Genomic DNA, 60,948 nt, shown 5'->3' on the forward strand with positions numbered 1-60,948 from the left:
AGCATCAGAGCCTTTTCCAGTGAGTCAGCTCTTCACATGAGGTGGCCAAAGTATTGGAGTTTCAGCTTCAGCATCAGTCCTTCCAATGAACACCCAGGACTGGTTTCCTTTAGAATGGACTGGTTGGATCTCCTTGCAGTCCAAGGGACTCTCCAACACCACAGTTCAAAAGCATCAATTCTTCGGCACTCAGCTTTCTTCATAGTCCAACTCTCACATCCATACATGACCACGGGAAAAACCAAAGCCTAGACTAGACAGACCTTGGTTGGCAAAGTAATGTCTCTGCTTTCCAATATGCTATCTAGGTTGGTCATAACTTTCCTTCCAAGGAGTAAGCGTCTTTTAATTTCCTGGCTGCAATCAGCATCCGCAGTGATTTTGGAGCCCCCAAAAATAAAGTCTGACACTGTTTCCACTGTTTCCCCATCTATTTCCCATGAAGTGATGGGACCAGATGCCATGAACTTTGTTTTCTGAATGTTGAGCTTCAAGCCAAACTTTTCACTCTCCTCTTTCACTTTCATCAAGAGGCTTTTGAGTTCCTCTTCACTTTCTGCCATAAGGGTGGTGTCCTCTGCATATATGAGGTTATTGATATTTCTCCCGGCAATCTTGATTCCAGCTTGTGCTTCTTCCAACCCAGCGTTCCTCATGATGTACTCTGCATGTAAGTTAAAAAAGCAGGGTGACAATATACAGCCTTGATGTACTCCTTTTCCTATTTGGAATCAGTCTGTTGTTCCATGTCCAGTTCTAACTGTTGCTTCCTGACCTGCATACAGGTTTCTCAAGAGGCAGGTCAGGTGGTCTGGTATTCCCATCTCTTTCAGACTGTTCCACAGTTTATTGTGATCCACACAGTCAAAGGCTTTGGCATAGTCAATGAAGCAGAAAGAGATGTTTTTCTGGAACTCTCTTGCTTTCTCCATGATCCAGCAGATGTTGGCTATTTGATCTCTGGTTCCTCTGCCTTTTCTAAAACCTGCTTGAACATCTGGAAGTTCACGGTTCACATATTGCTGAAGCCTAGCTTGGAGAATTTTGAGCATGACTTTACTAGAGTGTGAGTTGAGTGCAATTGTGTGGTAGTTTGAGCATTCTTTGGCATTGCCTTTCTTTGGGATTGGGATGAAGACTGACCTTTTCCAGTCCTGTGGCCACTGCTGAGTTTTCCAAATGTGCTGGCATATTGAGTGCAGCACTTTCACAGCATCATCTTTCAGGATTTGAAATAGCTCCACTGGAATTCTATCACCTCCACTAGCTTTGCTCGTAGTGATGCTTTCTAAGGCCCACTTGACTTCACATTCCAAGATGTCTGGCTCCAGGTGAGTGATCACACCATCGTGAAGATCTTTTTTGTACAATTCTTCTGTGTATTCTTGCCACCTCTTCTTAATATCTTCTGCTTCTGTTAGGTTCATACCATTTCTTTATCGAGCCCATCTTTGCATGAAATGTTCCCTTGGTATCTAATTTTCTTGAAGAGATCTCTTGTTTTTCCTATTCTGTTGTTTTCCTCTGTTTCTTTGCATTGATCGCTGAGGCAGGCTTTCTTATCTCTCCTTGCTATTCTTTGGAACTCTGCATTCAGATGCTTATATCTTTCCTTTTCTCCTTTGCTTTTTGTTTCTCTTCTTTTCACAGCTATTTGTAAGGCCTCCTCAGACAGCCATTTTGCTTTTTCTGCATTTCTTTTCCATGGGGATGGTCTTGATCCCTGTCTCCTGTACAAAGTCATGAACCTCTGTCCATAGTTTATCAGGCACTCTATCTATCAGACCTAGTCCCTTAAATCTATTTCTCACTTTCACTCTCCAACCCAGGGAAAGAACCCAGGTCTCCCTCATTGCAGGTGTGTTCTTTACCATCTAAGCTACCAGAGAAACCCATTATAATACTATGGATCCTGAAGCTTGTATAATTTGGTGGAATATGTTTAAGGAAAATAAAATACAAAATTAGCTACAAACTAAACATTTATTTCAGGATTTGAAATAGCTCAACTGGAATTCCATCACCTCCACTAGCTTTGTTCATAGTGATGCTTTCTAAGGCCCTTAGTGAACTCCAGGAGTTGGTGATGGACAGGGAGGCCTGGCGTGCTGTGATTCATGGGGTTGCAAAGAGTCGGACATGACTGAGCGACTGAACTGAACTGAACTGAAATGTTTATTTAGAGTGAGAAATAATTTATAGCAAATAACATTTTCAAAAAAGGTGTCAAATATCACAAATATAAAATCCAGAAAAACAACATATTATAAAAGAAGTAACTTTCTTTTTTAAAAATTTATTTTATTGAAGTATAGTTGATTTAAATGTTGTTTTAATTTCTGCTGTAGAGCAAAGCAATTCAGTTAAGTATATATATATATATATATGTATGTGTGCATGTATATATTTTTTCCTATTCTTTTCTATTATGGCTTATTACAGGATGTTAAATATAGTTCCCTGTGCTATACAGTAGGACCTTGTTCTTAGGCATTCTTTATATAATAGTTTGTATCTGCTAGTCTTAAACTTCTAATCCATGCCTTTCCCATGCTTTCCCCCTGCTCCTTGGTAACCACAAGTCTGTCCTCTGTATCTATGAGTCTATTTCTGTTTCATAGATAAGTTCATTTGTGTCATATTTTAGATTCCACATTAAGTGATATCATATGATATTTGTCTTTATCTTTTTGACTTACTTCACTTAATATGCTAATCTCTAGGTCCATCCATATTGTTGTAAATGGCATTATTTCATTCTTTTTTATGGCTTAGTAATATTGCATTGTGTATATATGTGTGTGTGTGTATACCACATCTTTATCCATTCATCTATCAGTGAACATATAGATTGTTTCCATGTCCTGGCTGCTGTAAATATGACTGCTATAAACATAGAGGTACATGTATCTTTTTGAATTGTAGTATTGTCTGGATATATGCCCAAGAATGGGATTGCTGGATCATATGGCGATGGGGTCATTGAGTCGGACATGACTGAGCGACTGAACTGAACTGATGGCAACTCTATTTTCAGTTTTTTGAGGAACATCCCTACTGTTTTCCATAGTGGCTGCACCAACTTGCATTCCCACCAACAGTGTAGGAGGGTTCCCTAAAAGAAGTAACTTTCTAACACATATCTGTAATACCCTTCTCTTACATTTTGGCTATTATTCTTGATTTGCCTCTCATTGGACTGCAAAGTTGTAACATCGTTTTCCATAGACAACAAAGAAAAATTCAATCTTTACATAATTTATCAAAATATTTTTCTCTATTGTTGATAGTTTAGAAAAGTTTCAGGTTTATGACTTGTAAGTAATATTGTCAGGTAACTGTGTTAGATTATTGTCAAATTTGGAAATTTTTTTCCTCAATTTTCTTGAGAAAACTAAGCTGTAAGTTTCAGGGCAATGCAAATGTTCTGTGAAGTGGCTAATGTTTAATGTTCCATGAACTTGTTGCACTTGATTGCTTTGGTAAGGCTTCTCTTGGGCTTATAAGGATCTGGTGCAAGTAAGCAACCCACTCCAATGTTCTTGCCTGGAGAATCCCGAGGACAGGGGAGCCTGGTGGGCTGCTGTCTATGGGGTCGCACTGAGTCAGACACGACTGAAGTGACTTAGCAGCAGCAAGCATCCCTGAAACTTAAGCATCCTTAGCTTCTTGGTAAATTCACCTCTATGCCAGGTCCCACAGGCACACTCTTTTCTCATTTTTCTAAGACCAGTGATGACCTGAAGAGACCTGGCTGTTTTCTTGAAGACTACCCTAAGCTTAACCATTTTCTCCCTGGCTGAATCTCTGGATATTGCTGACTCCTGAATCACTCATCACCATGCTTTGCTCAACTGTGACAATATAAAGAAAGCCTGGTGAACTGGATGTAGGTCACTATGGAGTCCAGCACTGTTGGTTTTGTTAATAATACTTTGTTCTGTTAATATTTTGGTTGTAGCCTCAGCATCTGCAGCAGGGCCTGTCCCCCCACCCCACAGCCCCAGGCTGTTTCAATTCCAGTGGCAGGTCTAGCTGCAGGCCCTCTGTTCTCACAGTGTGTCCATCCTGTTAAAGTTGGTTGGCCAGGCCCTGACCTGCCTGATCACTGGATATGACTGTGAGAAGGGGTGGGGGCCAGGGAGCTAGTGGATGGGTTACTTAGGATCAGGCTTAATTTAGCCAGAAAAGACCATTTGGATAGGAGGATTCCAAAAGTCTTTCTGAATGACAATAAAAAAATTGGAGAAATTGGGGCAAGGCTATTGTTTAAACCCATGAATGACTTGAGTAAAGCCTCATGAATTTAGGGTAAGGTGGAGAAAGTCACTGAGAGCAAATAAGAGAGTGAAAGAATGGAGAAATAGATGGGAAAGTAGAAATACTCAAAATAATTATAGATAAAGAAGGGGACAAGTGGAACAGAAAAATTTTAAGGAGAAGGGTAGAACAAGGTATGTTTATAGGGGCTTTGGGTAAGGAATAATAATTGAAGGCTGTAGTTGAGCTGAATGAGGGCCTATGGGGACTTAAAAGTCATACAACAGGACTTCCGTGCTGGTCCGGCGCAGGGCACACAGGTTTAATCCCTGGCCGGGAAGATTCCACATGTCTTGGGGCAGCTGGGCTTGTGCACCACAGCTACTAAAGCTCTAGAGCCTGTGATCTGCAACAAGAGAAGCCACCCCAATGAGAAGCCCACACACCTCTACTAGAGAGGGCCCCCACTTGCTGAAAATAAAGAAACTCTGCAAAGAGCAACAAAAACACAGTATAGCCACACACACACACAAATCATACTCATTAACAGCATCTAGTGGTGTGTCTCACTCACTATTTATTTTAAAACCAGATATATTCAAATTGTCCAAATAAGGCATATAATAATACAATCACCAACCACAAGAAAGTACTTTTTACGATTCTAAGAACTTCAAAACCTAATTAAAAATTCAAGGAGATAAATGAAAATATTATGATTCTATGAAACCAATAACAAGTATGTTTCTTTTTTCAAAATTAGCTTATGCACATATAACTACCATTATTTGCAAATAAAATATGTAGGAACAATTAGTAATTTGGTCATCCTTCTTTGCTCTTCTGACATTTTTAGAAGGTGTAAGTGCCATATTTCCTTATAGCTGATCTTCAATGAAAGAATTTAATTTCAAAGAACTAAATATTGTTTATTAGATACTATGAATGGATCTCTACTTCCTGCATCATTCAGCATTTATTAGTAAATACATATAGAATCACTACCTGCTTCAGGAAGTATTAATGTGAAGCTTTTGGCTATGTCACCCTTTGTTTCTGGGAGACTATTTTTACACCATCTTTTAAATGAAGAAAAAATATAGAAACAATCTTCAAAGCAATTCATAGAAACAAATTCTTAGGTAGGACACTTCCCATAATAATAGTGGTTTATAGTTTCTGGAGGAGGACGTGGCAAAACATTCCAGTATTCTTGCCTGGAGAATCTCCATTGACAGAATAGCCCAGCAGGGTACAGTCCATTGGGTAGCAAAGAGTTGGACGTGACTGAGCAACTAAGAACAGCACATACATCATAGTCTCTACTTGTTCAAATACAAGAATCTGTCCATGTGCAACTGTGACTCTATACATTTTCCTGGGAGAATTGGAGAGAGATTTTCAGTTCTCTGTTACCTAAAACATTTCTCAGGTGCTAATGAAAAAGAAAATGGTTTCTTAAATTTTGGCTCTCTTTACCCAGTTTGTGAAGTCTTCTGAGGAGTGAGAGGTTTTAGAATCTTCTGACATACTATTTTTCCATTTCTATGAACATTTTCCATGAATCTGTACACAGGCAACTCTGCTGGAAGGGCTGGAAGTTGAGGCTTGTGACAAAGCAAACTCGAATAACCAAGGAGAGGAAACAAGTAATAAGTTTTTGACAAAAATTATATATGGGCATTAGACCAGGTATTAAGCAAAGGAGAAAGGGTCCTTACTTGTCAACTACTAACACCCTAAACTTTGAGGTAAGGATGATGGATGCATGTGCTGATCCAAGTCAGAACATCTCACAGCAAAAGATAACCTTGTCATTTTCACCTGAATTGCGTTTTCTTGCAAACTTCGTTTATTCCGCAGAATTAGTGTCTTTGGTCCTCTGTAATTTCCAGTAGTTAATGCCTCCCATCCCTCATTCTTTTATGATGGGACCAGAGATTTACTAGGTTTTCCCCTGATCTGTGACCCCTTTAAGCAACTGCGTGGCATCCTGACTGCAGCTTGGAATTTTGGAGGACTTTTCACTTAGATGGTTCCCATCTGTACTTCATCCTGTTTCTACATGGTATTGCCTTTATTTGATGGCCTAAATGCAGATTAATCACCCATAGAGTGGTGCCAGGTGATCTCAGTGGAAGTTGAGTAGACTGTACTGGGTTAGCAAACTCCTCAAGCATTTGTGTTAATATAAGTTACTATTTATCGGGACATTGTTTCTGAAAGACAATGGGAGGGCTTTGTGCACTGGCTACAGGGACTGGGGACCAGGTCAGAGAGATGAGGATACAGAGGGTGGCATGGTGTCTGTCCACGGTGGTTAGAGCTGAAGTTGTTGAGTGACATGTGCTAAAATAAGGTATGGGTTGAATTTGGTAGAGTACAATGAGGAAAAGTCTCTCTTCTCCCATCTCAGTCTTTGTCCAACATGCTCTGTTCAGTTTCTCCTCCCCACCTTTGACAGGCATCTTGATCAGATCTGTGGATTTACCATCACTTTCATAAATCAGAAGGGTCTCAGTTTCAAGTGGAAAAAATATGATTCAATGTAAATGACCATTTTCATCATATCCTCATGTCAAAATGTCCACCCTTCTCTACTCAGGGCAGACCTGGGAGCCACCAGGGAAAGGTTTTGGCTTGTCCTTTCACTCTGTCTCCATCACATCCCTTTTTGCTCTGCATCCTCCCGTCTTTGTAGGTTGAGGGCTCCTGCTAGAGTCTCCTTAACCCTGCTCATATTTTGGGGGACTGTGCAAGGTGACTTGAGTCTAGCTACCTTCTGGGGTGTCCACTTGGCCCAGAGGGGGAAATCCTAACCTTTGCCCAACAAACAGTATGCATGTGGCTGCTCCATCTCCTCCTTCCCCTCGCTTGCTCTGTTATCATGGGCAGCTCCTCCAGCCTCCTGCCTACAGAATTCTCCAGGAAAGAGCAATCTCTAGTTTGTAAGTTTCCTCCCAAGAACTCATGGTGTCCCACTCTGGGCCCGTGGGAGCAGATCCCGATCCAGAATCTCAGTAACCATCTTGCTGGAGAGAAAGATGCTGTTCACCCTTAGTGCGAGCTCTAACCACTCTGTAGTTCTTGGGCAGTGCTCTCATTTGGCGTGACTGGGGAGCATCCTCACTGGATGGCTGGCAGCTCCGCATCTCAATGACTCTCATCCCTTAGACGTTTTAGTCTTCTCTCCTCTGGATGGATAATGGGAAATGGGGAAAGGCATGGCTCCGCTCTTTATGAGTAAGTCACCCATTTAACTTTCTGTCGCTGTTTTTCTAGGAGAGACCAATACTTGGAAGTAGGAACAGAATCATTTCAGTACTGAGCTCAAGTGGGGTACCCCACAGGGCCTCCCAGAAACCACTGATATGACCTGGGGAGTTGTATTTTTTTGCTAGGGTTACCATAAGAAAATACCAAGGATTGGGTGGCTTATACAACAGAAATTTATCTCCTCACAGTTTTGGAGGCTAGAAGTCAAAGATCAAGGTGTCAGCAGGGTGGTTTCTTCTGAGCCTCTCTCCTTGGCTTGCAGATGTCTGCCATCTTGCTGTGTCTTCACATCAGCTTTCACTGTGTACTCTGAGTATCTCCTCTTCTTCCTGTAAGGACACCAGTCATATGGGATTACGGTCCTACTCCAGCTACCTCATTTTAACTTAATCACCTCTTTAAAGATCTTATTTTCAAATACATTGCTAACTTGACTTACAATGGGGTTACGTTCTTAGAAGCCCATTGTAAGTTGAAAATATTAATTATAAGATACATTTAATTCACCTAACCTACGAAACATTATTACTTAGCTTTAACCTTAAAGATGCTCGGATCATTTATAAATACATTAGCCTGCAGTTGGGCAAAACCATCTAACGCAAAGTCTATTTTATAATGAAATGTTAAGTATCTCACGTAATTCGTTGAATATTGTACTGAAAGTAAAAAAACAGAATGGTCGTGGCTGTGTGGATCCAGAATGGTTACAAATGTATTGATTGTTCACCCTCATGATCACATGGCTGACTGGCAACTGCAGCCCACTGCCACTGGCCAGCTTCATGAGAGAGTGTCAGACCACATATCACTAGCTCAGGAAAAGATCAAAATTCAAAATCCGAACTATGGTTTTGACGGAATGTGTATTGCTTGAGTGCCATTTGTAAAGTACAAAGATGCTAAGTTGAACCATGGTAAGTTGGGGACAGTCTGTGCCAAAACATTCTGAGGTACTGGGGGTTGAGACTTCAACGTGAATCTTTCAACAATGTATTTATTCATTAATTTAGGCTGTGCAGAGTCTTGGTTGTGCATGCGGGTATCCTTGGCTCAGCTTGTGAACTCTCAGCTGTGGCCTAGGGGATCTAGTTCTCTCACTAGGGGTTGAACCTGGGGCCCCGTGCATTGGGAGTGTGGAGTCTTAGCCACAGGAACACCAGGGAAACTGCTTAATGTGAATTTAGGGGGAACACAGCTCATTCCATGACAGGAGGAGAAGGCTGAGGTTGGGGTTAGCTGGTCCCTCTGGGTAGACACAGCCCTGAGCGTGCCTGTCCTCTCCAACGCACTCACCCGTTCACTTTAGACAGTCACAGTGCCTGGAGTCTTGAGTTCCAGGGTGGGGATGGTGCCCAGTCTGGTGGGACTTGGAACCTTCAGGGTATATGCTCATTTAGTCTTCCAAAGGGCTAATCAGTCCTTCACAATAACAAAGCTACTCTCTCTCTCTCTACAATGTGGAATAAAAATAACCTTTCTTTCTTTAAAAAACAACACAGAATTCCCAAGATGCCAAATCTCAAGCATCTTATACCAGATTAGAAACAACTAGCTCACTTCTGTGTCTACTGTAGTTAAATCAACCAAAAGATTGTGCACTTATCTGTGTATTTACTTAAATTATGTAAACAATGATCTTAATAGACCACTTTACTTTGCTTTTGTAGAACCAAGCCGTATCTGACTTAGTGAAGTTGCTCAGTCGTGTCCAATTTTGCAACCCCATGGACTGTAGCCTACCAAGCCCCTCCGTCCATGGGATTTTCCAGGCAAGAGAACTGGAGTGGGTTGCCATTTTCTTCTCCAGGTTATCTTCCCAACCCAGGGATCGAACCCAGGTTTCCCTCATTGCAGGAAAATGCTTTACCGTCTGAGCCACCCCATTTGACTTAGGTAGTTTATTTATTAATATTTAGATCCATAACATTTTGATGAGACCATTTTGATGCCCCAGCATTTGTGAAGCTCCTTAGATGTCAAGACATTTTGACTACTTTTTAAAAAGAAAATAGAAAAGAAGAACCTTGTTAAACTTAAAAAAATTTAAAACGTTGTATGTAAACAGAACTCCCCACTCTTAGTCTAACCCCATCCTGATCCTATTCACAATGAAATTTCCCTTCTCTAAAGGTAGCAAAAGAAATGTCAGCATCTCTGGAAACAAAATTTTGGAGGGAAAAAATGAAAAACAAAAACAGAAAATAATAGTTCAAAGGAGAAGGACACTCCAGTTTTAATACTCATTCTTATAATACCCTCATTGGTCAACTTTTGGAGGACTCCTCCAGCTAATTTTGTGGAGTACTTTTGGGCTCTGTGGTTCCCCATCCTAATACTCTTGTGCTAAGACACTTAAGTCATGACTGACTCTTTGTGACCCATGGACGGTAGCCTGCCAGTCTCCTCTGTCCATGGGATTCTCCAGGCAAGAATACTGGAGTGGGTTGCCATACCCTCCTCTAGGGATTGAATGCATGTCTTTTATGTCTCCTGCATTGGCAGGTGGGTTCTTAATTTATATTAATAAGTATATCAGAAAATAGAACATAATGGATGCGATGAACATAAAGGACACGATGAACATAAAATGTGTGACCTGGGCCAGACAAAAAATATAATCATTTACAGAATCCTTTTATCTCATCTAAACATGATCCAAGTCTCTTGGTTTCTCTTTAGTTGCAAACTCCTCTGAATTGTCTGCGTCTATGATCAGTGGAGAAAAAACTCCAGAAAGAATGAAGGGATGGAGCCAAAGCGAAACAAATACCCAGTTTTGGATGTGACTGGTGATGGAAGCAAGGTCCAATGCTGTAAAGAGCAATATTGCATAGGAACCTGGAATGTTAGGTTCATGAATCAAGGCAAATTGGAAGTGGTCAAACAGGAGATGGCAAGAGTGAACGTCGACATTCTAGGAATCAGTGAACTAAAATGGACTGGAATGGGTGAATTTAATTCAGATGACCATTATATCTACTACTGTGGGCAGGAATCCCTTAGAAGAAATGGAGTAGAAATCCTGGTCAACAAAAGAGTCCGAAATGCAGTACTTGGATGCAATCCCAAAAATGACAGAATGATCTCTGTTCGTTTCCAAGGCCATTCAATATTACAGTAATCCAAGTCTATGCCCCAACCAGTAATGCTGAAGAAGTCGAAGTTGAACGGTTCTATGAAGACCTACAAGACCTTTTAGAACTAACACCCAAAACAGATGTCCTTTTCACTATAGGGGACTGGAATGTAAAAGTAGGAAGTCAAGAAACACCTGGAGTAACAGGCAAATCTGGCCTTGGAGCACGGAATGAAGCAGGGCAAAGGCTAATAGAGTTTTGCCACAAGAACGCACTGGTCATAGCAAACACCCTCTTTCAACAACACAAGAGAAGACTCTACACATGGACATCACCAGATGGTCAACACCGAAATCAGATTGATTATATTCTTTGCAGCCAAAGATGGAGAAGCTGTATACAGTTAGCAAAAACAAGACCAGGAGCTGACTGTGGCTCAGATCATGAACTCCTTATTGCCAAATTCAGACTTAAATTGAAGAAAGTAGGGAAAACCACTAGACCATTCAGATATGACCTCAATCAAATCCCTTATGATTATATAGTGGAAGTAAGAAATAGATTTAAGGGACTGGATCTGATCGATAGAGTGCCTGACAAACTCTGGACGGAGGTTTGTGACATTGTATAAGAGACAGGGACCAAGACCATCCCCATGGAAAAGAAATGCAGAAAAAGCAAAATGGCTGTCTGAGGAGGCCTTACAAATAGCTGTGAAAAGAAGAGAAGCGAAAAGCAAAGGAGAAAAAGAAAGATATAAGCATCTGAATGCAGAGTTCCAAAGAATAGCAAGGAGAGATAAGAAAGCCTTCCTCAGCAATCAATGCAAAGAAATAGAGGAAAACAACAGAACAGGAAAAACAAGAGATCTTTTCAAGATAATTAGAGATATCAAGGGAACATTTCATGAAAGATGAGCTCCATAAAGGACAGAAATGGTATGGACCTAACAGAAGCAGAAGATATTAAGAAGAGGTGGCAAGAATACACAGAAGAATTGTACAAAAAAGATCTTCACGATGGTGTGATCACTCACCTGGAGCCAGACATCTTGGAATGTGAAGTCAAGTGGGCCTTAGAAAGCATCACTACGAACAAAGCTAGTGGAGGTGATGGAATTCCAGTGGAGCTATTTCAAATCCTGAAAGATGATGCTGTGAAAGTGCTGCACTCAATATGCCAGCACATTTGGAAAACTCAGCAGTGGCCACAGGACTGGAAAAGGTCAGTCTTCATCCCAATCCCAAAGAAAGGCAATGCCAAAGAATGCTCAAACTACCGCACAATTGCACTCAACTCACACGCTAGTAAAGTCATGCTCAAAATTCTCCAAGCCAGGCTTCAGCAATATGTGAACCGTGAACTTCCAGATGTTCAAGCAGGTTTTAGAAAAGGCAGAGGAACCAGAGATCAAATAGCCAACATCCGCTGGATCATGGAGAAAGCAAGAGAGTTCCAGAAAAACATCTATTTCTGCTTCATTGACTATGCCAAAGCCTTTGACTGTGTGGATCACAATAAACTGTGGAACATTCTGAAAGAGATGGGAATACCAGACCACCTGACCTGCCTCTTGAGAAACCTGTATGCAGGTCAGGAAGCAACAGTTAGAACTGGACATAGAACAACAGACTGATTCCAAATAGGAAAAGGAGTACGTCAAGGCTGTATATTGTCACCCTGCTTTTTTAACTTATATGCAGAGTACATCATGAGGAACGCTGGGCTGGAAGAAGCACAAGCTGGAATCAAGATTGCTGGGAGAAATATCAATAACCTCAGATATGCAGAGGACACCACCCTTATGGCAGAAAGTGAAGAGGAACTCAAAAGCCTCTTGATGAAAGTGAAAGAGGAGAGTGAAAAGTTTGGCTTGAAGCTCAACATTCAGAAAACGAAGATCATGGCATCTGGTCCCATCACTTCATGGGAAATAGATGGGGAAACAGAGGAAACAGTGTCAGACTTTATTTTTGGTGGCTCCAAAATCACTGCGGATGCTGATTGCAGCCATGAAATTAAAAGACGCTTACTCCTTGGAAGGAAAGTTATGACCAACCTCGATAGCATATTAAAAAGCAGAGACATTACTTTGCCAACCAAGGTCCGTCTAGTCAAGGCTATGGTTTTTCCCGTGGTCATGTATGGATGTGAGAGTTGGACTGTGAAGAAAGCTGATCGCCGAAGAATTGATGCTTTTGAACTGTGGTGCTGGAGAAGACTCCTGAGAGTCCCTTGGACTGCAAGGAGATCCAACCAGTCTATTCTGGAGGAGATCAATCCTGGGTGTTCACTGGAAGGACTTATGCTAAAGCTGAAACTCCAATACTTTCGCCACCTCATGCGACAAGTTGACTCACTGGAAAAGACTCTGATGCTGGGAGCGATTGGGGGTAGGAGAAGATGGGGACAACAGAGAATGAGGTGGCTGGATGGCATCACCGACTCTGTGGACATGAGTTTGAGTGAACTCCGGGAGTTGGTGATGGACAGGGAGGCCTTTCGTGTTGTGGTTCATGGGGTCGCTAAGAGTCGGACACGACTGAGCGACTGAACTGAACTGAACTGATAGTTTCTTTCTTGTCTCATTGCGTTCCCCATTAAATAGCACAGTTTTCTCCTAGGCACACTTTTGGGAAGCACCTTTATGGAGTGTGTTGAGTGCCAAGAGATTACTATGTCAGTCAGTTCAGTCACTCAGTCGTATCCGCTCTTTGTGACCGCGTGGACTGCAGCACGCCAGGCTTCCCTGTCTATCACCAACTTCCAGAGCTTACTCAAACCCTTGTCCATTGCGTCAGTGATGCCATCCAACCATCTCAACCTCTGTTGTCCCCTTCTCCTCCTGCCTTCAATTTTTCCCAGCATCAGGGTCTTTTCTAGTGAGTCGTTTCTTCGAATAAGGTGGCCACAGTATTGGAGTTTCAGCTTCAGCATCAGTCCTTGCAATGAATATTCAGGACTGATTTCCTTCAGGATTGACTGGTTGGCTCTCCTTGCAGTCCAAGGGACTCTCAAGAGTCTTTTCCAACACCACAGTTCAAAATCATTAATTCTTCAGTGCTTGGCTTTCTTTATAGTCCAACTCTCACATCCATGCATGGCTACTGTGGACCTTTGCTGGTAAAGTAATGTCTCTGCTTTTTAATATGCTGTCTAGGTTGGTCATAGCTTTTCTTCCAAGGAGCAAGCATATTTTAATTTCATGGCTGCAGTCATCATCTGCAGTGATTTTGGAGCCCCAGAAAATAAAATCTGTCACTGTTTTCATTGTTTCCCCATCTATTTGCATGAAGTGATGGGACCGGATGCCAGGATCTTAGTTTTCTGAATGTTGAGTTTTTCACTCTCCTCTTTCACTTTCATCAAGAGGCTCTTTTTAGTTCTTTGCTTTCTGCCATAAAGGTGGTGTCATATGTGTATCTGAGGTTACTGATATTTCTCCTGGCAATCTTGATTCCAGCTTGTGTTTCATCCAGCCTGGCATTTTGCATGATGTACTCTGCACATAAGTTAAATAAACAGGGTGACAATATACTATAGATGTGTTAATATAAATTAATTAAGAAAAGTGATTCAAATCTTGTTTCTGCCATGGACAGAGGAGCCTGGAGTCGTGCATGCATGGGGTTGCAAAGAGTTGGACACAACTGAGCGACCGAGCACATTTAAAGAGTCTGGGGTGATACTAGGTAATTTGCATTTAATTAAAAGTAAAAAGCGTCATTTGTGGAAATTTTGACTAAAATTGAGACCATTAAAGCTAACCTAACAGCAGTGTATTTGCAAGCATATGAAAAATTTGTGTTACTTTTGGGTCCTAAGAGTAAGTAAATTTTATTTACACTAATACACGTATATAGGCCACACAGGCAAATGGAGATACAGGTCAAGAAGAAAAACTATTTTTTTGCCTTAGCTATGTAAATAATTAGGAGAGTTTGAGTCAATTCCATAGTTTCTCATAACTGAGTAGCCCAATACCTAGAGAGAGACCGATTTTTACATTTAGTGCATCACTTCTGAGTAGTATTCAGATAGATGAATGTCAGCTGAGCTAATGTTTTCTCATTATCCCCAAAGCTGTAAACTATTGAGTAATCAGTTCTAGCTCTGGCTATGTAGAGCTCAATATCTGCTCCCTTCACAGTTTCAAAGGAAATGGGAAGGTAGTGATATTGCCTTTATCAACAGTTCCTTAGGCTTGATTCATAAAAGTATCTTGTTAAATATGTGACAAATCATTGAAATATGAGACAAAATCCATTGGAAAGGTAAATAGGAAAATTTGATATTAACATGTATTCTTCAGGGTAGGTTTCCATGTTGTCAAGAGATGAACAGAGCATACCAGGAAAATCTTATTTTCTATTATTAACTTTGTATTTACTTTTCAGAATAGGAATTCATCTTTTATGATCCAATTATGTTCCTAAATGAAGTTATTTGATGTCTACAGTCCAAAGATAGCTTCTATCAACTCCTAGGTATTTATTATCTTTACATATTCATGCTCCCTTAGAATTATTCCTTTTCTCCTAAATTGTTTTGTGGTAAAATATACATAACAAGAAACTACCATCTTAACCATGTTAAGTATACAGTTCAGTGGTATTAAGCACGTTTATATTCTTGAGCAACCATCTCCAGTACTCTTCCTCTTGCAAAACAAACTCAATACACATTAAACAGTAACTCTTTACTCCTAGTTATATTTTTTGGTATGAATGCTCTCCACTTTTATCACTCTAGCTACACTGTAAACCCCTATAGGGAGCAGTTATATATTAGTTACATAACATACTCATTTGGTACTTACTGTCAGTCCCTGTTCCAAGTGCTTTGCAAATATTAACTTGCATAATTATTCATCTTTGTATGTTGCAGAGGGTCTAGCATGTGCTTTGCACGTGGGACACATAAAATATTTGTGGAATGAATTTTGGTACCATTTAAGCATTTCCAAGTGACTGTGGCTGTTCTTCTGGTTGGAAAGTTACCTTGGGGAAACTGATTTGGGGAATAACCCCACACTGCGTGCAAGTTTAAAGAAACTCTTTATTTTAGCCATACTTAGTCTAGAGGAATTGATACTTTTGAACTGTGGTGTTGGAGACTCTTGAGAGTCCCTTGGATTGCAAAGCGATCAAACCAGTCCATCCTAAAGGAAATCAGTCTTGAATATTCATTGGAAGGACTGATGCTGAAGCTGAAACTCCAGTACTTTGGCCACCTCATGTGAAGAACCGACTCATTGGAAAAGACCCTGATGCTGGGAAAGACTGAGGGTGGGAGGAGAAGGGGACGACAGAGGTTGAGATGGTTGGATGGCATCACCGACTGGATGGACATGAGTTTGAGCAAGTTCTGGGAGTTGGTGATGGACAGAGAAGCCTGGCATGCTGCAGTCCATGGAATTGCAAAGGTTATAAGAAGTGATTCAAAGCAGTTAAGGTTTTCCTTTCTGCCGGAACCCGCGCTCAACTCAGAAATCCAAGACTGGGAAAAAGGGAAGACTGAAAGCAACAGGCCAGGTGCCAGGGCCAAGAGCGGGCGGGGGCGGGGCCGGGCCCGACGGCGGGGCGGTGCTCCAGGGGCGGGGCGGGGGCGGGGCCTGGCCGGGGCGGTGCTCCGGGGGCGGAGCCGGGGGCGGAGCCGGGGGCGGGGCCCGACGGCGGGGCGGGTCGGGTCGGGACCGGGGCCGGACCGGGGCCGGGCCGGGGCGGGGCGCGCGACGGCACCGGGCGGCGATGGCGGCGGACGGGGACTGGCAGGATTTCTATGAGTTCCAGGAGCCGGCCCGGAGCCTCCAGGACCAAGAGAACTGTAACGCGAGCCCCGAGGCCGGAGCAGGGCCGGGTGGGGGTGGCGACGGCTTCCCAGCGCTGGCCTGCCACTTGGAGGAGAAGCTGAGCCTGTGTTTCCGCCCCTCGGGTCCGGGTGCCGAGTCCCCGAGGGCGGCTGTGCGGCCCATCACCGAGTGCAGCCTCCTGCAGGGGGACGAGTGAGTGCGGGCCCAGGCCGGGAGCGGGCGGGGGCCTCCCCTGCCCGTCGTCCAGCCCCTCTCTCCCTGCCCAGTGGCCCGGGGTCGGCAGCCTCGGCGGGACGCCGACCGCAGGCTCCTCCCCGCTCTCTCCTTCCGCCTCCAACTCTGGAGTCCCGCCCCTCCCTGTTCTCCCACCTCCTTCCTAGAGGCTTTCGGCCTCTGAGCGCCTGGGAATTTAAATCTCGTGTTCTCCTGCCCCTCTACGAGCCCTTAAGCCTCCTCCTGCTTCCTGGAAGCCAACCTCTGTTTGGTTTAGAGAGGAGTCTTCTTGTACTGAGCCTCATAGTTGCAGATAGTACTTCCTCGGGCACATGTGTAGTCATTCATTCGCTCAACTAGAATTTATTAAGCGCCTGCTACGTGCTGCTTCCCACTGGGAATACCAAGGTGACTGGACATTACCGCTGTCAAGCAGAGCGCAACCCAGGGTGGAAGCTAGATTTGTAAACAAACATTTTATGAATGTTACAAACGCTCTGATACATGTGCAAAATACAGGGGATTTTGTGTATGTGTGTGAAGAAAGACTTCATAGAGAAAACTGGATCCTGATGGATGAGTGGGAGTTTGCCTGGCAGGTGAAGAAAGGTTACTAGTATTCTAGCTCAGGGATACAGTGCATGCAAAGGGACTGACGTTGAAGCAGCCTTTATGCCACAGGAGATTATTGGCTTCATCTGAGAGCTCAGGTTGAGTGCGAAAAGGGAAAGATATGGTTATTAATAGGAAGGATCACCTAGTCTGGTAGGGAGATCGGTGCATTACAGGGCAATGGTCAAAAATGCACCGGGATTTATGAGAGCTAGGAGAATGGAGGGACAGAGGTTATTTAATCTCCCGGAACCCCAGTTATAATTTAGTTAAATGAGGGTTGTTATGCACCATAGTTTTCCTCCAAAAGATCCTGAAAGGAATGAGAGTGAGGGATTTGACAATATTGTAATGTAGGGGGAGAGGAGCTCTGGAGAGCCTGAGGGTAAAATTACAGAGTAAACACTGAGGTTGTGGGTAGGGATGGATTTTCAGAGCATTGATGGGATGGAGAGATTAGAGGTTAGGGAAGAATGATTCAACTGAAGCTCCAGTACTTTGGCCACCTGATGCGAAGAGCTGACTCACTGGAAAAGACCCTGATGCTGGAAAAGATTGAAAGCAGGAGGAAAAGGGATGAGATGGTTGGATGGCATCACGGATTCAATTGACATGAGTTTGAGGAAACTGGGATATGGTAAAGGACAGGGAAGCCTGGTGTGTTGCACACCATGGGGTCACAAAGAGCTGGACTGAGCGATTGAGCAACTGAAAAACAAAGAATGCTTGAGAGAAGGCTCCATGGGCAAAGGAAGGGGCTTGTCATTTGATGGTTTTCTTTCCTCTGTGAATCAGAATATTTATCAGGAAGAGGGAGTTGGGAATGGAGGCCAGTGGCTTAGCTAGCAGTGGTTCAGGGCTAGCTCTGTTTAGAGATTATGTCTTTTCATTGGTACCTCTGTACAGTGTTCTGCCCCAGCATAGAAGGAGGAGTTTTGATATGCAAGCTTCCCAGGTGCCTTACAGTGGTGAAGAATCCCCTGCCAGTGCAAGAGACACAGGTTTGATCCCTGTGTTGGAAAGATCCCCTGGAATAGGAAATGGCAACCCATTCCAGTATTCTTGCCTCAAGAATCCCATGGACAGAGGAGCCTGGTGGGCTACTGTCCATAGGGTCACAAAGAGTTGGACACGACTGAGCCTGCAGTCAGTGGCAAAAGACATTTTAAACAGTCTATTCCTGAAGAGAAGATTGTGTTATGCATAGATTTATATACTCAGAATCAGTAGACTCAGGACGTACTCTGGATTTTAAAATCATATTTATTATATATTTGGGTTTATCAAGAGTAACTTATCTAAATGAATTAGTGGCTGTACACAGATAAGATTCCCTATTTTTCATTTACCTGTACTGTCTGTAAAGGAGTGTATTTTAGCCTTTGCTTAAATCTTAGGTTGATACAAAACTTTTGTTACTCTTGATGATTTTCGTAGATATTACATTGGTGGTACTGCATATTGCTTGATTTGGGAATGCATAAGAAATCTTTTCTAAGCAGGAGTTGCCTACCACTCTCATGGTCCCTGTTCTGTTACATAAACATGCTCTCTATTGCTTGATAGAGTTCATTCCTGTTCCTTTCACTAGAGAGAGTTGAGAATTCTTTCACTCAAATAGGGCCCTTCCTTAGGGCACTTAATTTTTTTCTGAGTCCCAGTTTTAGTTTTGGTTACATACAGATTGTGCTTATTGGCTAAAGTTTTACTTTAGAAGGGTCTAGTGAGGGATTGAATGTTAGTGAGACTTTGACCTCTTTAGGAAAAGAGCTGCCCTGCTAGTTGTTTATGACTGGCTGTAATGCTTTATGATGAAGGCAGTTTGTCTTGATTGGAGTATTCTAGAAATCTTTCAGTTAATCCGGCCTTGTGTCCTTTCAACCACAAATGTTCTGGCCTTGGTAAAGATAGAGGACTGTGACTTGTCCTTCATTTTCTTGGGAGATCAAATTCACCCACAGTCAATTATTCTACGTGAACTCTTCCGCTCCACTTGTCCTTTTATTATGGCCTCAATTAAGAAGGAACAACAGCAGACAAAACAAACCTCAAAAACTCTGGACCGTCTTTACCTACTAGAATATCCTAGTGGTTCCTGACCGGGTTAGTCATTTAGTATGGTTGGTCATTTAGTATTTGAAAATCTACCCAGGACGAGGTGGGCCAGCAAGTTTAGCAACCCAGAGTGTTTCCAATTTGAGCATATTGGCATTAGAGGAAATGAGGATTCCAGCAGAGAGGAGGATAGGAATGAACCATGCATATGAGAGATTTGCTGGGTAAATGAGCCAGTTTTCTCGAGCTTTTTGTGTTCACATATTCATGGAGGCTAATATGCATTCAACAGCCAAATGTCATTTGGGGATTGTCTGTTTTTGGCAGTTGTGGTCCCATTGCTTCTCTTTAGCACCAAATTCCAGTTCATTAAATCAGTATGTTGTTTCACTGTTTTGAAGCTTGCATTCTTATTTTTATAATCCCAGTGGTCTTATTTTTGTATCCTAATATCTTACACACTTAGGAAAAAACCCACCCAATTTTTTAGTGGCTTATTCACAATTAGATACTTGTTAAAAATGTTAGCTTTGTTTTTTTAATGACTTGTATGTGTGTATCTCTGACCATTAAATAGCTTATTTGCATAATGTTTAACTTTACTTACACTAATTTAATTTCATTTATATTTCTGAACTCTTTTTTCATATAATGCCTTTTTAAAAAATGCTGGCTATTACTTTGGGACTGAAACTGAATTTTGGTCATGAATTTGGTTTGCAGTCCTTAGTTTGGTGTGGTTTGGAACTTTCATCAATATAACTAACTTGAATGAATGCTTTGAGTAATAGAGCTGGAAGAAATGTCAGCCATCCTTATCCAAGCTTCTTGTTTTAAAAAGAGCAGCTAATACCTGCAGAAGTTAAAGTACATGGTCAGAGACTGATCGAGGACGAATGGAGATAAGAGTTTGTTTTCTGAATTTAGTCAAGTGCTCTTTTCATTTTACCCTGTTGCCCGCCTCCCAAATTCTGTTTGTTAATACAGAAGAGTAATTGCATTGGGTATAATCTGTGTGTTTTATTGTGAACTCCCTTTTCATCTTATCTTAGTCTTACACTATAAATTAGATATTAAGCCCTAGTCTCATATTGAGGCTGAATTCCTTCTCCTGGAAATTCTTTCTCATTGGTTAAAGAGAGATTATTCACTCTGTGGGACAGTCTATATGTTTGGAAGTTACGAAAGAAAAATAATTATAAAGCACAGTGTGTTTACTACCTGTTTTGGCTTGGGAAACACGACTTAACTTTCCTGTGCTTTAGTTTCCTAATCTGTAAAATGGGGATAATAATGGTTCTTCATGGTACTCTTTTTTGAGGATTGAATGAGCTAATGTAAGTAAATTGCTTAGAATGTATGTAAATGGTTTAGGTAATACCTGGCACACAAGACAGTGGAAATGTTAGCTGTTGACTGTGAGTTTTCTGTTCCATGTCGTCTTCCCTCAGGACTTGTCAGCCCAATGGTTGGGTTTTCCTTTAGTCTTATTCAGGGCAGGAGGATCTGGTTTGTTGATGCTTTTCTGAGAAACAGTAGACCTCTTATTTTTTTTTTGCTGTGATATATTTTGTTCTCTCTTTCACTGTAGTACTAGATATCTGTTTAATAATGGTAGAATGTTAACTTTCATTGATTGTAGTTTTTTTTTTTTTTAAGGATTTGGAATGCCCTGACAGATAATTACGGAAATGTAATGCCTGTAGACTGGAAGTCATCTCATACTAGGACCTTGCATTTGCTTACTCTGAATCTCTCAGAAAAAGGGGTAAGTTAGGATTTGCACCAATAGTTTCTGAATAACTGATTCTGATACTGGAACTAAAAAGTAGCGTTTCTATCTAACCACAATTCATTGAGTTGCTTCTTATTTCCAAGCTTATGGCAAGTGAAGTGGTCTTCTTTTGCCATCTTGGTTTTTGGTACTGTCCACTTGCTAACGTTTCCCTCCAGTTCTTCCCTAGCACACACTCAGCTTTTTTATGTTTAGGTAAATTTTCATCACCTGTGTATGAATAGCAATTATCACTTTTTTTTTCTAGCTTACATAACATAACTTTGATATGTTGAGAATACTTGGTAAGAACCTTAGGCTTTGATTTAACATATGGAGGATTCCGGAGTGTCTACAGAGAGTTAACTTTCTGATGAATTTAATGCTGGATGTAACATGTTTGAATATTGGAGAACCTTTAAAAGACATTTCAAATCTTGGCTTTTTGATGTGTTCTTGGCTAACTGTTGGAGGCTGCTGTGTATGTCTTGAAATTGTAAAGTGAAGACACCTTGAGTAAGGAGTGTGAGTGCAGGTGGAAGGACAGCAAAGGGGATAGCAAAGGGAAGAGAATTGCTTTAAGTGGAAAATCACAGTGTGGTTTAACGCTGATGAGAAAGGAGGCCAAATGGAGGTTTCAGGGTTGGACTATTTAAATTCTTCATCAAATAGCAGTGTAGACTTATGCCAGGTCTTTTGGCATGCTCTATATTTCACTAAGTGTATTTGTGTAATTTCTGGGAGTATAATGCAGTAGGACTGTATTTTAAACAGTATTGTTAATGTTTTCTGAAATGATTTTCTTAAAAATGTGATTCAGAAAAGCTTGCTGCCTACTATTTCTAGTAAAATGTAGGATTCTGACTATATTTCTTTGTATTCTAGTACATACAGGATTTATTTGTTCCAGTTATTAATCTCCTTAAGCTGTTTTGCAGTCTGACCTGACATACATTTAGGGGCAGGAGTAAAGCAAAATATCTTATCCTCTGTCTTCTGTTTATTTGGATCTTAACTATCATTCTGGGCTTAGTTCAAGTTTCCCTTCCTCTCTGAAGCTCCCTATTACTGTTTCAGCCTTTGCTGATCTCATGGAATTATATAATTTTAGAGTTGGAAGGGACTTTAAAGGACACTTAATCCAACCTCTCACTTGGGGGGAATCCCCGTTTACAGCGTCTCTGACAGATGGTCATTCAGCCACAGACTAAATCCCAGCAAGGAAGGAAAATGCACTCCTCTCTGTGGGAATCGGTCACACTTGTCAGGGTGTGAAAATCGTAAAGGACTTACATGTCCCACAGAGTTTGACCCCCAAGTCTCCTGGGTGCTGCTCCTCACAGCACTTGATCTGTGTCTTAAATCATCATTGGTGTTTCTTAATTATGTTTGTGGATCTGTCGTTAGATTGTAACTTCCTGGTAGATATCTTTGTGTGTGTCTTCTCAGTAGCTATCACGGTGCCTGGCCCATAGTGAGAACTAAGACAAGTGTTTGTTGAGTGAACAGATAATCTCATCAGTAAGACTATAGGGTCAGAGACCATGGTGGAAAGTTTTTAAAACTGTTTTCTATGTTACTTAACATAGTGCTGAATCCACAATAGCCAGCCAATGAGTACTTTGTTTGACATAGTAAAAAATGGTAGAGGAGATCTTTTCATCATTTCAAAGAGAAGTACTTTAGCCACATGAACAGGACACTCTAATACAGTTTTACTGAATATTGATCTTTGGTTACCTCTTGGGATGTCACTCCCTTTATCTGCCTTTTGACTGTTTTCAATACCAGAGCAATGGCATAAGCAAAGATAGTGATTAGTAGTGAATTTAGTACTCATGCTCATTGTAAAAGCTCACCTGGAGAACTCAGCAGGTTAAAATGGACAAATGACCATCTCACATCTGAGTATCTTTTTTAAAAATTAATTTTATTTATTTTTGTCAGCACTGGGTCTTTGTTGCTGACAGTGGGCTTTCTCTAGTTGCAGCAAGTAGGGACTGTTCTCTAGTTGCAGCTCGAGGACTTCTCATTGCGGTGGCTTTTCTTGTTGTGGAACACAGGCCCTAGGGCACTCAGGCTTAGTTGCCCCATGGCATGTTGGATCTTCCCGGACCAAGGATTGAACCTGTGTCTTCAGCATTGGCAATTGGATTCTTAACCATTGGACCACCAGGAAGCCTTAACATCTGTCTATCTTCACATGATTACGCAGGTGATGAATACAACTAAGATGAGAAGTCTAGTTCTTGGGAATGAGTAGCACATATTAATTTCCTGAAGAACAAATGCACAGCAAGGAACTATGTAGGAAGCAACCATGTTATACTATTAGGTACCATATAATTAATTTTTTTAACCTGGGAATTTGCCAACTGTGTGCTCTGTTATTTCCATAACTGAGCTATGCAAAATTTATCTTTTGAAACCATTCTTTAGATTATTTCAACTGTAAAACAGGGTCTATATGAAATTTTTTTTGACAAAGGGGGAAGAGATTTCTTTTGCATTAGGATGAGACAAACTGGAAACTATAGCTCCCTAGATTTCAGTTTTTAATTTTTTTTTTAAAAATTGATGTTCAAGATGGGACACTTCTAAATGTGATAGGTCTTTTCTAGAGGAAGGCAACTGGTACGTTCCAAATTCTTACAGGGGCACATTTTTTCCATTTGAGGCAGCTTCTGTTTCGTACAGGGAAACAGAACCACGGCTCTGTATCTAAACCTGGCACAGAAAGGAGTGATGGGAATGCTTGGCAAAGAGAAGGTACATTGATGCCTAATGGGAGCGTGAAGAATGATACCCATGACAGCCAAGGTTAGTTTTCAAAGCCCGAAAGGGATTCCAGCCCTTAGCATATGCCATCTCTGTGGGGAATGGGCTTGGCTCCCTCTCTGGAAAGATGGTCTGGGATTATTATTTCTGTTGTCATGGAAATTTGTTCTAATGGCTTATTGGTATCACTCATGTGTTTTGGCAGTAGCTGCAAACCTGTTCTAAATCCAGTGCCATTCTTGATCATGCTTATGTGATAGAATGCTTCTAAATTGTTTGCCTTAGGAATATCTCCTGAGCCATATTCTTCCTCCTACCATGCGTGCTTCTTTAGAAACAGGGGCTTTGTTTAATGCATCTTTGTATATTCAAGAGTAGAAATAGAAGATAATAATGTGTTCCTTAGGAGTAATTTTAAAACTTTCACTTGTCTATTAAGGGGAAAAAATAAGACAGAGGTATGGTCCTCAAGTTACAGCACAAAACTGTGATTCGAAGGGAGGAGCGTGTTGAAATTTTAGGATCACTGGATGTAATTCTTAGGGTTACTCTACATCATCGTACATCCTTATGTGGCCCCTTTCATCTCTCCTTCTACAATCTAGAAATTAAACATCCTGTCTCATCAAGAGCCAGATCTCTTGACCTTTCTCCTTTCTTATTAACAGGATAACTTAGTTTAAAGAAAGTAAACTAAAGCTACAGAGCTTAACATGAAAAAGCAGTCTCCCCCCTACTTACCTTATCACCCTTGATTTCCACTTAGCGGTAGCAGCCACTTTCAGCTACTTCAACTGTTTCTTCTAGCAGATAACATTCTCCTGTCATTTTACTTAATTTTATTCTTCAACTTTAGACTTTATCCATTGACTTTCAACCCAGAGGATGAGCACTTAGCAGTCTCAGAGTCGTCCCTCCCTCCAACCATAACTCTCACAAAAACTTTGGTTTTCCCTCATCTTCCCAATATAATTATGTCAAAATATTTCGTTGCATCTTCATCATTTGTATTGACTATTTAAATGTTCACACTTAAGTACGTTTTATGATGGCGTTTCCTCTTGTAATTTTTTTCCTTCGGGTCATAATAATTGCCTTTTTGTGGTTAATTTAGGTTATCGTTAGCTCACTAATTCAACCTCAGTAGAGCCATAAAGCTCACTTTAGTACATGAGACACACCGGCTAACCTGTCAGTCTCTCTCTTCTTTCTCCGGTGTTTTTCTTGATTCCTTCTGCAGTAACAGTTCTAATCTGAACCGGTTACTGTCTAGTTTAGCTCTGTAGCCATCATTCTGGGATCTTTACTTCACTGTCATTACAAGAATCCCCTTCACCTCTTTCTTGGGTTAGATCCAGTGTCTGCTCCCTTTTTGGTTTTCCTCCTGGTTTTAATGGAGCACGTTCTGGAGTAGCTTTCTGAGAAAGGTTACATGAGAGGTAAATTCTTTGAGAACTTCCCAGCCTGATGATTCAGTGAGAAATCCAGCGAGGATGTCATCACTGCAGTGCAGCATGGCCTTGCCTTGTGTGGTGGTAGATAGAGCGGGAGGGCTGCTGTGGCTCCTCCCCCAGCCTAATGTCATGAGCTGCAGCTCACTGGTGTTTTTTCCCCTTGTATTTCTCACCTGCAGGTATTTTTTACTCTGTGGTGTGTGTTTACTGTTAAATGTGAGACCTGTGAGAAACTACCAAGGTAGTAGAGACCTACATCCATCCAATTGTGTCTTCAGTTTTATATGTATATAATATATATGCAATTATACATATATGCATATGTATAAACTTATGTGTTTATATAAAATAATTTTCCCAAGTAAAATACTATCTTTTTAAATTAAATACTATCTGTTAGAAATACATGATTGTGGACTTCTCTGGTGGTCCAGTGGTTAAGAATCTGCCTGCCAATGCAGTGGCCACAGGTATGATCTCTGGTCTGGGAAGATTCCACATGCTGTGGACCAGCTGAGCCCATTCTCCACAACTATGGGAGCTCTCTCTCTGGAGCTTGTGCTGTGTAACAAGAGAAGCCACTGCAATGAGAAGCCCACACACTGCAACTAGAGAGTAGTCCCTGCTCGCTTCAACTAGAGAAAGCCCATGTGCAGCCATGAAGACCCAGGGTAGCCAAGAGTAAATAATAAAATAAAAAATACACAGTTGCTTCTTACATAATTCCTTGCCCATCTGTTCTCTGAGAACCCAGTTTCTACTCCTTCTGACAAATAAGAGTTCTAATTTCAGTTTTATTCATCATCTGGAAGGTCATGTCATGATGGATAGATGATAGCTAGATGATCGCTTGTCCATTTTAAGCTGCTGGGTTTTCCACGTTAGGCCTTTACAGTTAGTAAACTCGAGGCCATTATTATAGGGACTGTTGATACTGGCGTAGGCAGGTTAGAGGACACCGTATGAGCTAGACATGGTGAGATACCCTGGGGATGCCAACAGCAAGCAGCCCTTTAGCATGAGCCTTAGGCATGAAGAGAGGTCAGGAGGGGAACAAGCTACCAGGACCTGTAGAGAGGAGCCAAGCAGGCAAGATCAGCTCGACAGGTGCTGGAGCCTTTGGAGTCTGGTGGGGACAGACAGCAGAATACATGCCCAGACTTCTCCCCCGACCCCCGTCCCACCTTCTAGCTCCTGCTAGTATGTGCTAGTGTGTTAGGCCACTAGGAAATCGAAAGTCAAGGGTATCCTTTGATGTAGTCCGTAAAGGTCAGTGTCCTGGGGCACAGAGTGGGGAGAAAAATGGTAGTGAGGCAAAGGGAAAATCTCCAGGATAGTTAGCTTTAAAGATATTTTTGGAAGCTGGAAACTTTTTTGGAAGAAGAGGGGGTTCTACTGGAAGGGCTAAGTATGACCCTTGTAGATAGTTCCCTTCTGCCAAGAATTTGATTGCTTATCTTTCACTGTATTAGAAATTAGTCTGCAAGTAACACACTTTGTTTTCTGTGGAATTTTGACATATACCGATCTTCCTATTAGATCATTAATTAAATAACATTTGCTGCTAACCCTGTCTGTCCCCCCACCCCCATTTGCTGTAATTCCCTACAAATTGCTGTAGAATACCATATATTTTCGTACTTCCTGGACCCTCTTCTCAAGGAAATAAACAGCGAAGTATATGTCCGTTTGGGCAAAAGGGAAAGTATGCAGCCCCCAGCAGTTTCGTGTTTATTCTGCTTTCCCCTCCTTTCTGTCCGAGGTGGCTGTGCGGTGTGCCTCCCATACTGCCTGATACCCAGTAACTGTAATGAGCTCTGCCTTTTGAGCCTCTCAGCGGCGGTTCCCTCAGCAGCCCTCTGGACCCAGACACTTTGACTTTGTTGTGATCAGAAGGCCCTGCTTTTAACAGTGGGTTGTTTTTGTCTTTAGATGAGTGACAGCTTGCTCTTTGATACCTCAGATGATGAGGAGCTGAGAGAACAGCTGGATATGCATTCAATCATCGTCTCCTGCGTCAACGACGAGCCCCTCTTCACTGCAGACCAGGTACAAAGGAGAGTCCCCTCCATCGAGGAAAGGGAACCTCGGCTGCAAAACCACTTCTTAGTATGGCCATTAAGTGATGGGTTGTTGAAGCTGACTTATTTTCCCTGTGTTTCCTGGTAATAGAGGCTTAACAGCTTCTGAGGAAAGAAGAAAGTATATGTAATCCGAAGTAGATGGATTATGTTAGTTGGGAACATCTTTCAATATATGCAGTTTTCCAAGATAAGCATTGCTAAAACAGTATTGCAGGTTACTTTAAAAGAAGGCTGTTACCTCCACTGGAATCAGAAAAAATACTATAATTTTTCCTTTTTCTTAAATTTGAGCAGACATGGGAAAACAGTATCTGTGCAGAAATTACCTAGTTTCTCTAAAACCTATGGAGAAGTCATTAGCACTTACTAGAAGTCCTTATTGTATACCCAGGAAAGAAGTGAGCATTATTCCTGTGGAATGCTCTAATAATGTCAACCCTGTATTCATTTAAAACCTGTTGAATCAGCTTTCTCATTTTCTGAATACTCTTCCCACTTCTGCTGTATTGTCAAACTGTGGTGCACGAACTTCCTTCTGAAATCATGTTCCACGGCTACTGAAACTGTAAGTTCTGTATTTTTAGGTTGGAAAGATGAGGTCAGTAAAGAGATGTGTGATGGCAAGATTGGGAGGGGTACGTTAAAAATGTGTCGTCTTGACGCTCCATCGTGTTTGTGGTTGGATCATCCTAGGCTTGAAGAGGGTGTGGTGCTTAAAAAGCAGGATGGTAAGTTAGATGATGGAGTGTGGGAGGACCGGGTACTTGGGAGAGGTGTGACCCTGAGAGTTCGTCGCCTCCTCGGTTCTGTGCCTGAAAACCAAGCTGCCCCTGCTTTTGACCGACAGAAACAGATTCTTTGCCTCTTTCAGTGTGTTTAAAAATGCCTGTTTTGGAAACTCTTCTTACTAAATTACTGTAATCCCCACTCCTTCAGGTTTGCTTCTATTTTTCCTTGTTGCTTAAAGGGTTAAACTTGCTGCATATTGTAGTCTTACCCTAATAAGTTTTTTTTTTTAAACTCTTCGGTCTGTTTTTTTAAAGTTATTTTTATTGAAGTCTAGTTGATTTACAATATTGTGCTAGTTTCAGATATACAGCAAAGTGATTTGTTTATACATAATGTATGTATATATCTTTATTGTTTAGATTTGTTATAACTTATTATAGTGTATATATATTATATAATAAATATATTGAATATAGTTCCCCGTGCTATACAGTGAATCTTTATCTTGTTTATATATATGATACTGTGCATCTGTTAATTCCATACTATTAATTTATCTTACCTCCCCTTCCCCTTGGTAACCGTAAGTGTTTTTTTTTTTTTAATGGCAAACTTTTGTTTTGGCCACATGGCATGCAGGATCTTAGCTCCTCCAGTTCAGTTCAGTCGCTCAGTTGTGTCCGACTCTTTGCGACCCCATGAATCACAGCACGCCAGGCCTCCCTGTCCATCACCAACTCCCGGAGTTCACGCAAACCCACCTCCATAGAGTTGGTGATGCTATCTAGCCATCTCATTCTCTGTCGTCCCCTTCTCCTCCTGCCCCCAATCCTTCCCAGCATCAGAGCCTTTTCCAGTGAGTCAGCTCTTTGCATGAGGTGGCCAAAGTATTGGAGTTTCAGCTTTAGCATCAGTCCTTCCAATGAACACCCAGGATTGATCTCCTTTAGAATGGACTGGTTGGATCTCCTTGCAGTCCAAGGGACTCTCAAGAGTCTTCTCCAGCACCACAGTTCAAAAGCATCGATTCTTCGGCCCTCAGCTTTCTTCACAGTCCAACTCTCACATCCATACATGACCACTGGAAAAACCGTAGCTCCTCCACCAGGGATCAAACCCTTGCCCCTTGCAGTGGAAGCATGGAGTCCTAACCACTAGACCATCATCCCTTTATCTTCCCTTGAATTAATATATGAAATTCTTTTTCTGTTGTTAAAGGAAAACTTTCCTGCCAAAGCAAGAATTTCTTGCTTTATGTGTAAAGGTTTTTACACTGTTGTATTTTATAAATTTTATCTCAGTTTTATTAAATAGCTTTAGATTGAGTACTTGGATGTGGCATATGGTAAATTCTCTGTCACTTGCTTTCTTTTAACTATAACTGTGATCCAGTTCTGGCATGTCTCAAGTAGATCATGTGTGTGTGTGTGTGTTTAATATTTATTTATTCATGGCTGCTCTGAGTCTTCACTGCTGTGTGCTGACCTTCTCTAGCTGTGGTGAGTGGGGTTACTTTGAAGTTGCGGCACCCGGGCTTCTTGTTGTGTTGACTTCTCTTGTTGTGGATCAGACTCTGGAGTTCAGGCTCAGCAGTGGTGGTGCATGGGCTTTGTTGCCCCTCATCTTGTGGGATCTTCCCAGACCAGCGATTGAACACGTGTCCCCTGCAGGTGGATTCTTAATCACAGAACCACCAGGGAAGTCCTATGCATGTATTTTTAGCAGCACTCCTCAGAGATTACAAGATCTGATAGGGCCAACTGATGTGTGATGAGTGTCTTAAATCATGGGCTGTTTACTTTTGTGTTTAGTATATTGTAATTTTTTTTTTTTTTGTGATAAACCTTGTGTACTCTTACAAACCTTTGATTATTCAGAACACTGACTCCTGCACACTGCTGGCTAATATAGAATTAGGGGACTTCTACTCTGGTTGCTGCAGATGAGCATTGTGTTACAGATGGACTGTTTTACCTATGTGTATTTGACTAACAGTGGTTTGTATATTTTGGAAGGTGATTGAAGAAATTGAAGAAATGATGCAGGAATCACCAGACCCAGAAGATGATGAAACGCCTACCCAGTCAGATCGGCTTTCAATGCTTTCCCAGGAAATTCAAACTCTTAAGAGGTCTAGCACAAGCAGTTATGAAGAGAGTAAGAAACTTTACTTAATTAGTGCTGTCTGTGCCTTGGCGCACCTCAGCCATACAGTGTGGCCAGCTGCAGGAGCCTCTGGTCCTCACAGGCTGGGGTGCATTCTCTTCCCCTCCTCACTCCCCCCGGTGGTACTCAGGGCATTTGTTTATCTTTGCTTAGGGACTGTGTCATATTTACCTTTGAATCCTGTATTTGTCCGCTTGGGCTGCTGTAGCAAAATACCACAGGCTGGGTGGCTGAAACCATAGAAGTTTGCTTCTTGCTAGTTCTGGAGGCTAGACGTCTGAGACTGAGGTGTTGCAGGTCTGACTTCTCTGAGGCCTCTCCCTCTGCCCTCACGTGGACTTTGCTGTGGTGTGTCTGTGTCATCTTCTCATTTTTAAGGGCATCAGTCACATTGGATTAGCGCCCACCCTGATGGCTTAATTTTAACTTCATTGTCGCTTTCAAGATGCAGTCTCCAAACACAGTCATATTCTGAGGTGTTGGTGGGTAGGGCTTCAACAATGTCCTATTTCTCTAGTATTTCCTGAGGATAAAGGGAAGTGCTGAGAAAAACCTGAACAGGGTCTTCAGGGAATCGTCTGCCCTTCATCTTCCCAATTCTCAGTAAAGTTCACACACTGGGGTATGTGTGTTTAAGTACGTATTTAGCTTAATTCTTTCAAATGGACTTTTCCTCTCTTCAGAAGTGCCCCAGAACCCTGCTCAATGGCCTGTGATTTCTTTTCAGTACGGTGATTTCCTGTACGCTATCTCTGATTTCGTGTTCTTTTCCTTGCACAAGCTTATTAAGTCTTGACTGAAGTACTGTTCATGGAACCATTGATTTTGGACAAGTAAAACATTTTGTTATACTTTTCTTCTCAGCCATTTGAGAAGTAACTTTCCCCACCTACCTCTACTCAGACCTGCCCACCAGGAGTCTGAGGGGTCTGAGACAATCACAGTTTAATTGCTCAGAATATGATGTTTTTGCTCTTTGGCGAGAAACACTTTGCTGTGCTGCCTTGAAACATTTTGGTCTTTGTGTCCACTCTGCTTTGTTTTTCGGTCAGGGGTGAAAAGGCTGTCGGTATCTGAATTAAATGAGCTGCTAGAGGAAATCGAGACGGCCATCAAGGAGTACTCCGAAGAGCTGGTGCAACAGCTGGCCCTGCGAGACGAACTGGAGTTTGAGAAAGAAGTGAAGAACAGCTTTATTTCTGTTCTCATCGAAGTGCAAAACAAACAGAAAGAGCACAAAGAAACAGCCAAAAAGAAAAAGAAACTCAAGAATGGCAGCTCTCAGAACGGGAAGAACGAGAGAAGCCACATGCCCGGCACGGTAAGTGGTGGTGTGTAGGTGATGTGAACGCACTGGAAGCGGCTTCTGTGAGGCCAGCAGAGGCGGGCAGGACCCACATGTGTAGGAGCAGGGCGCGTGCGGGGTCTTCACCAGAGAGCTGAAGGGTCGTGTTCAAGGGCAGTGTACTCTGAAAGGTGTTTTCTTGTGGTGAGGGTATGATGGTTATCTGGATAACTCAGTGCTGAAATGTTTAGGAGGGAGGTAAAGAGAAGGAAGAGAGGGAGAATAAAACAGAATGTTTGAAGGAAAAGCTTTAGCAGGTGCCCATTTCAATACCTCAAAATGTTAATAGATGTTATGTATATTTGGCTGGTGGGCAACTGAATGATACTGCTTTCTTGTTTTTGCTTAGCCCTTGTGAGTTATATGGGAAGAAATGGGGTGCTTTTAGAGGTAGTTGAACTATACGGAGCCTAAAAGCAGAGGTTGACATTTAAATTGTTTTCTTCTGATTTATGAGTGAAGTTGGAATGAGAGGATGTTACAGGCAGTTCCATGACATTACCCATTTGGCCTAGTATTTGGCAGACTAGACTGTTACTTACTGGTGAAAACAACTTGAGGATATTTGAATCTTTGACTTTTGGTACGAAGCTTTTTGTTTTCTGCTTTTCATTTTTCATAAGTGGTGCTGTTAATTTTACTTGATCAAACTTCATTGTAAACATTAACTATTAAGTATTTGAGATACATTTCCTATTGGTCTTATGGGCGTTTCATTTTTCTTTGGTAAGTTGAGACCTTGTATCTTGCCACCTTTATGTTTGTATGTGAAGAAGTGTTGGTTTTATTTTAAACTTGAATGGTTGGGCAAAGGGATTCATTTTCTAAATGGATTGTATCTTTTAAATTCACGATAGTGATAACATGATAATGCAAATTACATCAAACTGGCCGTTACGGCTTGCAGTTATAAAAATTCTGTCTTTGACTAAGTCTGATTTTTTCTTTCTAAAGAATGCTTATCAGAGAAATAGATCTCATTGATCAGACTCTGATAGAATCCAGGAAAGATCATGGCAGTTCTGGGATGTGGAACTACCAATGAGAGTTAATACAAACCGAAAAGAATCTTACTATTTAGTCCATTCATTATACGGTCTTTGGCCTATGAGTATATGTGCATTTTCTTAGTTTAATGTTATTTGTACACTGAAAAGACATAGTTTATAAACAGACTTTGCAAAAGTTGCCAGATATGTGGAACAAAATATTTTTTAGAAATGGTGGTATTGGTTAAAGTGTTTAGTGACTTCTAGCGACAACTCTGAAGAAAACAGCACCCACCAAACAAAAGATCCCCACCAAAAAATTCCGCAAACCAAAACATTTGTTTGAGTAAACAGCCCTGGATAAAGTTTGCTTTAATTAGGAACAATATTTTGCATCTCAAAAAAAATTGTACCCTTTAAATTATCCTTTTATGCAGGTGTGATTAAATAAAATGCTTAGTTAAAAAGTCATAGCGTGGTTGGTAATTTCTGCCTATCTGTTTTTAGGGATTACATGTAATTCCTCCATTTATTTGTGTTAACACTTCAGTTCAGTTCAGTCACTCAGTCGTGTCCGACTCTTTGCGACCCCATGAATCATAGCACGCCAGGCCTCCCTGTCCATCACCAACTCCCGGAGTTCACTCAAACTCATGTCCATCGAGTCGGTGATGCCATCCAGCCATCTCACTCTCTGTCGTCCCCTTCTCCTCCCGCCCCCAATCTTTCCCAGCCTCAGAGTCTTTTCCAGTGAGTCAACTCGTCACATGAGGTGGCCAAAGTATTGGAGTTTCAGCTTTAGCATCAGTCCTTCCAATGAACACCCAGGATTGATCTCCTTTAGAATGAACTGGTTGGATCTCCTTGCAGTCCAAGGGACTCTCAAGAGTCTTCTCCAGCACCACAGTTCAAAAGCATCAATTCTTCGGCGATCAGCTTTCTTCACAGGTCAACTCTCACATCCATACATGACCACTGAAAAACCATAGCCTTGACTAGATGGACCTTGGTTGGCAAAGTAATGTCTCTGCTTCTTAATACACTATCTAGGTTGGTCATAACTTAGGCGAGGAAAATAAATGTATCCCTAGAGTAGTTTAAATGCTTCTTTTTCGAACTCCCATTTTAAAAGGGTTTGAGTGGATTCATTGTGTGATTTTACATGGTATTTATGTTGAGAAATGGATTTGACGAGGCAACGTTTAGGTCTTCTTTGAACCTTTATTAGCCTTGAAATAGATTAGGGATAGTAAATTTTTTTTCCCCACAATATTTGGACATGTGAGGTTGCTTCTTGAGTCCTGATCTGCTATTTGTGTCAAAACCTTTAATTAGACTAATAATGGCATCACTAAGCTTGTGGCACTAGTTCCTGCCATCATTATGAAGTGTAAAAGAATGGCAAAAAGCCATTCCATTTGTGACACAAGGAGCCTGAAACCTATGAAGGTTTCTGAAAATAGTGATTGGTGGCTCAAAGGAACTTTAAAGTGAAATGGCCAGTGGTGAAACAGATTCCAAGATACTGCCTTTTCAGGCCTTTTATATAACATGCAGTTTTGGCAAGGCCTGATCTCTATGGATTGGCCATCACATTTGGTTTAGTTGCTCATTCGTGTCCAACTCTTTTGTGACCCCATGGACTGTAGCCCGCTAGGCTCTTCTGTCCATGGGATTTCCCTAGCAAGTATATTTCTGTAGAGTGGATTGTCATTTCCTTCTCTTGGGGATCTTCCTGATCCAGGGATCGAGCCTGTGTCTCTTGCATTGCAGGCAGTCTCCTGAAATGTAGATGGATTCTTTACCAACTGACTCACCAAGGATTGGTGACCCTTTTATAGATATCATGCAATACTTGTTTTCTAATAACGTTGGTCACTTTTTTCTTTTTACCTTAGATATGTTTTATATCTATCAAAGATTTGGACTTCTTCATTAAGTGTGGAGTAGTTTCCTGCCATTTTCCCTTAAGCACATTTCATTGAAACAGAGCATCAATTTCTAGTACTTTATCCATAATTGCCAACTTGTTCCTTTTGGTACAGAGAGACTGTAATAAAATATGAGTATGAATAGAGCAGAGTTTAGGTTTTCTTTTTGGACACATACTTTGTTTGAAACATTTGCTACAGTGAAAAAAAAATTAGTGGGCTTAGAGATGCTATTCATAAATATTGAATAAATTTCTGAGTATCTTCTGAAAGTGAAATGTTGATTTAGTTTTTAAAGTTAATCTGTTACATGTTGGATAAGATAAAACTATTCATTCAGTAACCATTTGCAGAGTATCTTGTGCCAGGCACTGTTGAAGATACAGTGGTGAATAAAACCGATAAGGCCTCTGGCCTCTTGGAGATTATATTCTAACAAGGGAGACAGTCACTGAACAAAGAAAAGGGTGACTAGACATTGTAACTTGAGGTAGTAACAAATTCCGTCAAGAAAGGGAAAAGCTTGGTTGAGGCAGTTGCTAGCAGTGCTGTGGGGAGCTGTTTCCAATGTGGTAGTCACCTTGTCACTTGCCCCTTCTGGTGGGCTGGCAGACTGTCCTGTCCCTCTTCAGTTCTCTGTTTGGAGGGGATGTTGGAAGAGTACATCTTCTCCTTGGCTAATGAGACTTAATAGAGTCAGTTCAGTTCAGTCGCTCAGTCGTGTCCAACTCTTTGCAACCCTATGGACTGCAACACATCAGCCTTCCCTGTCCATCACCAACTCCTGAAGCTTGCTCAAACTCATGTCCATCGAGTCGGTGATGCTGTCCAAGCATCTCATCTTCTGTTGTCCCCTTCTCCTCCTGCCTTCAATCTTTCCCAGCATCAGGGTCTTTTCCAGTGAGTCAGTTCTTTGCATCGGGTGGCCAGAGTATTGGAGCTTCAGCTTCAACATCAGTCCTTCCAATGAATATTCAGGGTTGATTTCCTTTAGGATGGACTGGTTGGATCTCCTTGCAGTCCAAGGGACTCTCAAGAGCCTACTCCAACACTACAGTTCAAAAGCATCAATTCTAGAGCATCAATTAATAGAGTCAGAGACTTTATTTCCTTTATCCTATTCAACATCTAGAAAAACAGGAGTGGGGAGTAGAGATTGGAATGGTTGAAGGGTACTGTTAATGGATTTGGTGGCCCACGTGCATTTCTTTGAACTATGTTGTGTTGGGCGGTGGCGTGACCATTTATGCCACTGTCTTTTTCTGGAGTAACCTTCCTTCCTTTCCTGCTTCCACTGTCCTCTTGGGAGATTTCTTTTCTTCTCTCTTTTTTTTTAACTTATTATTCAAAATCGTGGTCAGGCATTGTCTTCCTTTCTTGGACCTTTTCGTGATGACTGTTCCTCCAATGCAGAATTGACAGTCCTCTCCTTCTGGGGTTAGTATTATTCCTCTTAACTGTTGCTGTTAGTACTGTGATGCCATATTGTAATTTTTTGTTTTCATGTCTGTCTCTGTTATGGTTCCCTGTGGATAGAAAATGTAACTTCATCTAATATATTCCTAGGTCCCACATTAGGTCCTCAATAAATTTCTGATGAATAAATAGTAAAAAATAATAATAATTGATTTTTTTTTTTTTTGCAAATCCGTATTTCTGCCTTGGATCTTTCTGCCAGGTGCCAAACACATTGAGTCTGAATAGCATATTGATTAAGTACTTTGGTTTAAGAGCTCTGTTTGAATCCTGATCCTGCCCCGGGATACATACCCCTTTGAATTTTGGCAGGATTAAGTGAAATTATGATGTGTATAAGAGTAGCATATATCATGAGTAAATGCTAGTTCTGTGTCCAACTGTTTACTAGACATTTCTCCCTGAATATCTTGTGGACATCAGAAATTTATCTTATCAGACTGAACTCACCGTTTTTTCTAAAGGTGAATTTATTCCTTATATATTTCTTTTGACGAAACTATAGTCTCCCCATTCACCAAAAACAGTGGAATTTTTAGGTAAAAAATACACAGTTTTAAGCAACCATCTTTTCAAATTGTCCTACATAAGTGTTACCCAGTAACAGCATAAGTTGAGTGTCCATTTCCCAGAACCCCAACGTATGATGGTTATTATTATTCTTCTCATATATACTGATCCAGTAGGCAAATAATGGTTTGATTTATTGACTGTTTGTATTCTTTTGTGAGTTGTCTATTGTGTCACATTTGAGTTCTGCTGTCCTGGTACCATAGTCTGTGGTAATCAGTTGCTTAAGTCTTTCCTTAGGAAGGAGTGCAGTCTTTGCGAAGACTCACTCACATTGTTTCCCCAGCACTGCACCTAATTTGTCACTTAATACATGTTTGTTAAATTGAAACTTCACAATAAAGAGGATGGAATCTCAGACGATTTGGATTTGTGCTTTGAATTATTGTTCCAGTGTTCTTGCCTGGAGAATCCCAGGGATGGGGGAGGCTGGTGGGCTGCCATCTATGGGGTCGCACAGAGTCGTACACGACTGACGTGACTTAGCAGCAGCAGCAGCAGGGATTTTTTGGGGGCCAGTCTTCTGCTTATATCAAGTAGATTCACAGGTCGTTGAATTTCATTTGCTGTTTACAGGAGTATAAGAACAGGTTGAAGTACACCATCTGTCTTTACATTAGTAATTTAAGAGATTAAAGTAATTTAGTAATGGTGGTCATCTGGAGTTGTCTGAAGTTGTAAAGACATTAGTGTTTACCTGCCTAAAATGGATGTTCTTCCTCCTTCAGAATCCAGTGTTTGTCAACTGCAAGTCATGTGTAAGGTTTCTAATTCAAAGTCTAGTTCTGAGAAGATGGGAATGTATATAGTATCTTTTCTGTTGTCCATATTGCATTGAACTTTCGAGAGTTCTAGTGTGTTGCTCTCACCACCAGCAAAAATATATTGGGTTGTCCAAAGAGTTCATTCAGGGTTTTCTGTAAGACAAACTCTTTGATCAACCCAATATAATTGCTTCAGTCTATCCCAAAGAAGTTTATTCCGAAAGCTTCTGAGATATTAGTAATCAGTGACTCCATTGTAAAAAGAATCATATTACCCTAATTTATTGCTTTTGGTGTTGGAGAGATAACAGCTTAAGGATGAGGAGGAGCTAGGGCTTGGATGATAGATACTCTTTTTTGTTTATATTTTTCTTGCACAGATGCATTGCTCCATCTGTCTGTATGACTCACTTAGCTCGTATTATGACTAACAGTCAATCTATTCTAGTTCTCTTTTACATGCAAAAATGCCCCAGTATTAGTTTTTCATTTAATCTTGACCAAAACTGACTTTAAGAGAAATTTATTTTTATTTAGACAGCTACTATTATATTATTCTAAAGTTTTTCTAGTTTATACAGGCAATAAAGCCTAGAAGGAATTGTTCTGGCATAACTACTTGAATTTGGTGCTCTTTAAATAACAAGGACCTGTGTTTCTGTTGTTATTCCTTTTTAATTTGATATTTAAAAATTTTACATTTGCTGAGATAATTTAGCCCAGGGATTGGCAAAGCAAACTATTGGCTGAGGGCCAAATCAACCCTCTGCCGATTTTATAAATAAAGTTTTATTGGAACACATCTATGTTCTTTGATTTACACGTTGTCTATGACTTCTTTGGTGTTATAAGTAGAGAGTTGAATAGTTGTGACAGAGACTGTGTGGGCTGCAAATCCAAAATATCTACTATCTAGCCCTTTATGGAAGTTTGCCAACCCCTGATTTAGACTAAAATTTGATAAAAATTAGAAGAAAAAAAAGTAAGCTCCTTTTAAGTGAGTTTGTGTAGATAAAAGATCACTGTATTGTGACTAAAATTTACTGTAAAACATAGCCCTATTTTATTCTCAGAGTGTGTTGAGTTATTCCTTTTCTCAGGGCCCCTCCAGCAGCCCGAGTTAGGCCTACAGATGGTGAAACCATCTATCTCCAAGTCACTCACCAGGGGTCCCCGCCTGATAACAGGCCTTGTGCTGTGTGTGTCCGATTCCCAGTTGCTGTTCAGTTGCTCAGCTGTGTCCGACTCTGTGACCCCAGGGACTGCAGCATTCCAGGCTTCCCTGTCCTTCACCGTTTCTCAGAGTTTGTTCAAACTCATGTCTCTTGAGTCGCTGATGCCATCCAACGATCTCATCCTCTGTCGACAGTCCCCTTCTCCTCCTGCCCTCAATCTTTCCCAGCATCAGGGTCTTTTCCAGTGAGTTGACTTTTCACATCAGGTGGCCAAAATTTTGGAGCTTCAGTATCAGTCCTTCCAATGAATATTCAGGGTTGATTTTCCTTTAAGATTGACTGGGTTGATCTCAGTTTCCCATTAACTAAATGAAGAGAACCAGCAGGTAAACCAGTTGTCTCCAGACTGGGGGACAAATGAAAAAAAACAACAACAACGAACTACCAGTTCGTTGAGCACACTGTATTTATACACAGTGATAAAAGGTAGTTTAAAGAGAGTAGTAGAGAAGGTGGGAAAGGGCTGCTTCTTCTCCTTTTGTAAGTAGTGGTAGTTGAGAGGATAAAGTCAGCTCTGTACACATCAGTTCAGTTCAGTTCAGTCGCTCAGTTGTGTCCGACTCTTTGCAACCCCATGAAGCACAGCACGCCAGGCCTCCCTGTCCATCACCAACTCCCGGAGTTCACTCAAACTCATGTCCACAGAGTCGGTGATGCCATCCAGCCATCTCATTCTCTGTCGTCCCCTTTTCCTCCCGCCCCCAACCTTTCCCAGCATCAGCGTCTTTTCCAGTGAGTCAACTCGTCGCATGAGGTGGCCAAAGTATTGCAGTTTCAGCTTTAGCATCAGTCCTTCCAACTTGAATCTAAATATTAACACATTTTCAACAATAATTTGTTGGTGATATTTTATAGTACTTCTCTGCATTTATATAGTGCAAAGAATATTCCTAAAAATTAGCATTAGGCATAAAATGGAAAGTCATTATAGGGTGGAGAGAAACTTAGTCATGGATGTGTATTATTTTAATAATTCACACCTATGAATTAAAAATTACTTTAGATATGGAACAAATTTGTATTTTGGTGGTACCTGGTGTCTTAGCTGGTAAAGAATCCGCCTACAATGTGGGAGGCCTGGGTTCTAACCCTGGGTTGGGAAGATCCCCTGGAGAAGGGAACTGTTACCCATTCCAGTATTCTGGCCTGGAGAATTCCATAGACTGTATAGCCTAAGGGGGTCACAAAGAGTCGGACACAACTAAGCGACTTTCACTTTCACATTTATTGCCTAGAGAAATGTTATCTAGAGTTAGTTTTTGGTATCTTACTATTATGTACTGTTTGTTTTCTGCGGTGGTTTTTTGGTGTCTGACTGTCATAGTGAACTTTCATGATTTAGCAGTTACTGTAGTAAAAATCAGGAGTCTATTTGTTTTTATTTACTTTGAACTTTTTATTTTGTATTGGAGTATAGCTGATTAATAAACAATGTTGTGATAGTTTCAGGTGAACTGTGAAGGGATTCAGTCATACATATAGATGTTTCCATTCTCCCCCATATTCCCCTCTTATCCAGGCTGGCGTGTGAAATTGAGCAGAGTTCCTTGAGCTATACAATAGGTTTTTGTTGGTTATCCATTTTTAAAACATAGCAGTGTGTACATGTCCATCCCCGCATCCTTTGCCCTGGCAACCATAAACTTGTTCCATGAGTCTGATTTTTGTTTTGTAACAAGTTCATTTATATAAATGTGATCCAAAAGGATATATGCACCCCAATGCATGTGAATGAAGTCATTTCCAAATGTCAGTATCACACTCTTGGTCCATCCATGTTGCTGCGAATGACATTATTTCATTCTTTTTAATGGCTCAGTAATATTCCACTATACTACCTCTTCTTTGTCCATTCCTCTGTCGATGGACACTTACATTGCTTACGTGCCCTGGCTATTGTAAACAGTGCTGCAATGAACACTGAGGTGCATATATCCTTTTGGATCATGCTTTTCTCAGGATTCTGTTCTTGACCCCTTTATGTCTTGGAGAGGTTTATAATTGTTAACATAATTCAAGTTCGAGTAAAAGCCATAGTATGCCAGGATACTGTGAACTTACTATATATTTAGAATATCCAGAAGTATCAGAAAAGAGTTCATAAGTCTGCCAGGGTTAATTATTTCACTCTAGCTTTGTAGCTTTGAAAATGCTTGCCAGTATTTAATTACCATATTAAGATTAAATAAAAATTTTAAAAGATCTTCAAATACAACCAATTAAATTGACGCTAGTCCATTTACTCCTATTCATATCCCATCTTTCTGCTTTGAGAGTGAATTTATAAAATAGTAGTTCAATATTTAAGACATTTAAATATTTATCTGCTTTGGTGTAACTCATTTTCTAACTTGGATCTTTAAAAAATTAGTTTTGGGTAGAGTTTGCATTTACAAACTGATTTATAATCACATTAAAATTATTTGATTTAAGGAAGTATCAAAACAAGCAAGATCAATTTTTATAACTTAGGTAATAGTTTACTAATCATTTGAATATTTTTATTTTTTTTAACATTTAACTGTTGCTTTCAATTCTATGCTTTTCTCATGTTTTATATTTTGATTATTTTGAGAATTCAAACTAAAAAATTAACCACTGTTCTGTAAATTAATATTTGAAAATCATGTCACTTAAACTATTACAACTGATGTGATTTATAAAGAACAGTAATTATGTTTGAATTTCACTTCTGAACTTTGAGTATAAAGAATATTAATGGAGTTAGAGCATGGATTAGAATAAGAGTCAGAAATAGGTGAAAAGCATTTCCTAATGCTTCTCCCAAACTTTTTTCCTGTTATTGAGCTTTGGTATTTAGATTTTTAAGGCTTTCCTGATAGAGGTCTGTGCCACTGGGTACCAGGTGAGGTGTCAGCTTAAGAGAAAAGCTAAGAAAATTTGGTAGCAGGAATAGTCTGAATTTCCTGACCTCTGGGTTAGTTTGGTTTTTCTCTGTCTTGGATCCTGCTTTTTTGAAATGAGTTAAGCTGGTGATATACTGTGCAGAGAATGAGCTGGTTTAAGACTGGAAAAGAATTAACAGACCACAATGCTGTATCTGATTCCCTGTTGCTTTTCAGTTTATGTGGTGTTGTCTAGCTGTTTTTATTGTTCAGAAAGACCTTGAGTTACCTAAAAGTGTTACTTGTTTTCTGTTCAAGTTTTCTGGCTGATTCAGTCTCAGACAGTAGTATCTTTTCTTTGTGTTATCTTCAGTCCTTTTTAAGCTGGAGACTATAATCAGGGTGGTTATTTCTGTTGCCATTTTATTTATATGAGGAGAACTTGAAATACTCTTGTTTACTGTTTGGAAGCAAAGTAGAAAGAAAGTAGAAATGTATGGTTATTTCTCTTTGGGAGTTATTTCCCATATGTTGTTCTAGCCTTTTTTTTTTTTTTTCTAAATTGTTCTAGCCTTTAAAGGGGAATACAGCCCAAACATTGTTTGAACATTTATATTTGCTGAACACGCTAAGTGTTTCCCATGAACTATTTTATTTAATCCTCACAACAACCCTATAAAGCAGATATTATTGCCGTGCTGTGTTGTGCTTAGTCATGTCGGACACTTTTGTGACTCCATGGACTGTAGCCCGCTAGGCTCCTCTGTCCCTGGGATTCTCAGGCAAGAATACTGGAGAGCATTACTGTTTCCTTTTTCAGGGGATCTTCCCAGACCCAGGGATCAAACCCACGTCTCTAGCATTGCAGACGGATTCTTTACCACTTGAGACATATTGTTGCCATTTCTTCAATGGATAAACGAAAGCTCAACAGAGGACTTGGCTCACAGAACCAGTGTGCATTGGAGTGCAGATGTACAGATTGTACAGAGGTGGGGGACCTGTGGCTCTGGGTTCTCCAGTTCTGAGCTGTGCCAGGTGATAGGGATGGGCCTGGAGGGCTTGGCTCATTTCTTTAGTCTTTTAGATTTTTACAGATTTTTTTTTTAAATCTTCTATATCATGTTTACACTTTGTTGCTCCTGAGAATTTTTCATCTGAGAAAAATTTCCAGAGAATGACTGACTTTGAAACATTAGTACATATGCATGCCAAGGAAGGAAACAGTCACGAGGCATTCGTGAGTATTCTCAGTATAAACCATGTGACCAAGGCCCTGAACTCGGTAAACCCCTTCTCCTGTCCTTGCCTTGTTACTTTGGCACTTTGTCAGCAGTGAGGGGAACAATAAAGTGAATACTGTAATGCTTAATCATTTTCCTGCTTATAAATGGGCTCCCATCAAAATTTCCATTCCGAGAAGGGCATTTTACAGAGCTATTAACACCTTCATTAAGATGTGGTGGATCGATTACAAAATAATTTTAGACTCACAGAACCTTCACCAGCTCTTCACTTTGAAGTTGAAAGTTTGGGTCCATCCAATCTAGAAATGGTGGATTACATGGAGGCATTTTTGACATACTTAACACTGCTGTTGTTTATTTTAATTAAATTGTAACAGCCCTTTATCGAATGTCCTTTGATTCACCAAACATCTGTAACCATGAGACTTACTTTTGTCATACTTTGATATAGCTCTTACACTTTCATCTGAGAAATGTTCCAACAGAGAAATGCCTCTCTTCCCTCTTTTCATCTCTCTTCCTCCTTCCTTCCGTCTCTCTCCTCCTCCCTCTTCCTACTTATAAAATTTAAGCATAGAGGAAGTCTTCTCACTGGCCCAGTTAAGTACCATAAGTACCTAATAACAACACCCCATCTGCTCTTAAGCATATAAATGCAGTGTTCCTAAACGAGGTGATGTTTTACTCAAAAGTAAATTTAGTCTGCCTCTGAGGTTTTATCTTCTTCAAAATTCATTTTGCCTTCCAAGAGGGTGTATTGTTTTTGGAATTTTTTGGGCAGCCGTAAAGCAGAATCTATCGTGTGCAATGCGGGGGCTCTTTTCCTGTTCCTTCTTGTCTTGCCGGTAATCTCTGCATTCTAGTTCATTAATCTTCTACTTGCTACTCTTTCATTATCCTAGGGGTTTCTGATTTCTTAGTCACTCTACTGTTTTACAAACCATGTCAACAGGATGATTTTATCCTACTTCATCGATCTCACGTTGACCTCTCAGGCTCTTCAGTGGACTTTGCCAGAACTCCACCCACCATTCACTCCTTTGACAAATAACTTTATATCTTGTCATGTCTTGTTTCTTCTATTCACCCTTTTGCCTTTTAACTTGTTTAAAAAAAAGTTTCTCTCCTGCTAGAAATCAAGAGGCCTCCTGCTATGGTTATCCAAGGCTCTCAGACTGGTCTTAGGTGTTACATCTTCAGCTTAGCAGACGTTTATAAATGCTTGCCATGACACAGGCGCGGGACATATCATGGGAATAGAGAACCTAAAGACCTAGTCTTTACCTCCAAAATGTACTCGTGTCTGCAGAAGAATAAGGAAGCCATTGGAGTTGATGGCTCTGAATGTGTCATCTGGCTGGGCAGTTCTGTCATTCCGGAGTGCTTTCATCATAGCCTTGTGTGGCCTTTTAGTCTTGTGCTGCTTGGTGTCCATGCGTATGTGCGTATGCATGGCTTTGACTTGCCTTCTTAAAAAATCATGTATGTTCTTGGAAGTTACAAATAAGACCTTTAAAAATGACATCTTTAATCCTCCATTTCACAGATGAGGAGATGTGCCTTTGTAGGTTCAGGGACTGTTGTCATGTCAGACGATTAGTGGCAAAGCTGGGCAAGAGCCCGATCTCTGATTTCTAGTCCAACATTTTCTATCCAAGAAGACTGTTGAAAAATTTTCTGATTCCAGATACTTTTGACTAAGGTGTGACTCCTGGTTTCATAAAAAAATGAAATCTGGAAGTATTTCACTGGTAATCGCTGAAAATTTTACAGTTGAAGCCAGTGACAGTCCATCAGGTGCCCCCTGCGTGCTGAGGATGGCCTTGTGCTTTGTGGGCATGAAGGTGTCTCTGATATTGTTTCTCTCCTTAAAGACTGTGAGATGGAGTGATTTATGAAAACTTAACCTGACCCAAACTTTCTTTTTTCTTTCTGCACTCTTTTTTCTTTAGATCTTGTGCCTCATCCCCACTTTTTAAAAAAAATCATTTTTTTTCTTTTATTGAGAAATAGATGCCATCCATTGCTGTGTATACATTGCTAAGGTATACAGCATGAAGGTTTGATTTACATATGTGGTGAACTGATTACCATAGTAAGATTAGCTAGCATCTGTCGTCTCATATAGGCACAGTAAAAGGAAAGAAAAGAGAAGAAAGCTTTTCATGTTTGCTAGGATTTGCTCTCATATATCCTGTGACGGTGTTCAGTGACATCACCATGTTGTGCATTACAGCACTAGTGCTTTTGTTATCTCACAGCTGGAAGTTTGTACCTATTGACCACTTTCCTCCAGTCCCCTCTCCCCTCACCCTCCATCTCTGGTAATCACAGGTCTGATCTCTTTTTCTGTGAGTTCAGGTTTTTATTTTTTTTTTAAGATTCCTATATAGGTGAGATCATATAGTATTTGCCTTAGAGAGAGACTGACTTCACTTAGCATAATTCCTTCAAGGTTCACCTGAGTGGCAAATAAAACTTTTATCTTTTCATTTAGGGCTATTAGACAAACATATATTGATCTCTAATTATGTGCCGGGCATGGGTATTAAGGATGCAGAGTAAACCCTGGCCTCTAGGGGCATGCTGCCTGTGGGCTGGGGATCTGATGACAAGCCATCCAGTGCACATGCAGTGATTCTCAACCAGGCCAGTTCGGGTGCCACCCCTGCCTCCCCGCAAGCCAGGAGACATCAGGCAAGTCTGAAAACGTTTGTCACTGTCACAGCTTGGAGGGATCGGGGTGGTGGGGGTGGTGGTGGTGTACTGGGCATCCTGCTGAGTAGAGGCCAGAGATGCCACTCAACATCCTCCAGTCCACAGGACTGCTCTCATAGCAGAGAACCACATGTCTGACCCTAGTGTTGGCAGCGTCAAGGTTGAGAAACCCAGGGATAGGGTGCTAATTGCTATATTCAAAAGAGCTTCCATGTTTTTAGTGTCTTCTGTGCCTCGTACTGCCCTGTGGTAGAGGAGTTATCACTGGTACTTTGGTTTAGAGGTCTGAATTGAGTCCTGAGGACAGGTAAGGGAAGGAAGGGACAGGCACACTGAGCAGACGGGTTGGTGTGGACAACCTCCTGGAGGAGGTGACAGGAGCCCCTAGGGAACTGAAGGTTGTTGTTCATTATGGCTAGAAGTTGAGGGAGAGGTAAATCAAGAAAAAGAGGGTGTGGAAGAGCAGAGTGGAAGCCAGAGAATGAGGGCTTTGAATGCTGCACTACAGCATTTGGTCCTTATTTAAAGGCTGTAGGAAACCCAGGAGAGGTTTTAAGTTGCTGGTTACATGTTCAGATTTGTCTCTTGGAAGGGGAACTTCAGTGTTTCAAGGAGCATTGATTGGAAGGAGACAGCTAGAGCTACGGAGTTGATTTGGGGGCTGTTGCTGTCATCGAGTAAGAAATGAGTCACGGAAGTGACAGCGATGGGAGAATAGCTGAATTTCACAGATCTGAAGGGGCTCGGATCTATCGGGACGCTGGGGAAGGGAGGAACCAGAGTCAGGTCGTTGATTTCTGCCTTGTGGTGGCATAGACACAACAGGTGTTTTATCTTCCCTGAAGGGAGACATGCAGGTCTCTTCAACAGTAACTGCAACAGGCAGAGCCCTTGGGGAATGTCTGTCCTTCCCGTTGGCTCTGGATGGTGCAGCCGCTTGGGGTACAAAGAGTGAGCCTCCCATTCCAGCACCTCCAACCCACATGGTTGGAGAGAGGAGAGGGCCAGTGCAGTAACACCTTCTTATGGAAGGAAGGGAGAATGGAGACACTCAGTAGCCACGGTTTCACATCCTGCTGGAGTGGATAACAGGACCCCTTTTGGTTTTGCTTTGAGAGACTCTCCTGTCCATTGTCCTTTGTAGCTCATCTGGGTAGGTATATAATTCATGTCTCAGCTCACATGTCACCTCCTGGGAGAACTTTTCTCTGAGCTCTCAGTATAAAGTAGGCATCCAGGTTTTAATTGTTGTAGCTGTTGGCAGGGTGTGCATTATCTGCCATCATCTGGTTCCTTTACTTGTGTTAACTTTTCCTGCTCCTCTTAGCCTGAAATGTCAGGTACAAGGGTGCGAGGGACCTTGTCTGATGTGTTCACTTTGGATCCTTAATACGTGGAATAATATGTGGCTCCATATATTTTTTGAAATAATGAATAAATGAAGGAGAGAGGTATAGAATGCTGAGGGAGAAATAGGCTTTTAGTAAAAACATTTTTTGGTGGGGGAGAGGAAGATGAATTTGGTCTTGGGTATGATGCGTTTTTTGGAATGTTTAAGTACAGATGTCCAATAGGCCACTAAACATAAACCCAGGAAGGAGATTATAGTGAAGGCAGCTAGTGTTTCTCGAGCCCTTCCTTTGTGCCAGACTGTGTTTTAAGCACTTGGTATAGTGGAGCAGTGGATCTACAGAGGCAGAAGTTGAAGTGGGAAAAGCAGAGCGTGCATGAGGAGAAAGACAGGGACACGGTTCTGGGGAGACACCAGTGTATAAGAGGTGAGCAGAGAAAGAGGCTTCTCTCAGAGGAAGCAACCCAGAGGCAGGGGGACCCTGGGAGACTGTGGTATCTAGAAACCCAGGGAAGAAGGAGGAGAAATTACTGAATGTCTCTGAGGGATCTGAAGCGTGTCCACAGCCTTCGGCATCAAAGAAATGATGCTGGGAAGAGTTGTTTCTGGAAACCCCAGGGAAAGAGAGGTTGAGGGTAAAATCACTGCAGATGCTGATTGCAGCCATGAAAATAAAAGATGCTTACTCCTTGGAAGGAAAGTTATGACCAACCTAGAGAGCATATTAAAAAGCAGAGACATTACTTTGCCAACCAAGGTCCGTCTAGTCAAGGCTATGGTTTTTCCCGTGGTCATGTATGGATGTGAGAGTTGGACTGTGAAGAAAGCTGATCGCCGAAGAATTGATGCTTTTGAACTGTGGTGTTGGAAAAGACTCTTGAGAGTCCCTTGGACTGCAAGGAGATCTAACCAGTCCATTCTAAAGGAGACCAGTCCTGGGTGTTCATTGGAAGGACTGATGCTAAAGCTGAAACTCCAATACTTTGGCCACCTCATGCAACGAGTTGACTCACTGGAAAAGACTGATTCTGGGAGGGATTGGGGGCAGGAGGAGAAGGGGACGACAGAGAATGAGATGGCTGGATGGCATCACCGACTCGATGGACATGAGTTTGAGTGGACTCCGGGAGTTGGTGATGGACAGGGAGGCCTGGTGTGCTGTGATTCATGGGGTCTCAAAGAGTCGGACACGACTGAGCGACTGAACTGAACTGAATGGTGGGAATCCACCTACTAGTGGAGGAGACACTGGAAACTCCAGTTCAATCCCTGGGTCAGGAAGATCCCCTGAAGTAGGGAATGGCAGCCCACTCCAGTATTCTTGCCTGGAGAATCCCATGGGCAGAGGAGCCTGGTGGGCTGCAGTCCACGGGGTCGCAAAGGGGCCGACACAACTGAGCAGGCATGCACAGCAGTGGGAAAGGGCTCGCAGAGAGGTGGAATTTGAACATGCAGTCAAGGGAGAGATTGTTACTCATGGTTCCTGGGGAGGTGAGGGTTGATGGCAGCTGGAGTTGGGGAGGCATATCTTTTAGACGGTTTCTTTGTACTTCCCCCAAATGTTCTGGTTTTTCTTGTTCTGTCATTTTCCCAGTAGAACCTTACTGGATGCAATGTTGCCTGCTTGGTCAGGATCTGCTGGGGCCTACTGCCCACAGTTACTGACTCAACTGCCATCAGCCACGAGGGCAAAGGTTCTCCAGGGAGTTCCTTTACTATAAACTTCTTTGGCCAGGATCAGCTGTCATTTTTGTTATTTTTTAAGTTACTGTGACTTCACGTGGTTGCACTTTGATTCACTCTTACTCAACCTGGTTGCAGGAAAGCCATCTTTCATAGATAACGCAGGCTGTTGGCAGTTGAAATAGCTCAGTAATATCCAAAACTGGACATTTAATAGATTTAACTTTGTTTAAGAATTTAAAAATTTGCATAAACTAACTCCCCCCTTCCACCTCCTACCAAGGGATGGAAATTAGGTTTCCAATTGGAAAAGTAAAGACTGTGTTTTTATTTTTTAATTTCATTTATTTATTTATTTTGGGCTGTGTTGGGTCTTTGTTGCTGCACACAGGCTTTCTCTAGTTGTGAAGAGCAGTCTTCTCATTCTGGTGGCTTCTCTTGTTGCGGAGCATGGGCTCTGGGGCCTGTAGGTTTAGTTGTCCTGTGGTATGTGAAATCTTAGTTCCAGGGCCAGAGATCGAATTCATGTTGCCTGCCTTGGCAGGCATATTCTTAACCACTGGACCACCAGGGAAGTCCCAAGATAGTGTTTTTAGAATGCTCTGTTCAAATGTGAAGTATACCTTAGTTTTCTGATACAGTGATTCTAAAATGTTTTATCTTGCTTGAGGTTTTCTGAATTTCCATCTGACTTTAACATGCCTATAGGTAGTAGAGTGAACTAATATAGAAAATTAAGTATTTTTTTCTCTTTGTTGCTTTTGAAAGGAACATTTGACCATATGTCTACATTTGATAGATATAATTTATTTGAAAAGAGTTTTATCATAGATGTTGGAGCCTAAGAAGTCCTTTCTTTTGATAATCTGTTTAAAAAAGTGTGAACAAATTATATGATAGTATGAGAAATCTACAGGCATGGTTATCTGGAGGTGTTAGTACTAACCTTCCTGAGTTCGTAAAGAATCTGCCTGCAATGAGGGAGACCCCTGTTCAATTCCTGGGTCAGGAAGATCCGCTGGATAAGGGATAGGCTACCCACTCCAGTATTCTTGGGCTTCCTTTGTGGCACAGCTGGTAAAGAATCTGCCTGCAATGGGGGAGACCTGGGTTTGATTCCTGGGTTGGGAAGATTCCCTGGAGAAGGGAACGGCTACCGACTCCAGTATTCTGGCCTGGAGAATTCCATGGACTGTATAATCCATGGGGTTGCAAAGAGTCAGACACAACTGAGCGACTTTCACTTTAACACTAACCTAATTCATCAAAAGGAAGAGTTAATGCTGCCAGCAAAGTTAAGAGCATGTTTAGTGGAGATGTCTTAACCAGACATTTGATTCTTACTGAGACAAAGTGAAATGTAGATCCTGGAAGGACAGGGTGGGGAAGGATGCTTCAGAAGGAGAGGTGTAGTTGGATGAACTCACACGAGGTACTTGGATTTTCAGAAACACCATCGAGTATGTGATTGATACAAAGGCAGTGAGCTTCTTCAAAGATGAAACCTTTTGGTATTTCTCAGCTTTTTGTTGTGTGGACTTCTTTATACTCTTAAAATTCACTGAAGACTCCAAAGACCTTTTGTTTATAAAGATTATATTGATTTTTACTGTATTAGAAGTTAAAACTGAAAATTTTAACATATTAACTCATTTAAAAATACCAATAAGGGGAGCTCAACTGGGTGCTTTGTGATGACCTCCAGGGGTGGGTGGGGATTGGGGAGTGGAGGGAGGTCCATTAGGGAGGGGATATGTCTATATACATAGCTGACTTTTAAAAATCCATGTAAAAAACCAATAGGAAAATGGGGAAAATATCAATAAGAAAATTATTGATGCTTATGTAAATAGCTCATTTTTTATGAGAAATAACTATGTAAAAAGATTAAGAAAAATGGCATTGCTATGCAATTTCTCGAATCTCATTAATACCTGACTTAATCGAAGACAGCTAGATTCTCAAATCTGCTTCTGCATCCAGTCTGTCATTTGAAATATTGTACTTTAAATCATGAGTGAGTGAGAGTAAGAATTCTATCTTAGTATTTCTAAGAAAATAATTTTGAGCTCTTTGACCCCTGAAAGGGTTTCAGGCTTCCTGGGATGGAGGTGGGTTTGGCCCTAGACCATGACTTAGGAATCACTGAGCTACACGTTGCATTTCTTGAGTGTAGAGACCATTGCCTTGGTTTCCTTTTTTTCTGTTCTTTAGGGCCTAGTAAGATATTCTTTATGTTGACACCTCAGATGTATTTACTGACACAACTCACCGGTATAAAATTCCAGGGGAAGGAACCATCCGGTGAATCAGGACTGAGCTTCTGCTTCAGAATGCCTTTCCCTTTGATTAGTCATGCTGTAAGAGGACCCATCACCGTCGTTTAACTCGGCAGCCACAGAGGTGCCCCAGACTCTTTCCACTGTCTGATGAGTTTGTAGACCGGTTACACGTCAAGATGAGTAGTGTAGGGAAACAATATTCCTTTTTCCGCACAGCAAGTTCTAGGAAGTCTCGGAGGTTTCTGGGAGAAAGAAGCGAGAATTGTTTTCTAGAAACAGAATGGAAAAGTCGGTGGAAATCTTAGAGGGCCGTGCTGGCACATGGGATCCACTCTGCTCTCCAGGAAGAGAGAGCATATGCGTTCCTCCAGTTCGCATTTTCTGCACCAAGGCAGTGGCAGGTGGCCTGGAGAGTGAGTGGGAAGCCATAACCAACGCTCTGAGTAACAGTGTTGCCATTTGCCAAGTGTTATGTTACTATTCTCCAAGCCTCCAGTAGAAATATGCAAACTTAGGCTGAAAAATATGCATACTGTTAGTGTTAAGTTTTCAGACTTTTGAAAAAATATAGGTAAACAATATCAAAAGGTATCTTTAAAGTCATGTGGCAAATTTTGCATAAAACAAATACCTGTACAACTTACAGAGTTTGTATTGGAGCAAGTTTATGGATCAGCTACTTCAGGACATATCTTCACACATATAGTAGCATAAACATAGTTGCTTTTGCATTTGACTTGCAAAGAAATGAAAGCAAAAGCATTTTAAAACAGCATGATTTTGTCTGCTTTATCTGAATGAGTTGCTGGCATTTTCTAACTGCTTGCCTCTTGGGTGCATAAGTCATCGTGGTTCATTCTAATTAATAGTCTCTGAACTTCTTTCCCTGTCCTTTTCTTCCGGGCCGTTTATCGCTGCCTTTAGCGCTTCAGCATGGAAGGGATCTCAAATGTCATTCAGAATGGCCTCCGCCACACCTTTGGAAATTCAGGTGGAGAGAAACAGGTGCTCAGTTATCCTTATTTTCCTCATTCTCTGCTTTTTCATTCGCTGTGTAAGTTAAGGTCCTGAAAGCTGGCAGTCTTACTAATTTACTAAGACTATTGCTTAAAAGAGAGAAATGAAAGTTCATTATATTTACAGCCTTGATAAAGCATAGTATTTCCCTTTAAGAAGAAGCATTTTTCAAATTGGACAATAAATGCATTCTTAATACATGTTTTAGAGCTCTATTTTTCACTCTTACTTTTCAACAAGTAGATATGAATGTGTTGATTTAATGAATTGCATGCATAGAATATATAGTTGTGAAAATAGCTAAACTAGAATATGCTACTGTAACTATGAACGTTTAAGAAACAAGATCTCATCTGGGAGGAAAGAAAGCCAGATGTTGGTATCATTTAGACTATAGTTCTAGGTCAAACTGTTTAGAATTTACCTACTTTTAAATGAAATTCATGTGTTTTTAAGATGATCATGTGGCCAGTCAACTCCATTGTCCCCTGAATGAGGCATGAGAAATTATTAGTATAAAATCACACATGGATATAATATATAGTAAAATGTGTAATGTTATTTATAGTGTTAGTTATATTAACTTTTTTTAAAAATATAACGACTTAAGGAATGTCATGAGCATAGGAAACACATCTATATTGAGTGTGCTTAGTACTACCTTTCACAATTGAAACCTTCACATTAAAAAGAAAACTCTACTTCTTAAGTGAAGATTGGGAAAGTATGCAGAGTATATGTAACTTGTAGGCAGTTTATCAGAGTAAGGCATTTGAGTCTAGGCTTTTACTGCAGATAGTTCTGTTTTGCTCAGGAAGAGAAATAATCGACTTTAAATAATTCCTCACGCTGACATTTGCAACTCAGAAGTGGGATCCCTTAAGGGATGGTTGGTTTTTTCTTTTTCTAATTCTCATGCCTCTCACCTCTCTCAAACCCACAAAATGGCAGAATATACCTTCCAAACTGACCCAGCGTGTGGGAGTGGGGCAGGAAGACTGAAAGTGTGGTCAGACAGCATGCCTGCCAACATGTGGCTTCCTGGTCCTCCCTCAAGTGGCCTGACATGCATGCTATTAGTGATGCCCCAGGAGGGCATGTTTCTGGCTTCCTGTGTATCCTTTACAAAGAAACGTTTTCGGGTATACAACTGGGCATCATGGAGAGGCCTACACCAAAAAGATGGTGGAAATTAAGTTTATTAAATATTGACTAATTAATTATAAGCAGTTATTGTTAAGCAGTTCTATTTTGTTTTTTGATTATGCGTGGGATAAAATTGCTCAAAGATGATTAGGAATAGAGCTGAGAGTCAGGACTGGGGCTAAATAATGGGTGCACCTGGAGATTCCAAGTTAAACAAACTAGTAGATCTGTAGATAAACACATGCAAAATACATTGAGCTATACATTTTTTTTGGTGGAGTGGTCAGAAGCGAATCTGGACAGTAATTTTTAGATTATGCTTTCATGGGACATAGTTACAGAACATTAGTGATACTTGTGAGCCTTGTATTAGTGAACCAGATAGTTTGTCTCGATATCAGACATGAATTTTCATTATTCATTAGGCCCATCTCTCCTTTCACTTTTCTCCTTTCCTTTAATACCTTCATGCATTTATAACTACTTACACAATAATTTAAAATAACAGTAATACATCTCTAAAATTACTTGAGTTTTTCTTTTTTAGCTTTTGGAGAAAGCTGGAATGTGTTTTTAAAATTGTCAAGCTACCCATGTGACTATATTGTTCAAACAGGAAAAAATGGTCTGAAACAGAATCCTGTAACTGCTGGGAACTATTTTGTTATGCAGAATGGTTATGTATTTGCGTTTAAATTACCATTTCAAAAATGTGTTGAAATATGCAAGGAGAATGTTAGATAAGACTTCACTTTAACAATGAACAAATTGGGCAGATCACCCTCCCACACCTCCTTCTGTGAAATTTTCAGTAACTGATAGGAGAAAAAGTAGATATTTATGTAAACAATGGGCTTGTATGAAGTAGAGGTGGGCAAGAAAAATGAGCTCTGGCTGAGATAGTAAGATACCTGCGTTCATTGTTAAAGTGGCTCATGTTTCATGTTATAAAACAAACCTTCTAGTAACTGTATCACATTTTTACAGAGAAGGGAATGCAGATTCAAGTGACTTTTTTTTTAACTTGGCAGTACTTGACAACAGTCATTCCTTATGAGAAAAAAAATGGACCGCCATCTGTTGAAGATCTTCAGATATTAACAAAAAGTAAGCAAAGATGAAATTAAACTGTTACCTTATTTATTTTTGCTGATTCTGAACACTTATTTTAATTGTTGCTGTTGTTTTATTTTGTCAATTTAGGGTAGCGTATGATGAATCTCATCATTTACTCTTTCGAGAAGGAAAATGTAAATAGCTGTGACATCAAATCCAACTCTCACTCTAGAGCTGATTTGTATTTTTCCTGTTTTTCTTAACTTTTGAAACATTTATAAGCTGAACTTTTTGTGGAAAAAAATGTAACTTAATTTTCCATCACCTATGGTATATTTAAGAATATTCAGTAAAATAAAGTGCTTCATGGATCTTATATTAATATGACTGACAGTATCTCAGTAGGAAAGACTTAGAAGTGCAGCCTAAAACACTTCTTTCTTAGGAATGCAGAGACGAAGGTAGGTAGTTACAGGTAGAAAATAAATTGATAATAATAGTTTAAGTACTTATTCACTAAGCAAGCATTTACTGAAGGCCTACCCTAGGCCATGCTGTTCTGGGCACTTGGGATACTTCAGTGAACAAAGCAGACAAAAAATACTCCACCTTCAGTGGGCTTGCATGTTAAGATAATTTTTTAGACTTAAGAGACATTCAATATAATGTGTGTCTATAACAGCTATAAATGAGCCGTAAATTCTGGTTCTGTTCCTGTTATTTACAGGCATTTCTGTTGGTCACAGGGAAAAATCAGGATAAACATATTTGCTCTATTTATCTCATAGTAAATAGATTAATCTGTGTATAATTTGGTACAAGTCAATCACTTGGCCTTGTTTTTCTTGAAAGGATTGAATTTGCTCACCTGTTAAGTTTCTTTCTAATCATAAATGTTTGTGGTGACTGTAAAGAGGGAGCCATATGAGAGAACATCACATGAGTGGATATTAATGATGATCTGGATTTTGGAACTTGGGGCTATGGAGGCATAGGTAGAGGGAGCTTGAGGAAAGAAGTGTATTATTTGCAAGCAGCCTGCCTGCTAACTGGAAGCTTTTTCTTTTTTTAGAATTAATTTTTTATTGGAATTTTAGGATTGACATATTCTTTCCTTTGAACAAAACTTCAAAACATTTCAAGCCTATGTGATGCCAGTCTGTCTAAAAGAATTCACAGATTAAATGGGCAGCCAGTCCTCTGTTTCAGGAGGAAGTTACGACTGTCCAAGGCCACATAGCAGGGACTCGCTGGTGGTCCAGTGGTTAAGACTGTGCTTCCACTAGGAGAGTGGCTAATTAGAGCCACCTCTTGTAATTCCCAGTCCACCGTGCTTTTTAATAATGCTGGCTTTTGGTGTGTGATTTTATGTAGAACTGAAAATAAATCTAAAATATGATTGAAAACAGAAATACTGAACATAAGTATTTCTCTAAGAAGGCAACAGAAATACTGCCCAGAAGCCAGGAACTACTGAGGAATCTCAGCTTCTCAGAACAAGGACAAGCACATACTTGGCCAAACCAAAGTCCTCAGAATTCCCACACCAAAATGCCCTAGGCACAGAGTCTTAGGTGATGTCTTTGTAGACTGACAACTTGGAATTTGGGGTGAGTGAGTGTATATACAGTGTGTGAATGAGTATCCACGTTAATATCACTATATATTATATCAAGAAAGTAAGTGGAAGGATGACCTTTACTATGAATGGTTAAAGAGTTTGTCTCCTGAAAATTCTGGGGAGGATCTGAGCCTCTGCCATTCCTACCTGTAGATATAATGGAGGGGAAGCCCTGTGGAGACAGTCTGTGTTTAGATACCTAGCCTTCCTCATAAAAGCTGTTGGAGGTGCAAGAATAGTTGTAATAAGAATTAGAACATTGTTAGTTATGATGGTAATGATGGTAATGCTTACATAGTTTGTATTATGTGCCAGACACTACTTTAAGCCCTTCACGTCTAAATTGGTAACTTCATACTCACAATAACCCTGGGAGACAAGTCTAATGATTATTCTCACTTCACAGAGGAGGAACTGGGTGGTTAAGTCTCTTGCTCACAGTCCCACTGCTAGGAAGTGGCCGAGCCAGGCTTTAAACCCAGGAAGGCTGGCCTGACAGTTGCACTGGGTTGTCTTGTCATACATCTGGGGGAGAACAGTGGGGATGCTCTGGAGAGTTTGAGTTGGCAGTCACTGTGACAGGACAGTATTCTTTGTGGGTTTATCTGAACCCAGGTAGTTTAGATGCTTTTTAACCACCATAATAGTATCTGTGTCTTCTATTATGTCTTTGCTTAGAGATCAAATTGTCAAGGATTCTCTTCAGAATGAGGCTGACTCACCCAGGTCCCTCTGCCATTTTAAGGAGCAGGCAGCCTGGCAGGGTGCTGGCTTTATGGAAGTCTGTTCTTCATTTTATTCTTTTCTTTAAAAGTTTCTGAGAAGGCTGACAGATAATGCTCCTTGGAGAGTGCAACTAACTTTTCATTTTTCTAAGAGTTTCTCCAGCTCATGAGACCTCAGCACTGAGGTTCTCCTTCCCAGAGCTCATAGAAGTGCACGTTTTGGTAACTTGCTTGCCAGTATTTATGAAGACAAAACTGAGCCTCTGTGTAATAAACCCAGTTCCTCTTTCCTGTCTCACTGTTTAGAAATTTTAAATCAAGGAAATAGCTCTCAGGTAGCTGTAATATTCTTACCTGAATGAGGACTTACTCAGCTATAATAAATTCTTGTCCATTTGCACTTGTAGTCTTTCATCCAGAAGATAATCAATTTGCATGAATTGGTTATACCGTGTAATTAAGACTATCATTAGAATGATAGAGATTGTCTGAATTTGAAATCATTGTTTTCTTTCTCGTTTTATTTTTATAGTTCTTCGTGCCATGAAAGAGGATAGTGAAAAAGTTCCAAGTTTGTTAACAGATTATATACTGAAAGGTGAGGTTTTTTTTTCTTGTTTTTTTTTTTAATTTTTATTTCGTATTGTGGTAAAAAGGTAAGTTTTAGAATAGTGTATGTGTGGTAGTTGGGAAGTTTTGATTAGTCAATAAATGTATTATATTGCTAATAGATTAAAAAGTAACTTCTAAACGTACAACTTTTCTTTATTGTGTTTTGCAGCATGAGGATAGATATGTAACTTACTTATGCTCCCAACATAATAAAGCATGGTTATATAAAATTTAGTTTTTATTTGAGGTCCTGGGCTGTAAATAATTTTCACAGCTAAATTATAAACCTCGAGGAAGGCAGTAGAGGAAATATTATGGAGATACTGCCATAATTATGTGAGTGTTGGGTGCTGACACTGGGAGGGTTTGAAAGGTGGCCTCTGCCATCTCGGGGACAACAGGAGGAGGACAGAGAAAGCAGGAACACTCAGATCAGTTAGCCATCTCAAAGCGACTATGGACGGGCTTGGGTAAGGGACAGGGAGAGTAGGGAAAGAGAAAAAGAATGGATGTACAGAGACTGAGGGCAGTGAAGAACGAGCCGCAGATTTTGCGAGCAGGATCAGGATCGCACAGGGCGGGAACAGTGATGACGCAGAGAAGGCTGTTTGAGGCTTTAGTGACATCACCTACTTTGCTGAGGAAAAAACAAAATTTGGATAATAGAGTGACTGAAGATCTTACTTAATTCTAGGCAAAACTAATACTTTTAAATAAAATTATTTCTTTGAAAGGGCTGGTTTTTCAGGTAACATTCTCAGGTCTCATAGGATGCATCCTGTAGTGCTTGGTCCACGTTGGAGAGCAGTCCTCTCCTCTGGTCACACTTTTCTTCTTTGTGTTCTCACTCTTCTCCATCAGGAGTTGCTAACTGAACAGGAGTTTGGGATTTGTGAGATGTTCAGTAACTCAGATGGGACTGTTCCTCAATCGTAGCTTGATATAGGAGGAACTAGCACAAAGTGGATAGCACATACGTATCACGGGTTAACGGGGGTTTAGGAAAGACTAAACGGACATGAAGACTCTTGAGAGTCCCTTGGACTGCAAGGAGATCCAACCAGTCCATTCTAAAGGAGATCAATCCTGGGTGTTCATTGGAAGGACTGATGCTAAAGCTGAAACTGCAATACTTTGGCCACCTCACGCGACGAGTTGACTCACTGGAAAAGACTCTGATGCTGGGAGGGATTGGGGGCGGGAGGAGAAGGGGACGACAGAGAATGAGATGGCTGGATGGCATCACCGACTCAATGGACATGAGTTTGAGTGAACTCGGGGAGTTGGTGATGGACAGGGAGGCCTGGCGTGCTCTGGTTCATGGGGTCGCAAAGAGTCGGACACGACTGAGCGACTGAACTGAACTGAAACTGACATGATCTTTTTTTAAGTAAGCTGTGTTTTCTGATGGAGGGCTTTCTCCTTCCTATTACAGTCTCAATTTTCTGAAAACAAAAACCTGACATCTCTGTTTGCTTTTGTGTTGTGCTAGCACTGGTATGAAAGCTGGATTGTTCTGAGGTTTGTTCTTTAAGGATGTGAATCAGGAATGAGATGCACATAAAGACCATGTCTTCAGTTTCAGCTGGAGTGGGTTGCCAGGGTACCGCCGTAAGAGCCAGGGATAGACGGAGCTTCCCACACAGTCTCTAGCTATTTTATCATCAGACTTCACGGGAGAATTGTATGACCCAGAGAGCAGAGTGCTCTTGGGGGGGTGGGAAGTGATTTTTACTTTTTTCCCTGAAAAGCCAGGACTGTAACTGTGACCCTGCCCTGCCTCAAGCTTTCCCTCCGCCCCACTGCCCTGTCCCGGGGAACCAGCTGCCCGCCTTACCTGCCAGCCCACCTCTAGGTAAACTGTCCAGCCGCTGATAAGCTGCTTGTTTTTTATGTGTTGTGGTCTTGTCTTGGCTTTGTATTGTGAAGACTGAGTGGAAAAGAAGCTGGGGTTCAGACTAAGGAGTGACTCTATGGCCCAAGGAAGTGAAGAGGGGAGTAACTCACTCAGAGGTGTTCACTTGCTTGGGAAGGTGAGGATGGAAGGGGATTCAAAATGCTCTTTTCCACCCATTCTGGAAATCCACAGCCAGTTAGGGATTTCTCTTCCTAGACGATCAGTAGAACACTGTACTTGGGAAGGGGGTATTGTTCAAGGGAGAACTCTTCATCCCCTTTCTTGGTGCAACTTTCTCCTTGTTTTTAACGCTGGTGACTATGGCTTGCGTGTGTGTGTGTGCGTGCATGTGTATCTGTGTGTGTTAGTCGCTTGGTCGTGTCTGACTCTTTGCGACCCCATGGACTGTAGCCCACCAGGCGCCTCTGTCCATGGGGATTCTCCATGCAAGAATACTGGAGTGGGTTGCCATGCCCTCCTCCAGGGGATCTTCCTGACCCTGGGATCAAACCCATGTCTCTTATGTCCCCTGTATTGGCAGGTGGGTTCTTTACCCATAGCCACCTGGGAAGCCCAGCTGCCTACATATACCGCCTGAGTTTCAATGCGAAGGTGGGAAGTGAAAGAAGGTAGAAAAGTGGCCTCATTTGAGCTAAGATGGGGTGGATGCTGCATGGGCTATTCAGCTTCTCTTTCTCACCACTGCTTAATCACGCCACCGCAGCCTGCTCTATCCCAGCCCTCTACAGCTGTACCGAAGGCCAGTGTAGCTCTGGCTGCCACTGTGCTGATCCAAGATAGGAAGAAAGTGGTGTGCAGAAACTTGCTTCCTTCTTTGACTTCACCAGTGAGCCAGCCGTCTGCAGTGTTACAAGCCTCCAACAGGCTGTTATAGGTTTGTATCTCTAAGTGCTACCCTGAGAGACATGACCTCTTGGCATCTCATTTCTGGACAGTTCTAATCAGTGTGTCTTGAGAAAACTTTTTGTTGTTGCGAACAGCCTTTTATACCTTTAAAAAAAATGCTACTATAGATCCGTATTAATGTTTAGTTTCCATTGTTTAATGGTGTTTTTTATATACATATAGAATGTATATAAAATGCATATACATATAAATGTATAAAAATATATATATACATCTTATGTAATGGATACAAACTGCATTTCTATTCAAAAGTTTTTTTTTCTTTTTTCTTCCTCTAGTTCTGTGTCCTACATAGGGCAGCATCACTTCAGGAACAGCTTTATCCTTCGTGGGCAACAAGCTACAATTCCTATAGCATTATTCTGAGAGCTGGCTACTATTACCTTCCTGCTATTGGAAACTCAGGATACTTGAACTTGGGTTTGTGATTCAGTATTACTAGATCATGCCTTCTCTAATTCTTTGTATCTTGAACTGAAAGAACCATGGCACTATTTTGAATTCTAGAGTTTTTTGTTTGTTAAATACTAACAATTATGAACTCTTCTCCGGCTCTGTAGAATAAGGGGGAGTGATGTTCACTGTGCACATGCAGCTGTATTTTTCATTAATGGACAGTACGGCTGAGTTTTTACGGCTTTCTAGATCTAAACTGCACTCACTCAAGAACTAGATTAAAGCATTGAGAGATTTATACTATAGCTGTTCTTTGGTAATGGCGAGAACCAACACTGATTTTTTTTTTTTTTTTAATAAGAGAACTGTCAGTATAAACGTTACCTACCAGTATTGTCCAGAGAGACTGAAACTTGGGGTTTCTGGAAGAAGGGAAACCAGAATATACATTATCTTGGCTTAATACTTTGTCAAAATCAAAACATCTGGAGATGGTCGATGTTAGGGCTTGCTGCGTGTCTCACTATTGTTCAAATTTTAAGCATTAAGATGATATTCACTTTCAGAATCTTGTTTAACTTTAGAGGTTTCCATGTTTCATTTCACATGTCTGTGAAGAAGTGTCCTTAAAAGGAATTGCTATCTTTTAAGGTGCTTAAACCATATGCCGTAGCAGTGCCCGTTCCATGTTACTATTGTATTTTATTCATGCCTGTGTTTTCCTAAAGCACTAATTTTAGGAACAGCTACTCATGGATCCATCCCTAGTCATGAAACACCTTTGCCAGTTCCAATCAAGTCAATTCCATTTAATAAATGTT

General features: G+C 41.0%; 1 protein-coding gene across 2 annotated transcripts; it reads left to right on the forward strand.

The window, feature by feature from the left end:
• The first annotated feature begins 16,319 nt into the window (after positions 1-16,319).
• FEZ2 (fasciculation and elongation protein zeta 2) lies at positions 16,320-60,268 on the forward strand. Of its 2 annotated transcripts, XM_055399526.2 has the most exons (9): positions 16,320-16,620; positions 20,968-21,076; positions 27,247-27,363; positions 30,143-30,284; positions 31,346-31,614; positions 51,655-51,735; positions 53,925-54,000; positions 56,828-56,893; positions 60,010-60,268. In XM_055399526.2, exons 1-9 carry the CDS (start codon positions 16,367-16,369, stop codon positions 60,024-60,026), a joined length of 1,131 nt encoding a protein of 376 aa, XP_055255501.1. In that variant the 5' UTR covers positions 16,320-16,366; the 3' UTR covers positions 60,027-60,268. The 2 variants fall into 2 exon arrangements, with proteins under 2 accessions (XP_055255501.1, XP_055255503.1); XM_055399528.2 differs by lacking the exon at positions 51,655-51,735 and having other exon boundaries at positions 16,322-16,620.
• The last annotated feature ends 680 nt before the right edge of the window (positions 60,269-60,948 follow it).

The sequence above is a fragment of the Moschus berezovskii genome, chromosome 11 (genome assembly GCF_049115385.1).
Source record: "Moschus berezovskii isolate FMDL1 chromosome 11, NW_MosBer_1.0, whole genome shotgun sequence".
Taxonomy (NCBI): domain Eukaryota; kingdom Metazoa; phylum Chordata; class Mammalia; order Artiodactyla; family Moschidae; genus Moschus; species Moschus berezovskii.

What these genes read in the sequence shown, in the direction of transcription:
- FEZ2 (XM_055399526.2), top strand. Translation starts at nt 16,367, where the DNA reads ATGGCGGCGGACGGGGACTGGCAGGATTTCTATGAGTTCCAGGAGCCG. An exon ending in AGCCTCCTGCAGGGGGACGA is followed by an intron (nt 16,621 to 20,967) that starts GTGAGTGCGGGC and finishes TTTTTTTTTAAG; the next exon opens with GATTTGGAATGCCCTGACAG. An exon ending in ATTCAGGTGGAGAGAAACAG is followed by an intron (nt 51,736 to 53,924) that starts GTGCTCAGTTAT and finishes TTAACTTGGCAG; the next exon opens with TACTTGACAACAGTCATTCC.